Source organism: Dendrobates tinctorius, unplaced genomic scaffold (assembly GCF_039654945.1).
Source record: "Dendrobates tinctorius isolate UK_male_01 unplaced genomic scaffold, ASM3965494v1 ptg000232l, whole genome shotgun sequence".
Lineage (NCBI taxonomy): Eukaryota > Metazoa > Chordata > Amphibia > Anura > Dendrobatidae > Dendrobates > Dendrobates tinctorius.
In genome coordinates, this window is record NW_027361899.1 from 19,142,501 (window position 1) to 19,197,506 (window position 55,006).

The 55,006-nt window shown below is 49.1% G+C and overlaps 2 protein-coding genes across 2 annotated transcripts in view; both read left to right on the forward strand.

Moving 5' to 3' along the window:
- Positions 1-1,996: 1,996 nt before the first annotated feature.
- On the forward strand, positions 1,997-18,711 carry FBXO28 (F-box protein 28). Its single transcript, XM_073556394.1, has 5 exons — positions 1,997-2,324; positions 4,822-4,931; positions 14,810-14,948; positions 16,297-16,492; positions 16,853-18,711. The coding sequence occupies exons 1-5, from the start codon at positions 2,151-2,153 to the stop codon at positions 17,242-17,244; spliced, it is 1,011 nt and encodes a 336-aa protein (XP_073412495.1). The 5' UTR covers positions 1,997-2,150; the 3' UTR covers positions 17,245-18,711.
- A 30,991-nt stretch (positions 18,712-49,702) lies between these two features.
- The window catches only part of DEGS1 (delta 4-desaturase, sphingolipid 1), a 15,201-nt gene continuing 9,897 nt past the window's right edge, over positions 49,703-55,006 (forward strand). Inside the window, exon 1 of the mRNA XM_073556397.1 lies at positions 49,703-49,940. Coding sequence (XP_073412498.1) covers positions 49,859-49,940 — 82 coding nt within the window. The 5' untranslated portion in view covers positions 49,703-49,858. The remainder of the gene's footprint in view (positions 49,941-55,006) is intronic.

Genomic DNA, 55,006 nt, shown 5'->3' on the forward strand with positions numbered 1-55,006 from the left:
AGCATTATTCCCTATGAGGGGGTGCATTACACCCTATGAGGGGGTGCATTATTCCCTATGAGGGGGGCAGTATTATACCCTATGAGGGGGGCAGTATTATACCCTATGAGGGGGTGCATTATACCCTATGAGGGGGTGCATTATACCCTATGAGGGGGTGCATTATTCCCTATGAGGGGGGCAGTATTATACCCTATGAGGGGGGCAGTATTATATTCTATGAGATGGCTGCATTATATTCTATGAGATGGCTGCATTATACTATGTGAGGGGGCTGCTTTATATTCTATGAGGGGGCTACCCCAACTCCTGCTACATAATTAAGACATGTACAACCTTATATTATACCCGGATATTAGCGTGTTTTACCGCATAATTGGTGGTCTGGTATTTAACTCTATGCAGCTACATAGTGGGCCCCAAGAATGATTTTCTCTGGTGGGCCCAAGGTGTTCCAGTCCGACGCTGCTCGCACTGACTCCTTCCATACTCGCACTGACTCCTTCCATACTCGCACTGACTCCTTCCATACTCGCACCGACTCCTTCCATACTCGCACCGACTCCTTCCATACTCGCACCGACTCCTTCCATACTCGCACCGACTCCTTCCATACTCGCACCGACTCCTTCCATACTCGCACCGACTCCTTCCATACTCGCACCGACTCCTTCCATACTCGCACCGACTCCTTCCATACTCGCACCGACTCCTTCCATACTCGCACCGACTCCTTCCATACTCGCACCGACTCCTTCCATACTCGCACCGACTCCTTCCATACTCGCACCGACTCCTTCCATACTCGTACTGACTCCTTCCATACTCGCAATAACTCCTTCCATACTCGCACTAACTCCTTCCATACTCGCACTAACTCCTTCCACACTCGCACTAACTCCTTCCACACTCGCACTAACTCCTTCCACACTCGCACTAACTCCTTCCACACTCGCACTAACTCCTTCCACACTCGCACTAACTCCTTCCACACTCGCACTAACTCCTTCCACACTCGCACTGACTCCTTCCATACTCGCACTGACTCCTTCCATACTCGCACTGACTCCTTCCATACTCGCACTGACTCCTTCCATACTCGCACTGACTCCTTCCATACTCGCACTGACTCCTTCCATACTCGCACTGACTCCTTCCATACTCGCACTGACTCCTTCCATCGCTGCCACTAGCTCTACAACCTTTCAAAGATTTTGTATGACAACACCCTAGATATAGTTTTCCCAAGTTTCCAGGATCCAACCATATTTGGGAGCATCCCATTTTGGAGGTGTGGAAAAACGGATCCAACGGATGGGACGGATCCGTACAAAAATCCGTATAGCGGATCCATCAAAAACCGGATCCGTCCCATCCGCTGGATCCGTTTTTACACATTTTTAGCGGATCCGCCATTTTCACTTTTTGGCGGATTTTGACTGATCTGGAAAAACTGATGTGTGAAACAGGCCTTACCTGCTGGAAAGAAAATTGTTTGCCCACAATTTTGGGGTCTTTTGTGTGAAGTGATGCACAATTTGCCTTTGTTTCTCTGTAATAAATACGTGTATAACAAAACGTGTGTAATGGCAGTAAGTTTCTGGGAGGAATATTTCATTTTCTGGAACAATTTCAAGAGTGACAACACTCTGGACAATGACTGAATATGAAAGATCAGGAGATTTGCGATAACAAGGATGGGGGTCTTTTGCAGACCCCCCGGCTGTCATGACAACACATTGGCGATCATGTGACATGGGCAACGTTGGGCGGCATTTGTGGCACGCTTCCGCCCAGCGTCTGTCGTATCCCAGTCTTCAGTTAATGGCACAGAGGGATCAGATCAGTCGCTACCGGCCGCCTCAGCCGGGAAAGATGCGGGATTTCTTGTTTGGGTGAGATCTATGATATGGAATGAGATTCCGTGTAAGATGTGACCACAAAGTGTCATTTGTGCACATTTATTTCCAATAAAGCATCGAACCAAGGAAAACGCACGGCTGTGTGAACAGGCAGCAGCGGTTCCGCGGAGCCAACGCTTCACACCGGGCTGCGCCGGAGGCCCCGCCCACACGCAAGGAGTCCCCGCCCATACACCCACCGGAAGTGACGTCATATCAGGACGTAAGCGCTTCAGGAGGAAGAGAAAGATGTCGGCGGCTGAGGAGGAGCGGAGCGGCGAGGGCGGCCCGGGGGGCTCCTCTCCGGCCTCCTCCCCCGGACACCAGCTCCCCCAGAGTAACTCCCTGCTCGGGCTGCCTATCGTCGCCATCGAGAACATCCTGAACTTCCTCACATATGACGAGATCAGCCAGCTGCGCCTGGTGAGGAGGGGGGGCGCCATCCGGGGTATGCGGGCACAGCTGCTGCAGAACCTCTCACCGTGCCAGGGGGAGGGGACGGGCTAAAGCTGCACCGTGTCCCTCCTCTGCTTGCTGTCGGTGAATGGGACCTGTATTATTTACCTGTGAGGAGCAGAATAGTGAACCTGCAAAAAAAAACAATGAATGTGAAGGTTTCTGCTCACTGACAGCAAGCATTGGTGTGGACCGGAGGGGAATCCGGTGCAAAGCCAAAACCTGAGGAAGATGGCGTCAGTTTATGGACACTGGCGGAGGCTGGTGCGGCCGGCGGGGGGGATACTGGGCCCGCGGTGGCTGGTGCGGCCGGCGGGGGGGATACTGGGCCCGCGGTGGCTGGTGCGGCCGGCGGGGGGGATGGTGCGGCCGGCGGGGGGGATACTGGGCCCGCGGGGGGATGGTGCGGCCGGCGGGGGGGATACTGGGCCCGCGGGGGGATGGTGCGGCCGGCGGGGGGGATACTGGGCCCGCGGGGGCTGGTGCGGCCGGCGGGGGGGATACTGGGCCCGCGGTGGCTGGTGCGGCCGGCGGGAGATCACACGTGTCTGTACGTTGCAGATAATTGGATCTGTATGTGACAGGTGATCGATGGCGGCCGGAGCTGGGGCTTCTGCACTTTCCATTCACGGGGATAAGGGTAAAAACGTTGGTGACATATGACTCCATACCAGTTCCTATCTGTACAGGACGTGGTATCTTGCAGCGGAGCTCAGTCCTATCATACAGGCCCTCATACACGAGATACACAGGGGTCCGCTGTCTGATGTGCAGCAGACCTCACGACAGCCCCCTAACACAACACTGTCAGGGGGCATAAGGAGCAGGGAGGTAAGTTCCAGCGGCCAAACAATAGGAAGTGGAGGAAGGGGATCTCTAGAGAAGGGGAGGACGCTGGGGAGGAGGTGGTCGAGGGCCTGCGGGGAGGACGCTGGGGAGGAGGTGGTCGAGGGCCTGCGGGGAGGACGCTGGGGAGGAGGTGGTCGAGGGCCTGCGGGGAGGACGCTGGGGAGGAGGTGGTCGAGGGCCTGCGGGGAGGACGCTGGGGAGGAGGTGGTCGAGGGCCTGCGGGGAGGACGCTGGGGAGGAGGTGGATGGAGGAGGAGGGTCTGTATGGAGGACAGTAGAGAAGAAATGGACATAGGATAGGTTTTGTGGGGAGGGTTGATTAAGGGGGTCTGGATTGGGGATGGTGGTTAGGAAGTAGACGGAGGGGAGGCAGGTAGGTGGGGGTCGGTAAGGAGGAGGACAGAGGGGGTTGGCAGCACTCCTCCTGAATTGCACAGGAGCTGTGCATTCCTATATATGGTGGGGGGGAATAGTTGTCGGCCAAAAGATCAGTTATCCAACAACTATCTGATGTAAAATAAAGCCCCCTCCCCTCCTCCATACACATTGCTGCACAGCTGTCTATCATTGATCCGTGCCTCAAGTGGAGGCAGTACAGTGCGATCTGCACTTATCTGTAGGGCTAGAGACAGGGAACAGGGAGGCAGTACTACCTATAGAGGGCGCTCTCGCTGAGCTCCTGACATGCTTTTTTTTATTTAGCCCCATGTATGATCACAGGCCTGGTGGTCCTCAGGTGTGATGTGATTGGGGGGGGTCACCTTGCAGGATCTTTTAGTCTCACCAGTCGGCCCCGTGTCGGGTGTTATTCCTGGGATCGGCTCCTCATGTGCACTAGTCGTTGTTGCCCCTGCGGCTTGTCCTGTTTGGCAGTGGTAAGCATGTTGTGTTCCTGCGTAAGCTGAGCGCCACCTGGTGACGGTGACCTGCTGATGCCGTCTTCATCTTCTTCCTAATCTTTGCTGTGAGGATATTGATCGTTGACGTCACGGTGGCCGTACATCAGGGCTGTGGACCTTCACAATGGCCATCTGGTAACATCCATAACCTGTGACCAGCGGCTCAGACACATGGCTACACTTCAAGGAAATCTTCGCCTTGTAAGAAGTTTTGGGACTATGGAGAGTTTAGTAAAATGGTCTGTGCTGCCCTGATCCTGCGCCCAGTCCTTTGTGACAGCCAGACCCGAACAGTACTAAAAAATCGAGAAATGTCAACAACACCGCCCTCTTCAGGACATATGATAGTACATGAAGCCACGCAAAAAGAAAAATGGCTGACCATAGAATACACTGCTAGTGTGAGCCACCAACTGGACTCTCCATAGACCCTGCGGAGACCACTCTCCACACCCCTTCTTTACTCCTACGTGGATTGTGTAGTTTAGTGCTGGGTGCTCTTTTACTGTGCTGATCGTCTGCAGGTCGTGTGATCTCAACGTAGTTTTCATGAACACCTTCATCTCCATCCAGATCCACTGCAGCTCCGGCCTGCGACTCAGGACGGCACAACTGACCTGCAGATCAATAGTGCAGAGCGACGGGGGAGGGCTCCTGCAGCAGCCAGGTGTTGTACACACATGAAGGTCACCTTTCTCATATCCGCTCTCTTATAGGTCTGCAAGCGCATGGATCTGGAGTGTCAGCGCATCCTGAACCAAGGCTTCCTGCGAGTGGAGCGGTATCACAGCTTGTGTCAGAAGCAGGTCAAGACACAACTGCCAAGGTATGAGCTCCATCAGTCCCTGCTCACGGGATCCCTGCCACAGGCAGTATTCCACTCTTAACTCTGCCAAACTCAAGAAAATTCCTTATATGTTCACATACAAGTCATCTGCTTTCCAAAAATACAAATAAGGGATGGTGAATCCACAAGAATGTGGCTGATATACATCAATGTTTTATTACTATTCTGCTGGTGCAGTCACTGTGCACAAACATTACATTACTGATCCTGAGTTACATCCTGTATTATACTCCAGAGCTGCACTCACTATTCTGCTGGTGCAGTCACTGTGCACATACATTACATTACTGATCCTGAGTTACATCCTGTATTATACTCCAGAGCTGCACTCACTATTCTGCTGGTGCAGTCACTGTGCACATACATTACATTACTGATCCTGAGTTACATCCTGTATTATACCCAAGAGCTGCACTCACTATTCTGCTGGTGCAGTCGCTGTGTACATACATTACATAACTGATCCTGAGTTACATCCTGTATTATACTCCAGAGCTGCACTCACTATTCTGCTAGTGCAGTCACTGTGTACATACATTACATTACTGATCATGAGTTACATCCTGTATCTCTTTTATTATAAAAATATCAAAAACATAATACATAAGACAGACAAAAACAACATTCCAGAACTAAAAAACAAGACAAAACCATACAGAAACATACAACGCCTGTGCAAAACTTGCAATGTCCTTTGTGGTCCTCAAGCTTTCCAGCTTGGAAGGCCCCCAGCAGGAACTCTCCAACAACACTATACAATTTAAAAAATAACCCCAGATATAATCCATTCATCCTCATGCGTACCCGTTCACACCCCATTCACATTTCCCACCCATACCTATATACAAATAACTAAAGAAATACTTCCGGCCCATACTGCCTCAAAACTAGCTTTAGCCATTAACTTGGCAAAAAGAACCGCCACCGAGCTTACCACCCCTATCCTTTTTTTTTTTTTTTTTTATTATATATATATATTTTTTTTTTTTTTTTATAAATTTTTTTTTTTTTTTTTTTAATTTAATTTCCCCCCCCCCCCCACCTTTTTTCCTCACCACAGGTCCATATACGTCCATGGCCTATCACTCCACAAGGTCCATAAAAGTTCGTGGCCTTATCACATCTACTTGAGGAGCACGAAAGTTTTATGCCCCTCAAGAAAAAAAACCCTCCACCATTTGCCTCCGATGTGCTCCAGCATGCCTTTTTCCTCCATGGTCCATCTCCACTTGCCACTTCCCTTTGACTTGGGGTCCTTTGGTTTTTTTCACTCTCACCTCCCCCATTCACCCCCCTCCCAACCTCACTATACCCTCCCATGCCCTCTAACTAAAAGAAAATAATAACACATACACATAATAACATACAATACAATATAACACATAATACACCAATTAAATATAATGTCATAACATCCTATGCATCATTACTAAATACACCATACCCTTCAAAACTTTTCTTACAGGCCCAAGTTCAGTGCCTGCAAGCCCAATATCCATCAATGCTCTATGTTTCCAAAACAAAAGACTAGAGTGGCATGCTTTAGCCTTCCACCAGGAAAAGGAGTTCTCGAGGCCCCGTCCCTCACTAACTCATTCACCCTGTCCCTCAACAACTAAGACTCCCTGCTTCTGTCCCTAAAGAAACTGTCCCTATCTGTCCCTTCCTGTCCCTACTCTACCTAACTTATCATAACTAACTCTCTATCTGTCCCTCAGTGCCTGTCCCTCCCTGTCCCTATCTGCCTCTACTTCTGTCCCTAACACACCCAGTGAAACTTATGCTATCCCTACCCTCATTCACACGGAGCTAGCTCTCCCTTGAGTGCGTTTTTAAAAGGAGAGGCCTCTCCAAAGCCAAGAGGCCTTCCTCACACCCAACCTTTCAAACTCCAAAGAACGGACCTTCACCAGGTCACCCAAGATGTTTCCTACCACCTCATCCCTTGGGAGGGTTTTTTTCCGCGTTGAAACTAGGCACCGTGCATTCCAAGTGTAGAACCTAACCACTACACTGACTAGGAATAAAGTGCATGGTTCCCGGCCACCCAGGGATCTGAATGCTCCATAGGCCCACTCAGCGTAGGAGAGGGACGCCAGCCGCGGCCAACGTATGGAAGCACCCACCCTGTTGTACACCTCTGCATTAAAGGGACACTGAAGCAGGAAGTGCTCCATGCTTTCCAGCACGTCGCCACACTCCTCACGGGGACAACCCCGATCATCGGATTTCCTGCACTTCAAGTTATCCTTTACATACAGCCTCCCGTGGAAGCAACGCCAGGTCAAGTCCCAAAACTTCATGGGGATCCGCTTGGAATTTAAAAGCCCCAGCCCGACCTCCAGATCCCGGCCTGGGCAATCCTTAAGGGCCAGGGGCTTCTGGAAATGGGTCAACAGGACCCTCCTGTCAAGGCATTGCCTCGACATGGTCCTGATTTCCCACATTCCCAGACCCCACCGGCGGATCACCTTCAGAACCGGGGTAGCGTAAGCCGGGAGATGCCCATGAGGTGTGCGTAGGTCCTTCACCTGCCCTCCTGTCTCCCATTCCTGGAAGAAAGGCCAAAGCCAACCCTTGCAGGAGACTACCCACGGAGGAGCCCTCTCTAGCCAGAGGTTGGAGATGTTAGTCTTAAGAAAGGTGTTTACTAGAAACACCACCGGGTTGACCATACCCAACCCGCCTAGTCTCCTCGTACGGTATGTAACCTCCCTCTTGATTAGGTTAAGCCTATTCCCCCATAACAATTGGAAGAACAGGCTATAGACCCGTGTCCAGAGAGGTTCCGGCAAGATGCACACACTGCCCAGGTATATTAATAAAGGCAGCAGAAAGCCTTTAGCCAGGGCAACCCTTTCCCTCAGGGTTAAAGACCAACCCTTCCATTGGTCCACCTTTTGGGCGGAGATCTTAAGTCTGCCCTCCCAATTTTGCTGGGGGTAATCCCCGGGGCCAAAATCGATGCCTAGAGTTTTGACTGTGGCCTGGGGCCCTGGAAGGGTGCCCGGGAGACCAAACCTGGGATCTCCTCCTCCCAGCCAGAGACTTTCACACTTATCCCGGTTGATCATGGACCCGGATGCCTCCGAGTAGCGCACTACCTCCGACATGACCCAATCCGCCTCCCCTCTCGAGGACACGAAAAGGGAAACATCATCGGCATACGCCACCACCCTCAGAGAGGACCCAGAGCCCGCCTGGTCCATCCCGACTCCCGCCAACGGTCCACGATCTACCCTCCTTAGGAAGGGATCGATTGCGAACACATATAAAAGCGGGCTCAGCGGACAGCCCTGACGGACCCCAGAACCCACCTCAAAAGGGCAACCTGACCAACCGTTCACCAGCGGAAAAGTCTCAGCCCCTTGGTACAAGACCTCTAACCATTTTACAAACCTCCCAGGCAGACCATACCTCAAAAGGACGGACCAGAGGTACTCGTGGTTGACCCGGTCAAAAGCTTTCGCTTGATCTAATGACAGCAGGTACCCCTTCCAGTGACCTGCCCTACCCTGCTCCACTGCCTCTCGGACACCGAGCACAGCACTAAAAGTACTGCGGCCTGGAACAGAGCAATGCTGGGCCCCTGAAAGGAGCCGGGGTGCAAACTTCACCAGCCGATTAAACAGCACCTTGGCCAGAACCTTCCGGTCCGTATCGAGAAGCGCTATGGGACGCCAATTCTCGATACGGGACGGATCCTTACCCTTTGACAGAATAATGAGGGCTGACTTCCTCATTGAGTCGGGAAGAGTGCCCGAGGAGAGACACTCATTAAATACCCCTGTCAAGAGGGGGACCAAGGAGTCCCTAAAAGTCTTATAGAACTCGGATGTTAAGCCATCCGGACCTGGCGATTTCTTGGGCCGAAGCCCTTCAATGGCCAGTCTCACTTCCTCTTCCCTGATTTCTTCTGCCAAAACACCAAGAGAGGGATCACCCCCTGGCTCAGGGATGGTTTCAGCCAGGAAAGCCGACATCCTCTCCCGATCCAGATCCTTCTTTTCCAAGAGGTGTGAGTAGAAGGATCTGACCACCTCCAGGATCCCTGATTTGGATCTGTTCAGGGACCCCGTACTGTCGATCAGTCCTGTCACCATCTTACAATTCACTGACATCTTACAGTTTCTGTAAGGGTCGGGCGAGCGGTACTTCCCGAAGTCCCTCTCAAAAACTAAAGATGTGTGTCTATCATACTGGCACCTCTTGAGCAAAGATTTCACTCTGGAGATTTCCTCACGGTCACCTCCAGTCGAGACAAGCTGCTCGAGTTTCCTCCCCAGAGCCTGGTACAAGCGGTGCCTGTTCAGACTCCTGAGGCTCGAGAGCTGACGGAAGAACCCCGCCACCCGCTTTTTGAAGATCTCCCACCACTCTGACTTACTACTACAGAGATCCAACAGCGGTACCTGGCTCTGAAGAAAATCCTCGAAGGATTGTCTCACCTCCGCTTCTTCCAGCAGGGACGAATTGAGCTTCCACAGCCCTCTTCCCATCCGATGAGTCTCTGCAACATTCAGAGAAAAGAAAATTAGACAGTGATCGGAGAACTCCACCTCAACGGCGGACACAGCAGAAAAGATGGCGTCCTCCTTCAAAAAAAACCTGTCTATTCTAGACCTACTGCTACCCCTATGGTAGGTGAAACCCCCGTGACCTGGGGTGTGCCGGATGTGGACATCCACCAGGCGAGCTTCACTGGCTATGCTATTCAACGCGAGGCTATCATAAGCCAGGCGATCTCCGGGACCCCCCCGGTCACGGGACCTCGTAATGGTGTTAAAGTCCCCACCGAAGACCACCTGCCGGCTCGTAAAAAGAAAGGGCTTGATCCTCACGAAGAGACATTTGCGGTCCCACTTGGATTGTGGGCCGTAGATGTTGATGAGCCGGAGCTCTTGTCCCCTCATGAAGACATCTAGGATCAGGCACCTCCCCATTTCCAACTCAGTAACCCGTCGGCATTCAACAGCTGCAGTCTTAAAAAGGACTGCCACCCCGCTATACGGCTCGGCCGCAAGGGACCAGTATGAGGGCCCGCACCTCCACTCCCTCCGTGCTTTATAGATGGCCCCCATGTCTGTTAGTCTGGTCTCTTGCAAGAATAAAATTTCTGCCTCAATCCGGGAGAAAAAATCAAAGGCCGTGAAGCGAGCCGCATCTGACTTAATGCTGGCGACATTAATGGACGCCAGCGTCAACGGGGCGAGTTCAGCCATCATGGGTGATCGAGCTGGATGGCCAGTTTCTTCCCTGCCCCGCTATCACCTCCACCTGGGGAGGGGTCAGACACCTTCCTTTTCAGGGAAGCTCCCGACGTGTCCATCCCACCCCCCCCGGTGTCCTCGCCCCCGGGTTCCAGGTCTGTCCCCCCCTCAGGAGGAACAGTGCCCCCTGAGGGACGGACTCCGCCATCCCCTGAAGGACCCTCCGGTGTTGCCCCCGGCCCAGCACCCTCGTCTGGCGGCTCATCATCTAAACCTCCGAGGGCGCTGAACCGGTTGGAGAGTCTGATCAGAGGGGGGTCAGCGGGCCCTTCCGTGTGCACCCTGGTGATCGGGGGCGGGGGAGACTTTGAAGGCTTGTCAGCTTTCTTCCCCCCCCCCCCCCCCCGTTTTGCGCTTGGCACGCCTGGTTTTGCCACCTGATGCTGTAGGCTGCTCTCTGACATCCTCGTCGACACTTTCATAAGGAGAGGAGTCGTCTGAGTCAGCCGCTTTCTCCTCTCCATCCTCCTGATCTCCTCACTCACCGCTCTCTCCCCCAGGGCCTCAGAGGCTTTGGCCACGGGCCTGGAGGGAGGAGCAGGCATCACCCCGGTTGCCCGAGGCTCCACCTGTCCCCTGCCTCCGCTGGTACGCGGGGCCCCTTGCAGCATTGCCCTTCCTCACTGGCCCCTCAGCCCTTCCTCCTCCGCCACCACCTGTCACAGCAGAAGTGCCACCGGGGGTTGCCCCCCCACGGTCTCCCCCCACCGGGCCTGCGGCGGCATTAGAGAAAGAGCGAGGGCAGCGGCTGAGAGGGTGACCTAGGTCACCACACAGGTGGCACCGAATATCCTTACACAAGGCGGCCAGGTGACCTACCCCACCACACAATGCGCACTTCTGCACCTTGCAGTTGGCGCTGAAGTGGGTGGGGTCGCCGCACTTGTGGCAGACCTTCGGTTGCCCCTGGTAGAAGATCAGGATCCTGTCCCTTCCCAGGAACGCCGAGGAAGGGATGTGGGTGACCGTGCCGCCGGAAACCTTCAGTTTAACCATAAAGGTCCAGCCTCCCGATCAGATGCCGAATTCGTCCCTGTTCTTTTTTGGGACCTCGGTGACCTCCCCGTAACGGGAAAGCCACGTCATGATGTCCACGCCTGCGAGTGACTCGTTACATGTAACCACGGTCACTCGCTTGACGGAATTTTGGCGAGACACCGCTTGAGCCACGAAGTCTCGCCATCCGGGCTCTTCTCGCACCAGCTCGTAATTCGACCAGAAGAGCTCAAGCCCCTCTGGCCGCACGAAGCTGACGTCGAAGAAGCGGGATGCCGAAGGATGTATCAGGGCAAAGATGTCATTTGCCCCGAAGCCCATCCTAAGGAGGAGCTCCACCACCTTGCTCCTAGGTGGACAAGCTTCACTGCCCCCCCCACCTAAGACGGACCACATTCCTTCTTGGCGGCCCCTGCCCGGCTGTGGGGAGAGCCCAAACAGTCCCTCCCTCCCTTTGATTTTGGAAGGCGGCAAGGCCGTGTCTCTCTATCCAGAAAGACAAGTCCACTGTCCTCCCCTCTACCACTATCGACCTTTCTCCCCTTTTGAGAGCCTCCAGGAAACGGCGGTGCGAAACGCCGTCCCTGGAGCCCGGAGGCGAGGAGACCCCCCCAGGACCACCCCGACCCCCAGCCGCGGCCACCGCATAATTGCGTTGAGGTCTCGCGGCCGGAGGGGCAGACGGGCCAGCCGTCCCACCACTTGTGCCAGCACCCTCATTCGTCCTCCCAGTCACTCTTTTATTATTTGCATTCACTCCAGCACAGTCACCCACATTCACAGTAGCACTCACTCCCTCATCCATGTCACTCATATCACCATTCACTTCAGCAAACATCTCCTCAAATATGTCCACTCCGCTTTCGTTCTCACTCGCACAATTGGTGTTCATAGCAACAATATTTACATTATTTACATTATTTACATTTCCTGAACTAGTGCAGTTCCTCTCTTTGCCTGCTGGGGGCCCCGAGCTCTCTTGCTGGGAGCTACTCCAGCTCCTGTCCAGGAGCGCTGCTGCCCCTTTAAATGCCTCAGTGCTGATGACATCATGCACTCTGTCCTGGCTGGGCCTAGGAGCAACAGCAGCTCCTGGTTTCAGCTCCATTTTTTTTTTCTTTTGTTGAGTTTTCATTGCTCTGGGCAGGGATGGCCACTGGCACCGCTCCCTGCCCTGCACTTTTCTTCACCCCCACCGCCGGCTTGCCAGGGAGCGCCAGAGTCCCCGCACCCTCAGATGAAGGTAGGTGGGCCGGGGACCCCGACAACTCCCTGCCAGCTTTTGGGGGCAGCACATCATTACTTGGAAGGGTGGGCGGGACAGAGGGCAGTGGGCCCGCCGTGGCCACGCCTCCCCCGCCAGTCGCAGCCACCCCAGGCAGAGCCGCGGCCCCTTGCGAGGCCACGGCCCCCCCGGGTGACGCGAGCACAGCGGGCGGAGCCGTGACCGCCGAGGCCACGCCCCCCCGCCAGTCACAGCCACCCCTTGCGAGGCCACCCCCCCCGGGTGACGCAGACGCAGCGGGTGGGACGACGGCCGAGGAGGACATGCCCCCCCCCCCCCGCACGCCACAGCCTTTGCAGGCCGGGCAACACTCGGGGAGGCCACGCCCCCCTCACGGACCACCGCCGCCACCCTATGCCCACCACTTGAGACAGGCAAGGCCGGCCACTCCCCCTCGTCGCCCAGCGGCGGCGGAGCCCCCTGCACGGACCCCTTTTTGGGTCGACGTGCCGGAGACCCCACTCTCACCACAGGCGCCGACATGGGAGCGACCAGCACTTTGCACCGCCTCAGCTGCTGCTTGATGTTCTGTTCGCCCTTCCTAGGCTTCTGGACCCCCACTAGCGATCCAGACTTAGCGGATCCGTACGTGGGGGGCCCAGAAGCCCCAGCACTCGCCGCCGGAGGTGCGGCCCTGGCTGTACCAACTTTACCTGGTGCCAGGCCAGCCCCCCCTGCCACCGAGGGCTGAGCCTGGACACCACCACCACAACCAGCACCGACCTCCATGTCGCTGCCCTGGTCTGAACTGTCACCAGATGCGACAGTCAGGTCACAACAGTCATCTCTCTCCCCGCTCCCTCGCTGCGGACCCACCACAGGGCCCGAGCCGGGTTGGGTAGCGGGTTCCACACAGCGGGACAGAGGGGCCCCGGGAAGAGGAGCAAAAACCAGTTGTTCCTCCACGCCTTCAGAGGCCTTACGCCTGCGCCTCCTGTTTCTCCTCTTCCCGGTTGCCTCATCCTCTGGGCAGACTTCATACCCAAACAACAGCGTGCCAAACCGTGCTGGGGATTCCGTCTGCCGTACTTGTTTAAGGATGAGGCAGCCCCCCTCAGAACAACTCCCGCTCCCTCCATCCTCCCCCTCGCTCCCGCTTTCCTCCGCGTTACTGGAGTCCAGCGGGAGGGCCACCTGCTCGGGGGCTATCCCACTGTATGTTACCTGGCTCACGCTGGTGTCCGCCAGGTCTTCAGGTGGAGGTGGCCCGGGTGTGGTGTGCTCTTCCTCCTCCTCGCTTTCCTCCACCTGGGTGGGGACTCCTGACCCCCCAGGAGACCCACCGGCCATGGCCCTGAAACGGTCCTCGTTCTGCAGCTTCTCCTGGAAGGGGCCGCTGCCGGCCATGATGGTACTTCGCCGGTCCTCCAGGGCCCCAATCTCCCCTTTCAGCCGCTTGACCGTGGCGGTGACCTCCGCTCTCTTTGAGGCAGGGAGCCTGTTTTTACTGATGACCCGGGCTCCCTCCAACTCCCCCCGGAGTCTCCTGAGCTGCTTGCCGGCCTCCTCGTACTCGGAGAGGTGGGCATGAATGCGGGAGGCGTAGGTGGTAGCTGGCTCTCCCGCAACCTTGGAGCCCCAGATGTTAAGGGGGGGCCCCGCCTCACCTCTGCCGGCTGCTGCACCTCCGGGGGAAGGGCCCGCCACAGCCTTCACTTCGGGGGTCCCAGACCCTGGAGCCTTGCGGCCCCCTGGGGTCCGCTTTTTCCCCATCCCTGGGACTGGCTGGCTGTGCCTTGGGCCTCCTGGTGGTGGATGAGGCCCCCCACCCCCAGCTGGCTTGCCGGAGGGTGGGAGCCAGGGGCACAGCCCCGGCGCTCAGTCCCAAGGAGAGTCCTCTTTCCTGGGAAGGGGGCAGATGGAAAGTCCTTGCAGGAAAAAAAACCTCCCTTCCCAGGAGCTTAGCAAAACCCCAGCCTGCAGAGGCTCAGCTGCGACGCTCCTCCTCTTCCAGGGTGTGTCCAGAGCTGCACTCAGTATGCTGCTGGTGCAGTCACTGTGGACATACATTACTGATCATGAGTTACATCCTGTATTATACTCCAGAGCTGCACTCACTATTCTGCTGAAGTTCACAGTTTGTCCCCATGCGCATTCTCAGCGGATGTACAGAACGTGCTGTAAATATATGTTTGCTGGATGCTGTGAAGCTTCTATATTGCCGGTAGCCGGCTATTCTCAGTGTATGACGGGTGTTCTTTTGGTAACTTTTGCAGTACGTAACGGGTTGATGGTGTGCGTGCTGTAGTCGGGGGGCTGCCGTGACTGGTAAATCTGATTTAGTGACCCCCTTCTCTTTCACACAGGCGAGAATCAGAGAGGAGGAATCACTCGCTGGCTCGGCACGCGGACATCCTGGCGGCTGTGGAGACCCGGCTGTCACTGCTGAACATGACGTTCATGAAATACGTGGACTCTAATCTGTGTTGTTTCATCCCAGGCAAGGTGAGAAGTGAACATGGACACCGGCAAAGGAATCCGTGGTCTGACGTCGCATGTGCTGGGGCTCCAATTACTCATGGTAGCAAAGTGCAGAGTCTTTTCCTGTCTTTTTTTTTTTTTGTAGTCAAGAAATCCTGTTAATCTGACACAACCCATCTGGGGTTAACTAGTAGCAGCCAGAGCAATGCAAGGAACGAGGGCGGCCGTCGTCTCCTTCCTGCCGTTGGCGTTTCTTTGTTGCAGGCGTCCAAGAGAGGAATGAAGCATAAAATCAGCATCCTCCCGCACTGCTCCGTAGATCCACTAGGTGTCATTGTCCGCCTTGCCTGATGTTATTTGTGTCCTTTATGCTGTGAAGATGAAACTTTCTTTCACCGCTTTAATATGTAAATCGCCTCTTCAGAGAGGAAGAGGACTTGAACTCTAGCGCCACCTATTGGAAGTAGCAATCATACAAGACAATATCAACCCTTTAACAAGCCTTGCAATATGACTTGGGATAAAAGCCAAACCAGAATCCCAGTTTGCAGACACGGTGTTTCGCGGTGCTTCATCTCGTCAGTGCAAAGTATGAGATCTAATTTATTGCAAGGCTCGTTAAAAGGTTGATATTGACTTGGAGGATTGCTCCTTCTATTAGGGGGCGCTAGAGTTCAAGTCCTCTCTGGAGATAATTTGCATATTTAATTTCCCAGTGGAGCATGCAAAGCATTTGTCTCCTCATACTGGCATGCCAGACGTGGCAAGTCACTCTCCACAAGGAGAAACCTTATCCCTTTTCACAATTTAAGAATACATTTTGTGCATTTGTAAAGATCTTATAGTTGGACTTGTGGCTCTTCTGTAGTAAACCCCTCATAGGGGCACGGTTTGAGGTTAGGCACTAGTGATATTCCGATTTATACACGGCCATTGAGCATTTCTCATCTGGTCTTTGGATTGCAAGCAAGTCACAAGGGATGTAAAATTAGGGCACGTGGCCGTCTCTAGGATCACAAGGCAGAGCGTCAGACCAGGGACAGCAATGAACTTCCACACATGGGACATATGACTGAGCTGCAGAATTGGTGCGAATCGATGGCCACAACAGTAATCTGTAACCACTAGATATGAGCTGAAGACAACCGCGGCTCTTCTTTTGATCAGTCTTCCTGTCGTGACGTCACATCTTAACGGCCAATCAGAAGATCAGGATGCCATCAGGTAGGAGACGATTCTTAAGTCTCCCGACCATCAGCCACACAGTACTATTGTGGACGGGGTCATGAGCATCGATTTGCACCTACTCTACAGCGCTGACGCTACTTGGGCCTGGTGTATAGTTACTAATCCGCTGCGCTCTCGTATGCAGGTTATTGATGAAATCTACAATGTACTACGATACGTGAATTCTACAAGATCCCCTCAGCGAGCTCACGAGGTCCTACAAGAGTTACGGGACATCTCCTCGATGGCAATGGAATATTTTGATGAAAAGATTGTTCCGATTCTTAAAAAGAAGTTACCCGGCTCTGAAGTGTCGGGGCGTCTCATGGGCTCTCCTCCAGGTAATTTCAGTAATTCCTCATCCCTTTTAATGGTGAACCCTTTAGACGTGGCGTGTAAGTGACTGAGCAATGCATCGAGGCCACATTACCATGATGCAAAAAATTAAAGGGACGATCTCTGGTTAGAATGGGCTTGCTCCAGCGGGACAATTTGCTTTCTTTAAATCCCCTTTTTTTGCAACGTCACCGCCAACCCCAGCATTGCAATATCTGGGGCTGACAATCTTATTTTGGTTTGGTCTTGAGAGGTTGACTTGTACCATTCCATGTGTTGCAGGATCATAACTCCCAGCATACCCCAACAGCCTTGCAATGTGCAATTTATCACTATGTGTAATTAATAATTATTGCTCTCCGTAGTTCCAGGTCCCTCCACCACCTTAAGTACAATGCAGCTGTTCTCCAAGCAAAACCCGTCAAGACAGGAGGTAACGAAACTGGTACAGCAAGTGAAAGCCAACGGAGCGGGCCTGACCGTGCTGAGGCGGGAGATGTCCGAGCTCCGCACCAAGGTACAGGAGCAGCAGAAACAGCTTCAAGACCAGGACCAGAAACTGCTAGAACAGACCCAAATCATAGGCGAGCAGAACGTGCGCCTCGCCGAGCTAGAGCACAAACTGCGGGATGTGATGGAAAGTGCGGTAGGCCCCTCCGGAGCTGGACCTAGCGATGACTCCCCCAGGAAACGGAAGAAAGTAGTGGGGGACGTGGACTGTCCTAGGAAATCAAAGCGTCTCCGAACCCGGAAGTAACTATTAAAAAAACAAACTTTTAGCTAGCGGCATGGTTATTGGACTGGTTACTGGTGGGTAACCAGGGCGGAACTGCACCGCTGTTTTGTTGTAGGGTTCACTTTACCCTTCCATGCAGTTCAATGCCACCACAAGATGATGAGCACCTTGCAGGTTACTCAACTTTTTTTTTTTTTCTTATTTTGCAGCCATTAGTAGGTAGGTTACATTGGAAATTTTAATGCTTTTGATGGATCCAGTGAAACAATTTCACAGCACAATTCACTACATTATATTCTGGCAGAATGGATGGTCTCCTTATTGATAAACCTATTTATTTCATAGACGGGGGTCTTTTCTGCTGCACTATAACATACTGACCACACATCTCTAATCTTGTCCAAAAGAAAATTCCAATGCATCAAGTATAGAATAACTTTGCAGATATGAAGCTGCGGTTTTGTACACACCTCCTGTGCAGATCAATATGTCTCTATGGTGACAGACTACAAACAAACCCTGTCGTCTGTTACAAGGTAGAAAGTAGAGAACAGCAAAATCTGACTGCACAGGGTTTGTTTGTAGTCTGTCACCGTGGAGACCGAGTTCTACACTTTCATGGTTCCGTTTTGAAGACGCTTTGGAGAATTTAGAATTTTTTCTTTCCTTTTTTTTTTTTTTTTTTTGCAGACGTGCTGATACTCTATACCTTAGCTGCTGCTATCCAGGGATAATGCTAGTGGCAGTGTGGCTGATTTTTGCTATTTTATTGATGGGGGGTCCAATAGGTGAGATCCCACTGGTCTCAAGAATAAAGCCAGGCCCCTTCTGCTCCAGTCTGCTTCCATTGGAAGCTACAAGACTGGCTTTTTTTTTTTTTTTCTTTCTTTTTGTTGAGGGTCTCAGTTGTCGGACCCTCGCTGATCACAAACTCGTTATTGGTGCCTACACATAGACCACGCAGCCATTCTATCTCCTGGATCATGGCTATAGGGTGACGAGGCAAAGCAGTACCTAACGGGACCGCTCAGCCGGCAGAATCGCTGCGTCTGTTGTGTAATTTCTAAACTTCCCCTTTAAGACATGACATCATAGCAATGAACTAGCTCCATTGCGGCTGTCATAGGAGCTGATCGTAGGAGCAGAATAATTTAGGATTCTCCTCTATACCTAGCACCTTACCCCACCCTGTCCCCCCATGAGTGTTATTTATGTTCCGTTGGTTTTAGGTAAGCGAACTCCTCAGTGCCTATTTTTTCCTGTTAACAGACGTGTAACATCCAGACGTTGGACTGTTTTTTTTTGAGAGGAAACTGCAGAATGGTAATTGTGACGCTGTCCCTTTAAATTTGAGTTCAGTGCTGGATACTGGTTTATGATTCACTAATGTCTGAAGAAAAAACAAAATCCAGTCTTTGTAAAACATCACTTAGACTTGAATTGTGTATACACCGTATATATATCCGTATAAATATATATTATACCTTTGTTCCTTGTGACCTAAATTCTTACGTCCCCCGGGAGAGGTTTCACTTGCAGAGGGGAGCGGGTGTACGTCATCTATGGGCATTCAAGCACTTGCAAGCATTTAATATTGCAGCGGCGCTTTTAGAAATGGTGTAGAGTTTACCGCTTAGTGTTTGCAGCACCTCCGCGGATCTGTGTGTTCCCAAACATCAGGCATCGTTACTCCCTTCCCTCTGCCTCCATTATAACCTACAGATTTCAGGCTTGGCGATGTATAGATCTGCGTAGGAGGTGTGTACAGAAAATGGTGGGGCCTTTTTTATTTATTTTTTTTTTCATTTTAGAATGAATATTGGGATAGGCAAGGGTTAAAGATATTCCCATCTCCAAGATCCTATCCCAACATGTAGTAGGTATAATAATATTAGCAAATACCTCCAGTAAGAAATCTAGTCTAGTTCTTCTGATTCGCTATGTTGCTTACCCTATGTGCAGAGCGTTGCAGTAGCTTGGCTATCCATGGTTATGACCACTCAGGTAATAACTGTTAGTGACAATAACTGTGGATCCCTAAGCTACTGCAGTGCCTTGCACATGAGTAAGAGACACAGCTAATCAGAAGAACTATACTACATAGGTAATTGGAGGTGTTTCCTAATGTAATTCTTATTACAACTATTACATATTTGGATAGGATCTTGGAGATGGGAATACCCCTTTAAAAATTTATTTTTGGTAAACCATATGCCCCCTTTGGCTGCACAATTGCACATACCGAGCACTTAAGGGATATTCATAAATTGCTACAATAAGAGAATTGTTAACGTGCATGTTTGTGGGGGCTGAATCCTGAGAGCGGGGGCTTTGACATGGTCCATCCTATTCGATTGGTGAGCTCACAGGAGCACCACAGCCCTGTTCTCTGTGGCCCTTCCAGGGATGGATGTGGCCAGCACTTGGCTTTCTCAGGCAGTCCTATAGACAATGAGTGGGCCCTTTGATTCTGGCATGGGCGTCTCCTCTGCGTTGGCGGGGGTCCAGGTTGCCTGACCGCCACCAATCCACTAACATCTATCCTGCAGACCTTTTAGGATGCCCATAGAATTAACAGTTTAGTCACCAGAATTTGCCCCTTTTTCGTGGAGCCATCTGAGAAAAAAGTTAAAATAAGAGGCGCGCGGAGAGGAAGACACTAAAGATGTTTTGTAAGGTAATGGGTGATACAGTGGGGGGTTCCACGGCAAATAAACTGGGTTGACTTTAATATGCCATACATCTTCAAGAATTGAGGGTATGCTGGGAGTTGTAGTTCCAATACAGCCGGAATGCCGCAGGTTGCTGACGCTCTGTATCAGGTGGCCAACTTGGCTCTAGAGTGCCCATAGGCACTGGACTAGGTGCCTATATGACGATCGCTGGTCTGGGCGAGTTTACCGTGTATGAGGATCTCTCTCTTCTTGTATTGAGAAAACGCTGGAAGATTCGAGTATAGTTTAGCATTTTTTGAACAATGACAAGAACGAACACGAGAGATCTGATAAGCAGTACAAGCGAGAAAACCCAACCGGCCAGCGATGTTACCCGGGGGAATGCATTGTGCTGGCGGATAACGATAAAAATGAGCAGAATCCATAAAATGTATTAAATAGTGATCCCGGTTGGGTCAGCTCTGCCTCACGGCCGTGTCCGCGCTTCCCGTTGTGTCTTTTGGTTCTTTTGCAGATTTCATTCGTCGCTTGAACATCGTGGGAGAATTTGCTGTTTTTCTTGGGACATACAGCATCCGATATCTATCCTTTGTGACGGCACACGGTATGATACAGGGGTGGGGAAAATGCTGCAAAATCAGCTCTAAAAAAAACAAAGTGAGTGAACAAAAGAGAAATGTAAATCATATCATTCTTGCAAAAATGTGGTTTCTCGTTCGCCTTATTGGGGGACACAGAGACCTTGGGTGTATGCTGCTGCCACTAGGAGGCTGACACTATGCACAAAAAAAGTTAGCTCCTCCTCCGCAGTGTACACCCCACCGACCGGCAGAGAATTCCTCAGTTTAGCTTAGTGTCAGTAGGAGGTGGACACGGGTCTTCCATTAGACCCATATCTACCTCGTCGTGCGTCGTTCCTTTACAGGTTCTACGGAGGGATACAGAGTGAAAAGTCACATCTGTACTCCCACATGGAGTCTGCAAGTACGGCGTGTACTGCCACCCCGTATCCTTGCAGTTCTCCGCGGCAGGACCAGCCAGACGGACGCCGACACCAAGACGTGCCAGCGACTCCAGGGGTCCTTGTCGCCAGTCTCCCTCCCACTCGCCTACCAGAGCCTGTCGGTTGGATGAGACGCAAGACTTCTTCAGACAGGTAACGGATCGTGGATGGGTGAGTATTTTTTTTTTTTTTTTTTTTTATTTACCTGGCTGCCCATTCCCGACGGTCGCCTCTTCAATGGTCACAGGGGAACCCCGGTTGTAGGCGCTGCGGTCGCTCGCAGTCGCCACAAGGCTATAGGCAGCTCAATGTTGCTTGGCATCCCCCCCTTCCCTCCCCCCTTTCTGGGGACAGGGAGCACAGGGTTTTTTCCATTGGGAGCGGCTTGCGACTGCGGCGTCCCACTTTTTCGGACCTCCGCGCCGACCCCCTGCTGACAGGCGGCCGCCGCAACTAATTTAGGCCCTGGTTTCAGTTCGGGCCTACCGCTGCGTCGCGGCCACGCCCAGCCTCCCTCTCGGGCCTCCTCTCCCGAGTCGGGAAGCGCTTTCGGACAGGTCATCTGAGGGGATTTTAGAGCTGGATTCAGACCAGGATGCAAGCATGAAGGTCACAGTGCAGGACCTCATTGCTGCGATCCATCATACCTTCGATATTGCTGACTCCCCTGCGAAATCCTCAGATCAGGAGGTTTCGTTCAGACGGGCAGAAACTCCTTCCAGGGTTTTTCCTTTCCATTCCGAGTTTGGGAAAACTTTTACCAAGGAAAGAGAGGATCCGACCAGACGCTTTCAAAGAGGAAAACGTCTCGGCATACTCTACCCATTTGCTAAGGAGCTCACGGACAACTGGTCGGCCTCTCCCTCGGTCGATCCCCCCCGTGTCCAGGCTATCCAATAACACGGTTCTCCCGCTTTCAGGCGTGGCGTCCCTAAAGGATTCTAATGACAGGATTATAGAATCCCTGGCGAAGTCTGCCTTTGAAGCGGCTTCAGCGGTGGTGTGTCCAATCTTTGCTTCATCCTGGGCAGCAAAGGCCATAGCCACGTGGGCAGACGACCTTCGTCAGGGCATCTTAGATAAGGCGCAACCGGAGCATTTGGCCGATCTCGCCAATCAGATCTCCCATGCTGGGGACTATCTTCTCTCCGCTTCCTTGGATGCTGCATCCTGTGCAGTTCAGGTGTCAAGCAACGTTGTTGCAATTCGACGTACAATTTGGCTAAAGGCATGGCAAGCGGACTTGTCTTCTAAAAAGTCCCTCACTAACCTGCCTTTTCAGGGGGTGTGCCTCTTTGGGTCCCAATTGGACCAGATTATTAAGGACGCCACCGGAGGCACGAGTTCACTCCTCCCTCAGTCCAAGCCTCGCAGACCCCCACTAAGGCGTCAGTTTCGACCCTTTCGGACTTTCCGCCGTTTCAATACGGCGGACAACTCCTCCAGCCAACAGAGACCGCAGGCTCGCCAGGAGAGAAAGAAAGTTTCCTTCAGACCCACTCCTTCCTGGCGACCCCACTCCTCCCAGGGCAGACCGTCCAGATCTAGATCTGGACGGTCTACTTCAGCATGACTATCATCGGGCACGCGAGGGGCCTTTCCAATTGGGAGGTCGACTTCTTTCCTTCAGGGACGTTTGGCTGGCCGCCGTGGAGGACGCCTGGGTCAGGGAGGTCGTATCCTCAGGATACAAGATAGAGTTCGTCTCTCTCCCACGAGATCGTTTCTTCGAATCCCGGCCTCCAAAGGATCCAGCCTTGATCCCGGGGTTCTCTACGGCTATCGCCGCTCTCCTCAATTCCGGGGTGATTGTGCCCGTTCCCGAATCGGAGCGCTTCACGGGGTTCTACTCGAACCTGTTTGTAGTGCCGAAAAAAGACGGAGCAGTTCGACCCATCTTGGATCTCAAGCTGCTCAACAAGGGGGTCCGCCTTCGCCACTTCCGCATGGAGTCGCTTCGCTCGGTCATCGCCTCCATGGAGGAGCAGGAATTCATGTGCTCAATAGACATCCAAGATGCCTATTTACATGTTCCAATTTTCTCCGGACATCAGAAGTTCCTGCGCTTTGCGATTCGACAGCACCACTACCAGTTTGTCGCACTGCCCTTCGGTCTTGCCACCGCTCCCAGAGTCTTCACGAAGATCATGGCTGCGTTGATGGCTTTGTTGAGAGTCAGAGGCCTCGTTCTTTTCCCGTACCTAGACGATATTCTGATCAAGGCTCCCTCATTCCAACAGGCTCACCAAAGTTTGTCAATCGTCCTGGACACTCTTTCCAATTTCGGGTGGATCGTCAACAGGAAAAAGTCCTGTCTGGTTCCTACCCAACGCCTGGTCTTTCTAGGTCTTCTGTTCGACACTCGTCGGTCAAGGGTCTTTCTCCCACAAGAAAAGATTCTCTCTCTGCAGCAGGAAGTACGATCGCTGCAGACCTCGCGATTCCCATCCCTCCGTACAGCCATGAGGGTCCTAGGAAAGATGGTCGCAGCAATAGAGGCAGTTCCCTTTGCCCAATTTCACGCCAGGCCTCTCCAGCAGGCCATTCTGTCGAAGTGGAACAGGTCGCCTCGGTCCCTGGATTGCCCTGTCCATCTTTCTTACCGGATCAAGCGGTCTCTCAACTGGTGGTTGTCGTCACCTCTCATTGTATCGGGTCGATCCTTCCTTCCCATTCACTGGCAGATAGTAACCACAGATGCCAGTCTCCTCGGTTGGGGTGCTGTGTTCCGCAACCACACTGTTCAGGGTCGATGGTCGGATCGGGAATCAGCGCTGCCGATCAACGTTCTGGAGATTCGAGCGATCCATCTTGCTCTGGTCCACTGGGAAAGGCTCCTCAAGGGACTGCCGGTACGGATTCAGACAGAACGCCACAGCAGTGGCATATGTCAACCGCCAAGGGGGAACACGGAGTGTCTCAGCCCTGGCGGAGGTGTCCAAGATTCTTCGTTGGGCGGAGATTTCCGTTCCGACAATTTCCGCGGTTCACATTCCCGGCGTAGACAACTGGGCCGCCGATTTTCTCAGCCGCGAGGGTCTCGTGGCGGGAGAATGGTCCCTACATCCAGAAGTGTTTCATCTGCTCTGCCTTCGGTGGGGAACCCCGGATGTAGACCTCATGGCGTCTCGCCTCAACAGGAAAGTCCCACAATTCGTGTCCAGGTCTCGGGACCCTCTGGCAGTGGGCGCCGACGCCCTGGCCGTTCCTTGGTCCCAGTTCGAACTTCCCTACCTGTTCCCTCCTCTGCCTCTTCTTCCCAAGCTGTTGAAGATCAAGGCAGAAGGACTTCCGGTCATTCTCATCGCCCCGAATTGGCCCAGAAGGTCTTGGTTCGCGGACATTGTCAACCTTCTCGCGGACACCCCCTGGAAGCTTCCAGACAGAACAGATCTGCTGTCTCAGGGTCCGATTTGCCACCCCAATTCTCGGCCGCTCAATTTTAACGGCGTGGCTGTTGAGACCGAGGTTCTGAAACGAGCAGGATTTTCCGACCACGTAATTCAGACCATGATCCGAGCCAGAAAGCCATCATCTTCCAAGATTTACTACCGTACTTGGAAGGCCTATTTCACTTGGTGTGAGACCAATGACGTCGCGCCCATGTCCTTTTCGCTCCCTTCAGTCCTAGCGTTTCTTCAGGCAGGATTGGATGCGGGGCTTGCCCTCAGTTCCCTGAAGGGTCAAGTTTCGGCGCTGTCCATTCTGTTTCAGAAAACGTTGGCTTCCCGTCCTCAGGTTAAGACCTTTCTTCAGGGCGTGGCTCACACGGTCCCGCCGTACCAGGCGCCCGTGGATCCATGGGATCTTAATCTGGTTCTTGAGGTTCTGCAAGGTCCGCCCTTTGAACCCCTCAGGGATATTTCCCTTTCTCTCCTTTCTTGGAAGGTAGCCTTTCTGGTGGCCATCACCTCCGTCCGGCGCGTGTCGGAATTGGCAGCTCTTTCGTGCCGCCCTCCCTTTCTGGTTCTCCACCAGGATAAGGTAGTTCTGCGGCCTCCGCCCTCGTTCCTTCCGAAGGTGGTGTCCTCGTTTCACCTCAACGAGGATATCGTGCTACCGTCCTTTTGTCCGAATCCAACTCATCCCCGAGAGCGGTCCTTGAACAAGCTGGACCTGGTTAGGGCGGTAAGAGTCTACCTGTCTAGGACGACTTCCTTGCGAAAGACAGAGTCTCTTTTCATTATCCCTGATGGAGCGCGGAAAGGTCACCCGGCGTCAAAGGCCACCATTGCTTGCTGGATCAGATCGGCTATCCTGGAAGCCTACCGTGTTAAGCGTCGCGGAGCCCCTCCGGGTATCAGGGCCCACTCTACTCGGGCAGTGGGTGCCTCCTGGGCGGTGCGCCACAGAGCTTCCGCACTGCAGCTTTGCAAAGCTGCAACATGGTCATCGGTTCACACGTTTGTCCACACCTACGCTTCGACGGACGCCAGCCTAGGTAGACGGATTCTGCAGGCCGCTGGCCTGATGGAAGGTTGTTTCCCACCCCAGGGACTGCTTTGGGACGTCCCAAGGTCTCTGTGTCCCCCAATAAGGCGAACGAGAAAACAGGATTTTTGGGTTGCTTACCGTAAAATCTGTTTCTCGGAGCCTTCATTGGGGGACACAGCACCCTCCCATGTTTTACAGCTCCTGTTCTTACTTTGGTTGAATGGTTACAGTTGAGTTGTTTATGTTGTCAACCTATTCTGTTACTTCTCCTACTGCTTTCTCACTAACTGAGGAATTCTCTGCCGGTCGGTGGGGTGTACACTGCGGAGGAGGAGCTAACCTTTTTTTGTGCATAGTGTCAGCCTCCTAGTGGCAGCAGCATACACCCAAGGTCTCTGTGTCCCCCAATGAAGGCTCTGAGAAACAGATTTTACGGTAAGCAACCCAAAAATCCTGTTTTTTTTTTTTTTTGTTTTGTTTTTTTTTTTTTGTTTTTTTTGTTTGCTCTTATGATGTGGGCTCAGCAAAAATGACGTCTGGAGGCCGCTATATTTTTTTTTTTTTTTTTTTTTTTACCATAATGGGCTATCAAAAGATGAAAATAATAATAAAAGTCCCTGATAGTCGTTGTTTACCTCTCCAGCACCTCCGCTACGCTCCGCCACCCATCCAGTCCTCGCCGCCAGATCTTCTGACACCCTGCCACTTGTGATGGAATCCACAGGGGTCTCGCGCTGTGCTGGACTTACACATGTGAGCATGAAGGTCATTGCACACGTCGTGACGCCATTGACCTATGCTCACTATGACAGCGGGTAAAATCCAAACAATTCATTGCACGCAGCAGAGAATCGGATGAGCCGGCGGCGCGGACTGGACTGGTGGCGGAGAGCAGCAGAGGGGCTGGAGAGGTGAGTGGAGAGAGTGTGTATAAGGATTGTTTTTCTATGTATTTATTCTGCTCTGGGGCCTTGAGAGATGCTCCGCGCATAATAGGGGACGTTAAATTGGCGGAGAATAATGTCTCCGTGACTCAAGTTTCCCGGGAAAATCCGTGCGAACGGGTGAACTTGATCCTGATCCGAACATCTCTAGTTGTCAGTGTAAACATAGTAGAGCAGCTCGTTGCCTCGTGTGATGAACACCCCACAAGCACAAGACCTATTGGTTTTTAGATGCTGTGACCCAATTGTCTAACTCGACTATAACACAAAGGCCAAATTGTGATGAGTAAAGAGCATCAACCACTTGATAAAAAAAAGTGTTAAAATGTTTTACTAAATGTAAAAATCCCCTAACTCACCTGATTCTGGTGCTTTTTTCCATTCTGTGCTGCGCCGCTCCATTACAGAGAAATTCACATATGTTGCTTTTGGAGTTCAGAATGTGAATTCTCTGTTTGCCAACCGACTGGGCGTTTCTTCAGCGTCTTCTCGGGGGGTGGGGGGTGTTGTGCTTTCACACCTCTCTCCTATAAAACAATCACAGCTGATCATCTGATCTATCAAGCTCTAATGCTGCTGAGCTGTGATTCGGCACAACTGGGAGAGAGGTGTGAAAGAACACCCCCCCCCCCCCTCCACAGAGAAGAGATTTCACATACTGCTCTCAAAACCAACTACTGTGAATATCTCCGCAATGGAGCGACGCTGCACAAAATGGAAAAAAGCGGCAGAATCAGGGGAGCGCAGGGATTTTTACAAGGGATTTAACTTAATTTTTTTGCTTAACTCCAATTTAAGACCCATTCGTTATAGCTGCCATAAAGTACAATCTACACAGATAGAGGATGGATGTGTTTGTTTCCAGTATGGCTGCCCACGAGAGGTTAATATACACAACTGAATAACGAAAGTAAAATATTTGTACACCCTGCCTAGCACTGGAGCAGACGCCAATACCTTCCACTGACTCTCATCTCAATCTTGACTTCTGTGATTAATCATATGCGTAATTCCATAATTAATATTCCTGACGTGTTACATATGCAGATCTCTTTATTTCCGTTTTGCTTTTAGGAGCAGGATTGTCCGTCACACCCTGTGATGTATAATAAATCTTAAGAGACCCGCATGCTGATCTGCATTTTCCATGTATCCTTATCAACAAGAATAAACGCCCAAGTAGGAATTTTCCAAAATGGAGAGTCCCTTTAATGGTATGTTCACACTGGGCATTTTTGCTGCATTTTTTTCTGCCCCAAAACACGATTTCTTGACAAAGAAGAAGCTGCAGCAAAAACGCATGTTTTGGTGGGTTTTTTTTATGCGTTTTTGGGGCTAACTTGTCTCTTTGTGGATGCTAATAAAGTTGAGTGCCCCAGAGAAAAAAAAAACTACTTCCTGTAGAACCATACCTCTAGATCCTTTGAAAAGCTGACAATGCATGTGCCATGTACAGTAAAATCACACTGACAGGTTAGAATAGATATAGACACAAAGAATAGATAGATATACATGTCAGTGACACACGACGTGTATATATATTACATAGACTTTCTCACGGTTCAGAGGCGACTTCACTGGGAGAATTTCACTGCGGTGAATTTGCCTCTGCACTGTGCGACTTTCTCACGGTGCTAGCTGGGATTTCACCGAGGTCACCGCTGTTAAACCCAACTGGGAATGGAGCCTCAGTGACCGGAGGTAACCTCTATGATGTCACTGCCGGTCACTGATGCTGTGCTCGCAGCAGCTCATTCCTCAGTGGTGCTCAGCCTGGACGGTCGCATCTTGGCGCCGTCCAGGTTGAAAACAATTTATCCCCCAGACATGGATTACAGCGTGGGACAGAATGATGGACAGGTATGGTATATTGTTGTTTTTTATTTTTGGTGTATTACAGGAGAACGAGGGCTTCGGAATTAGGCGAGGTCATAAGTATGGTTTAATTAAGATTATTAAAGGAGTCTGTGTCCTTTTTTAAAGACTTTATTCTTGGTGTCTGTTTTCTTACAATGTGACTGGTGGGGTTAGTAATGGATAGATGTCTTATAGATGCCTCTCCATTACTAACCTTGGGGATTGATGTCACCTGACAATACAAAGGTGACATCAACCCCACAAATATGAACCCCACTGGCCACCTCTACAGGGCAAGTGGGAAGAGCCGGGCAAAGCGCCAGAACTGGCGCATCTTATAGATGTGCCTTTTTCTGGGCGGCTGTGGGCTATTTATAGGCTGGGAGGGGGCAGTATCAATGGCCCCTTACCAGCCTGAGAATACCAGCCCCCAGCTGTCTGCTTTATCAAGGTGAGTTGTCAAAAATAAAGGGGGACCCCACGCTGTGTTTTTTTTAAAAATAAATTTAAAGGGAAAAAAAAATACAGCACGGGTTCCCTTCTATTCTTGATAACCAACCTTGCTAACACTAACAGCAGAGGGTTGCAGCCCCAAGCTGAGAGTTTTGCCTGACTGGTTATCAAAAATTGGGGGGAGCCCACGCATGGTTTTTTTTTTTCAATTATTTAGAGCGCAGGAGTGGCTGATGAATGCTCCTATCATCCGCAGCTCCTGCTCTCACTGTTATTAGCGGCAGCAGGTGTTAGCTGATGGGACTACAGCTCCCATCATCCCGACACCAGTGCCCGGAGGTAAACTTTATACCGCCGATCACAGGTGAGCGCTCATGCTGTCTTTTGACAGCGTGGGAACTGCGTGTCTCTCACCGGCGGGGATGATTTCACTGCCGATCAGAAGCGGTGTTTGCTGCACTGTCACACTGTATTGTTGGGCCCCCTCCATTCAAGAGAATGGGGTCCGGGTCCGCTCTGCTGGTTGACAGGTTGTATGGACGCATCATGCAGCCTGCCATCTAGAGGTAGCGGAGCTGACTGTGAGGTCACATCCTGCTGTCCTTGACTTTTCTGCAGCACATACGCTACAGGAAAAGTCAACCTGCGTACTTGCAGCGTTTATTTCACCATTGATTTAAGTCAATGGGTGAAAAACGCTGAAAGAAGTGACACGCTCTATGTAAAAAAATAAATCGCTGCAAAGCACAAAACCCTGATGACAAAAAAAGTGTGTGCATGAGATTTCTGAAATCTCATAGGCTTTACTGGTACTGTAAAAAGCAGCTGAAAATTAGCATAAAAAACCACAGAGTGGGCGTGCCCTATGACCCTGAAGGAATAGGAAGCAGCAGATCTGAACTCCTGAATTAACACTGGCAAAATAGCTAAAAAAAACAATTGGAGACCCGCCCAGGAGGATTCATCTGGTCCAAGGATCCCACCTGATCGCCCTGGACCACTCGGACTCATATACTGAGCCCCTTGGCCCGGAATTATATATTTCTCGGCCTAGTGGAGGCAGACGCCGGGTAGCTGGAGCAGCGTGGAGACAGCGGAGGGATACAGCCTCTCACCACACTTTCCCTGGGGACATCTTTAGAGGGCGAACGCAGCTGGCTCAGGACAAAAAGACTGTGAAGGATACCCTCCTATACCCTAAGGTATCCGTTACAACCCTCCAACCTGTGGCACATCAGCGACTTCATCATATTACCTGTCTGGCCCGAGGCGGCGGGACTGAGCGACGCTGAGGAGCGGAGTGATACCATCGGCTCTGGTAAGCGCCCATAGGGAAGAAGCTTTGCCTTAACATTACGCTCACTACTAGGAGCAGGAAGGTTCGTGCGACTCCCTATACCGAGGGGCACCCCCGACCATCGATAAATCCTGGGCACACACGGAGCCAATAATTAAGGTGGCCACCGGACGGAACTGCTTACACAGTGCGCAAAAAAAGTCCCTGTGGCTTCACTAACATCCACAGCAGTGAGACTGGCATACAGGACTTTAACCCTCGGGGTGCTTTAATCCCGCTGTCTACCTGTGATAGTAATTTGGGGCACATTAAAACGAAGTGGGGTTCGATCTTTGCTCCTATAATTTAACCAATGGCTAAGTATACCGGACACCCTACATTATAGCAGGGGCGACAAGGAGTTAATCCTCTCCTCTCAGCGGATCCTGTGTAGGTGGCCCTGTGCGGATCTTATACACAAACCAGCTAACTTCTATTGTGTTTCATAGAGATTCTCCTTAAGTAAAGGAGTAGTCTTGTGAGCTCATTTTTGGGTTTGCCTCTGGCTTCTGGTGAGGGTTATGGAGCTGGCTGTGCAGACAGGAGTAGTGAGTTCTCTATCTGGACTCCCTCTGTTGGCGAAGGGAGGTAATGAAGCTGATCTAAATGGCAGAGACCGGCCACCTGAGGAAGAGGACTGCGATTGGACATCAGGAGTTTCTGATTGGATTTAAGGCAGCCGACTCCCTAGTTTCTTGCTGGTGATTTCTCCTGACTGTGGCTTCTGGTTTCCAGCTTGGTTCCTGCCTTCCTAAAGCTAAGTTTTCTCTGCTATTGTTCATATGAGTTTTGTCTGGTTTACTTAGTTTTTGTGTTCAGCCAGCCCTGGCTGGGACTGGACTGAATCCCCATTTTGTCTCTGATCAGTTGATCTCTTTTGCTGTCTTCAGAATATACCTGAGTGCTGATATAGTGAATTGAAGTCTAGCGACTTCAGGGCCTTTTTCTATCAGACGTGTTGGACATTTTTTTTGGCAGGGTTTTTTGCGTGATTGCAGACAGCAGCTTTTCTTTCCTGTCCTTTCTTGCTAGTGAGGGCCCCATCGTTTGCTCAGCCTATCTTTCTATCTGTGTCTGTGTTTTCATCTTGTTTCACCGACAATACATGTTGGGGGCTGTCTATTGCTTTGGGGTCTACTCTGGGGCAGTGTAGATTTTCCCTTTCTTTAGGCTTACTTAGTTCTCCGGTCGCGATGAGGCGTCTAGGACCACCGTAGGCACGCTCCACGGCTACTGCTAGTTGTTGTGGATAGGATCAGGGGTCTGCAATCCGCTAGTTACCAACCTCTCCGGTTTTCTGGGCTTAGCTTGCTTTTTGTTTTTTCCTCCTCGGTGACTCATTCATAACAGAGTAGCATCTACCTCAGATCTAAGTATTCAGTTCTGAATGAACACTTAAAACTACATCACAGAAGAACTGTAATCCTGTGAACTGACTGGTCTTTAGACAATCTACTTTCCTCCTATCATAAAGGAATAAGCTGGAAGGGATCGAGGAAAAGGGTCAACCGCCATCTGCTGTCTTTTCCTCGCATAAGGCCTGTTTCACACATCCGTTTTTCAGCTCAGTCAAAATCCGCTAAAATGGTGTAAAACGGATCCGTAGGCAGATTGAAAGAAACGGGTGGCACCGGACCGTTGTATTGACAGATCCATGTAAGGTTGAATTTTAAAGGAACCCGTGCCTGGAAAAAGGAGAGAGAGAGAATTTGTCAGCCGCCAGAACGGGATTTAGGGTTAAATTTCCGGCAAAGGCAATTCTTCTGGGCAAATGCAGATCCGGCCAGCAAAAAAAAACGTTTCAGTGTCCGTCCAGTCATGTCAGCGGACGCCAAAATTTTGGCGGATCCGTGAAAAATCGTATCCTACGAATAACCATCTGTCAAGATCCGCCGATAATGCAAGTCAATGGGAAGAAAAACGGATCCACCAAGAAAAATGCCGGATCCGTTTTTTTTTTTTTTTTTTGCAAAACGGCGGATTTTGACTGACTGGTGACAGACGGATGTGTGAAAGAGGCCTAACGTGAAAATTTAGGATCTGTTCCAAGTTAATATCTCTACTTTTAAAGAGAAACGATACACCTTCCCATGAAAATCTATAATAGACAGATATTGACCTAATTGGGAACCTAGGCCTACTTGCTCACAAAATATGAATAATTTTTAAATGACCTGAATTTGCCACCCTTCCCGATTGACTTATGTTTAGACCAGACGTAAGAATGGGTAAAGCTAATAAAATGCAAACTGAGGAGATAATTAAAACCACAAAATCTCCCAAAAAGGGTCAGGAGAGGAAAAAGACTAGAAAACAACTCTCCCTGGATACCCACTCCAGTAAATCAAATATCGCATCACAGTCACATAGACAGAGTTCTTCCTCCCTTACGCACTGGTCTGACAGTGATGAAGAGGAGGATTCTGTTTATGAAGAACCAAACCTTAAAGATTATATTAGAACCTTTCCTACTACAGAATGCATAAGAAATCTCTTTAAAGACTTTACCCAAACTATTAAAGAAGAAATAGCAGATCTTAAAAAAGATGTCAAGCAAGTACATACAAGATTACAAACCCTAGAAGATACCTGTGAACAACTGTCCACCTACTCCGAGCATGTTACAGAAGTTTTAATCGACAACCAAAAAGAAAACTTTCTCCAAAAAGTTCACATAGACGACCTGGAAAACAGGTCAAGAAGGAACAACCTAAGAATTAGAGGGCTTCCCGAAAAAATTCCGGATAAGGATATACCCAAAATCCTTACCAACATATTCAACGACCTATTGGGCAAAGACGAGTCTAACCGCATAAATATTGAAAGGGCTCATAGAGTCTACAGGCCCAAAAATGTAAGCCCGGACAAACCCAGAGACATACTTTGCTGTATTCAAAGCTTTAGCATTAAGGAGGAAATCTACCACAAATCAAGGCAAGCCACTAAAATTGAATATGAAGATAATGAGGTCCAGATCTTCCAGGATCTCTCAAAGTTCACCCTTGACCTCAGAAGGCAATTTCAGCCTTTGACTAGGACTCTTAGAAACAGAAACATAGCCTACAGGTGGATGTTTCCATTTGGACTTTGATCGTAAAAACACCTGAAGATCTACCCTTTGTCCTGAATAAACCAGATCTTCCGCAGCTTCAGCTTCCAGATTGGACAACAGCCGAGGAACGTCTCAGACTCCCATCATTACCAAAGCATGAAAAATGGTCTACTGTCACACCAAACAAACCTAACAAAATTAGAAAGATGAACGCAGACTTCAGCAAAACGCCTACTGGAAAGAATAAAGAAGGTGAAGGCTGAATTCCCCCAAAACAAGAGGGAATATTAACAATCTGGCTTCCTGCACTACAGACTTTTAAATATGACAGAATAATATGTTCTTATGTTCTCCTCCCTCCCCCCCCCCCCCCCAATTTAAAATAATTTTTTTTCTTTTTTTTTTTCTCTCTCTTTACAGATTATTACTTCTGATAACATAAGTAAATCATTAGATCGGATCAATAATTGCTGTGTTTTGGTTTTATTCTTTTATCAAATGAGACTCCTTCGGGATTGGCACTAATGTCTCTCCTCCCTTTCTTATTCTGGACTCCTCTTTTGCTCCCTCTCCCGTCTTTTCTCTCCTCTTTCTCTTTTGTCAGTCTTTATCTCATTAAACCTTCGGTTGACAGGTCCACGCCCCCACGGATCTGGTGATCCCTTTTGCTAATACATCTGGTTGGATACCATAAAAAAAATGTTCTATCCAACCAGTAGCAAAGTGTGAATTTGAATCGTGACGGAAACCCGCCCCATTATTTTGGTTTATATGTTTTACTGAGATATGTTAATCACTGTTACCCCCAGTTGTAGGTTTTTATCCTTTGTCCCTACTGGAAGCCTCTTAAACATACTTAACGAATACAAATTGTCCTTATGTCCAACTTAAACATTGCAACCTTTAATGTCAAGGGCATAAACATCCCACAAAAAAAGATCACAAATACGAAGACATTTAGAGAAAAATAAAACTGATGTCATTTTTTTTTCCAAGAAACTCATTTCAGGAAAGCATATACTCCCATAACCAAAAATAAAAAAATTCACTAAATGGTACAATTCTACCTCCCCGGACAAAAAAAAATAAAGGGGTCTCTATTGCTATAAGCAAAAATCTCTCCTTCATCTTTAAAGATGTTTTGTCGGATGGAGATGGGAGGTATATCTTTCTGAAATGCATTAATAAATGTATGCGCTCCAAATATCAACCATCTTCCTTTCTTTAAAAAAAAAAAAAAAAAAGTATTTGGACTCCTAAATCAATTCATCGAGGGAGTACCAATATTGGGTGGTGCCTTCAATATTCCCTTGCATCCTCCTCTAGACCCTTCCAATGGGCAATCATCCCTACCATATAAAGCAATTAGATATATTAAGAAATCGCTGACGGACCTCCTTTTGATAGATGCGTGGAGAACAATGCACCCTTCAAAGAAAGACTACTCGTTTTTTTTTTTTTTGATCAGTACATAAAAAGTACTCAAGAATCGACTATTTATTCATACCACACTGTCTGATGAGTTCGGTTAAAAAGACCACCTATGACAATATAATATATTCCGATCATGCCCCCCTGTTTACTAATATCGTCCTAAACAACACAAAAAAAAGCACCTTTAACTGGAACCTAAACCACAAGCTAATCTATGAAGCTGATTCTCAGAAAAGCGTAAGGGAGAGTATAAATTGTAGCGATGATATTTCAGACTGTAATGTTTGGGAGGCACACAAAGCGGTGCTCAGAGGTCTTCTTATAGAATTGGGATCTAGGAAAAAGAAGAGAGAAATTCGCAGCTTCCTTACTGTCCCAAATCAAGGACTTAGAAGAGAAACCTAAAACAACCCAAGATGTTTTGGTAGAAAAGGATCTTTTTAGATTAAGAGCGGAACTTAGAGAACTGCCGAGACAAGAATCTGAGAGGTATTTGCAATAATCTAGATTCAAAATATATTCCCAAGCGAATAAATGCGGTAAAAACTTGGGCGAATCTGATTAAAAAAAAAAAATTAGTTCAGCGTATATACAAAAGATTAAAGACCCACGGGACAAAGCCCACCATAAAACAGAGGATATAGCAAAAATTTTCAGCTCATTCTATTCAAATCTCAACAATTTAAATTCTAAAGAGGATTTTCCATCCCCCCCAAAAGAATCGAAACTCATCAATAAATACTTACAAACTATAGATTTACCGAAACTAACTTCCCAACAAATACAAACCCTAGATACTCCAATTACACTAGAAGAACTTGAATCGGCAATTAAGTCAAGCCCTAAAGGGAAAAGCCCAAGCCCAGATGGACACTCTATAGAGTATTATAACATTTTTAAAGATGAACTCTCCCCCATACCTACTGAAATATTTTAACAAAATATCTAAAGCAAATCCATTCAAGGCAGAAGTACTCTCTGCCCACATTGCTTTAATTCCAAAAGAAGGAAAGGACCTAACCCTCTGTGGCAGTTATAGGCCAATCTAGTTGATCAATAATAATATAATAAATTTTATTTCTATAGCGCCGACATATTCCGCAGCACTTTACATTTCAGAGGGGACATCAAGCTGTACGCTAAGATTTTGGCTGGAAGGATACAAAACCTCTTGTCGAATTTGGTTAATCTTGATCAAGTGGGTTTTGTGAGGGGCAGGGAGGCTAAAGACAATGTTATTAAAACCCTGAATATAATCCATTTTACAAAACATAAAAATTTCCAAACTGCTCTTCTGTCAACTGATGCCGAAAAGGCCTTTGACCGAATTGACTGGGATTTTATGGAAAAAACTTTGATGAAATTTGGCTTCCCTAAATCATTCATTGAGAAAATTCTGGCCTTATTCCTACCCAACGGCCCGATTGAAAATTAACAATGACTTGTCTCCTAGTTTTGGGTTAAGAAATGGGACGAGACAGGGGTGCCCTCTCTCCCCACTTCTGTTTATCCTGGTCGTGGAAACTTCTACAAAAAATTAGACAAAACCCCAAAATTCGAGGTGTACGATGTGGTGAGAGAGAGCACAAAATAGCCGCCTATGCAGACGATGTGCTTTTCTACCTCACTGATCCTTGGCGATCCATGGACCCGCTACTTGAGGAAATGCGCAAATTTGGATCAGTATCAAACTTTAAGATAAATTTTTCTAAATCTGAAATGTTAAACATCAATGCTGATCAAGAAAACTGGAATCTTTTATCTAAAAAAAAATCACCATTCAAGAATAACTGCTCTTATATTGCATATCTGGGAACTAAGATTAGCGACTCCATTTCCTCTCTGGACAACCTTAACTTCTTACCCTTAATCTGGAACGCGATCTCTCCTCATGGAAGGAATTGCCTATATCTATGGTTCGGTAGAATAAACATCATAAAGATGATTACTTTACCCAAAATACTCTATTTCCTGCAGGTTCTTCCTATTGACCTCCCACAATCCTTTTTTCGAAAAAGTAAAACCCTGATATCTAAGTTTATCTGGCAGAACAAAAGTAGCAGGATCAAACATTCAACACTAATAAAAAAGAAATGTAAAGGAGGGCTGGGTCTACCGGACCTTGAAAAATAGACTTGCCTCACATATGGCCAGAATAAAGGAGGCAAGAATCTCTCCTCCTAGGAAACTATGGGTTGACATTGCACTTAATCTCTTAGATAAAAATATCAATCATTATCTTTGGTCAACATCATACAATAAATTTAAGTATTACAAAATTGTAAACCCATTATCCAAACGATCAATAACCCTCTGGAATAGAACTAATAAAAAACACAATTTTGTTCCAAATGTTTGCACCCACACCCCATTGATATATCTGATTCCAAATAGATATAGAACCATTAAGAATAAACTTAATACATTGGGTAACTTCCCTTACATGCATATTGGCCAATTTATTCAAAAGGACAATACCATTTCCACTAACGAACTTAAGATTTTGCTTAAAGGTGCCGATGTTACAGAAACAGGACTTGAAACTGTAAAAGAAACAGTCAGAATCCACATACCGAATACCTCTAACAACTCTATTGACAAGCGAACGCAGGATATTCTTTTGAGTTCAGAAACAAACAGAAAAAATATCAAAAATCTATAGATTACTCTGCGATTCAGGGGAACCTCCTAATTTTATAAATAAATGGGAAAAAGAATTGAATATTTCCCTGACATCAGACGAAACCTCTAGGCTCTGGAAAGAAATCCATTCCATCTCTCCTTCAACAAGATACCAAGAATTAAACTATAAGATTATTTCCTGATGGTATAAAACCCCAGACACTCTTCACAAGATTGATAAATCTTACTCCTCCAGTAATCTAGCACCTGGCACACCTTCCCATATTTGGTATGAATGTACTAAAATCACTCCTTTCTGGAACTTGATATATGGCCACATTAGAAATATCTTTCGATCTTTGTCCCCGCTGACACCCAAACAAATCTTACTTCATGTCCGTCCCCAAAACAAACATATCAATGATTGTACTGTAAGCTTCCATTTGCTCAATGCAGCCAAAATGCTTATTGCCAGGCAATGGAAAGACACTGACCCACCTCCTCTCTCAGAATGGATGAACGAGACTAATAGCATTTACTCTTTCAAAACAATTCGGTTGACTTATTGTAAGAATGTTGAGCTACAAAGAAGTTGGCACCAATGGTTCATGTACCAAAGACTATAAAACTATAATGTGAGAAACTTTTCTAACAAATATTGTTTGTGCTATATATGAATTGTAAATAAAGAAACAGAGGCTACCATCTGGCAGGATTAACACACCCAAGTTTCCTTTACCATCCCAATCTTACCTGTCCCCCCCCCCCCCCCCTTCTTCCCAACCCCATCCTGAATCTCCCTCCCCATATGGAAAACTTTGTAATAACTGTTAAATAAAGAATTTATATAAAAAAAAAAACAAAAAAAAACGCCCAGTGTGAACTCACCCTAACTGTTCAATAACACAGACAAATTTCATGTTGCAATGTTTTTTTTTTTCTTCCAAGAGCCATAATGTTTCTGCCAACACAGCTGGATTAATTTTTTTTTTATTTTTGGACGAGCCGTAGTTTTGAATCACATCCATCATTTTGCCATGTAATTTACTGAAAAACTGGGAAAAATTAGAGTGCGGTGGAAGGGTGAAAGAACAAAAAAAAACCCTTTATTTCTCTAGTCACCTTCCACGACAGCCACCTTGGAGGTTGTCTCCCCACCCTAATAGGGGACAGGAACACAAAGAGGTTAAATAACCCTCCCCTTCCTGCTACCTCAGTGTTTTTCCTGTCCCCTATCGGGACATGAAGAGGTCACAAGGGGCTGCCGTGGCCAGCAAGCGGCGCCCCTAGGTACTCACAGAAGCTGGGCAGCTGAGGTCAGGGGGTTCGCCTCTATGTGCTGCTCCCGTCTCCACCCTGGTGTGACTCGGGACGTGGCCGCCCCTCCCGCGCCCTCCGGGGTAAAGCGGGGCGGTATGGTGCCTGCCGGGGTCCTGCACAAGCTCCCCGGCTTCCTCCTTCCTCCCAGCGCTGCATTTGGCCGCGTGCGCGTCAGAGGGGGCGGGCAGTCGACCGGAAGTAGCGGTGACGCGCACTTCCGGTTTGCGGCCTCCGGCGTCCTGTATAGGGGAAACACGCGCCGGCACCCGGGGAGACCCGGGAAACGAATACAATGGCGGCGGGGGTTGAGCAACATCCTCCCCAGGGACGAGGGAGGAGCACCCAGTGAATGAATGCCGCACCACCCTTAAATGGGTGCAGCAGCTCCAGGTAAGCGCAGAGTGTCTGTGTGTGCAGATATGGATGGTGAGAAGCCCTCAGCTGCAGCATCTGTGGAGCCCAGCGTTCCCCCTCCTACAGTGAGTAGCAGGGCCGGTCCCTGGCTTGTCAAACAAATTGGTGGCACAGGTATGAGTAAAGCCTTTTCTTCTTGCAGGAAGACAAGGCCTGTGCCCCTAAAACCCCCCGCAAGTGTGGTATATGTGGTGCCAGGTTTCCTTCTGACAACAGAAAGAAGTTATGCCAGCCTTGTACGCAAAATATCCTGCGTACCGAGCAACCCTCTCTGTTTGACAGCATAAAGACTCTCATTAGACAGGAGGTTCAGACCTCCATAGCGGCCCAAACTCCGGCCCAGGGCCCTGCCCCAAAAAAGAGGAAAAGGGCACCTATAGAAGCCGACTCAGACTCAGGAGAGGCCCGTTCCTCGGGGTCGGAGGATATTTGGGAAAATGAGGGCTCCACGTCCTCCTCCAGTCATGATGCAAAAAAATACTATTTCTCCTCTGAGGATATGGAGGAGTTGGTCTCCATGGTACGAAATATCATGGGATTGGAGGAGGAGGAGGTCAGGCTCTCAGTCCAGGATGAGATGTTTGGAGGGTTGAAACCCAGAGGTAGAAAGGGTTTCCCGGTTCATGAGGTTATACAGGATTTAATAGCTCTGGAGTGGTCCTTCCCCGAGAAAGCACTTACGGTGCCCTCTGAGCTAAGAAATCAGTTTCCCCTAGAAGGTGATAGCTCCATTTGGGAGATCCCTAAGATAGACGTCCAAGTGTCTAAAGTCACTAAGAAGACGTCCTTGCCCTTTGAGGATGCCTCCCAATTGAAGGATCCGATGGATCGCAAAATAGCCACCTTAAAAAGTCCCTGGAAAGCTTCTACGAACCTGCTCAAAGCAAATATTGCATCCACCTGCGTAGCCAGATCTTTTTTCTCTGGCTACGTACGTTGTAAGACCACCTGTCGGGGGGGTACCCCAAGAGAGGAAATCTTAGACTCTCTGTCAATCCTCCAGAAGGCAACAGGCTATTTAGCTGACGCTTCAGGAGAAACGGTACGGGTGGCAGCAAGGTTCCTAGTCCTTTCAAACTCGGCCAGGAGAGCCTTATGGCTGAAGTCATGGGGAGGCGACATCACCTCCAAGCCGAAACTATGTGCCATCCCCTTCCAGGGACACCACGTATTCGGGCCGGTCCTGGATGATATCCTTGAGAAGGCTTCCGACAAGAATAAGTCACTACCGGAACAGAAACCCACCAAAAGGCAGTTTTTTCATCCCACAAGGGAACAGACCTCTCAAAGGACATTCAGAGGAAAGGGCAAAACGGGTCGCTGGAGCTACCTGAAAGGGGGTAAAGGAAGAAACATCCTTGTGCCCCAACAGCAGCAGCCCCCGGAGAAGCAGTGACTCCCGGGTAGGGGGTCGACTCACCCAGTTTTTCGCCCAATGGCAGGCCACGACCTCAAACCAGTGGGTCCTGCACACTATACAATTTGGGCTCAAACTGGAGTTCGAGCACCCCCCCCCCCCCCCGCATGCCCTAAGGATTACCCCAACGCAATCCCCAAGTCTAAAAAAACTCTGTGGCTTCAGATAGAAGAACTGCTATGGGATGAAGTGGTCTCGTATGTACCTCCACAAGAGGAGGGCAGGGGACATTATTCTCGCCTGTTCCCGATAAAGAAACCCTCAGGAAAACACAGGCTCATAATAAATCTAAAGCCCCTGAACCACTTCATCAAGTATCGAAGGTTCAAGATGGAGTCAGTGAGATCAGCAATTCCTCTTATTGGACGAGGCTGGCAGATGGCGACTATAGATCTAAAGGACGCCTATTATCACGTTCCCATTCATCCGGACCACCGGAAGTTTCTGAGGTTTGCGGTCGCCCACGACTGAGGGATCAGCCACCTTCAGTTCAATGCCCTGCCGTTTGGGGTATCCCCAGCACCAAGGGTGTTCACGAAGATCATGAAGGAAGCAGTCATCTCCATTCGGCTTCAGGGGATATGCATTGTACTGTATCTAGACGATCTGCTGATCGTCGCCCCTTCAGTAAACCGGCTGAACCAGGACGTATCAAGAACCCTACAGATACTCGAAACCCTAGGGTGGATACCAAATCTCCAGAAGTCGTCCCTCTATCCTTCCCCGAGGAAAAAATTCTTGGGGATTCTCTTGGATTGAGAAAAGAGGACGTCCTTTCTTCCCGAAGATCGTCAAAAAGACCTTCGGCAGAAAATAATCCGATTCAGAGACCAAAGGGCACCGACGCTGAGGGACGCCATGTTCATCCTGGGTTCCCTGACAGCGTGCATTCAGGCGGTGTCCTGGGCACAAGCTCATATGTGAGTCCTCCAGTCGTATGTCCTCATAAACATGAAAAAATATCCAAGCAACCTGTCAAAAAGGGTTCTATTTTTGGGGCACGTAAAATCGACCCTCTGGTGGTGGCTGAACTACCGAAACCTGAAGCGAGGAGTAAGCTGGGATCAGCTTCCCCTAAGAATATTATGTACCAACGCCAGTCTGAGAGGCTGGGGAGCCGTGATCGAGGATTCATACTTCCAGGGGCAGTGGCCCCAGAACATAAGATCCGGATCTTCGAACCTAAGGGAATTGACGGCGGTGGAAGAGTCACTGAAGGCCGCATCAACCCTTGTCAGGAACCATCATGTTCGGGTATACTCCGACAACGTGACCACGGTGGCATACCTCAGACACCAGGGGGGCACAAGGTACGCCAGTCTAAAGAAGGTGGCAGCAAGGATCTTCCTCTGGGCGGAGAAGCACCTGTTATCCATTTCTGCGGTACACCTGAAGGGGTTGGAAAACATCCAGGCAGACTTCCTGAGCAGGAAGGACGTCCATCTAGGAGAATGGTGTCTAAACCAAGAGGTCTTCCAGGCTCTAGCCTCGAGATGGAGAGACCCAGAGGTCGACCTATTTGCGAATGCGCAAAATACAAAAGCAGCGACCTATTTCTCAGTCCCACGTGCAGAGCCCAGGGGACAGATGCTTTTGCCCATCCATGGGGCTTCAGACTGGCCTATGCCTTTCCACCTATCCCGATGCTGGCAAAAACATTACAAAAGATCAGAGCGGATGGGGTCACGACTATCCTGGTGGCTCCCATGTGGCCAGGACGAAGCTGGTACAGCGCTCTGTTGGACATGGCCCAGGAAGGTCCCTGGCTTCTACCCCAGAAGACCGACCTCCTTTTTCAGGGTCCATTACTACACCCGAACCCAACCAAGCTATATCTAGCAGCTTGGTTATTGAGGCCAACATTCTGAGAGCCAAAGGGTTGTCGGATGAGGTAATCCGGACCCTTCAAAAAAAGCAGAAAGCCGGTAACAAATGCAATTTACGGCAAAATATGGAAAAAATTTTCCTCCTGGTGCCTTCCGGGTTCCCCTGACCCCACCCATCCAAATATTGCCCAAATACTAGATTTCCTGCAGAAAGGGTTAGATCAAGGGCTTACTCCAAGTACGTTGAAAGTTCAGGTGTCTGCCCTTAGTTCCTTTTTTGACCAAGACCTAGCCAAACACCGCTGGGTCAAGCGGTTTATGACAGCGGCAGGCAGAATTCGCCCTTCACTCCCTAATCGGGTTCCTCCCTGGGATCTTAATTTAGTACTCAATAGCCTAACACAGGCCCCGTTTCAGCCCGTCAGTGATCCCCATTAAAAATGCTTACACTCAAAACAGTGTTTCTTGTGGCATTCACATCAGCTAGACGGGTGGGTGGCTACTGGCCCTTTCCGTGCAGGAACCTTACCTCCTACTCAATTCAGACAGTATAGTACTACGCCTAGACCCCTCCTTTATGCCCAAGGTGGTGTCAGACTTTCATAGAAGCCAGGATATCGTGTTGCCCTCATGTTGCCCAAATCCTTCTAACCCGAAGGAAGGAAAGTTTCATACCCTGGATGTCCGCAGAGTGGTTCTCCACTACCTCGGAGCAACCAAGGATTGGAGAATCGACCAGAACCTGTTCCTTCAATATTCAGGAAGAAATAAGGGGAAAAAAGCAGCAAAGAACACGATAGCAGGCTGGATCAAGCAGTCCATCTCTCTGGCATATTCTTCTAGACATCTTTCTCCTCCCGAGTCGTTAAAAGCCCACTCCACTCGATCAGTCGCTACGTCCTGGGCAGCAAGAGGAAATACGTCTTCGGAGCAGATCTGCAGAGCGGCCACCTGGTCCTCTGTGCACACCTTTACTAGACACTATAGACTGGATTTCAATAGGGATCTGACATTCGGCAGACGCGTCTTGCAAGCCGTAGTCCCTCCCTAGTAAATTAACGTTGGCATGACTCAAAGGTGGCTGTGGTGGAAGGTGACTAGAGAAAATAGAATTAGACTTACCGGTATTTCGGTTTCTAGGAACCTTCCACGACAGCACTAATTTCCCTCCCGATATGATGTATTTACCTGATGATTCCTGCTCTACTGGCGGTAACTATTCATGCTAGTATGTTCAGAAAAAACACTGAGGTAGCAGGAAGGGGAGGGTTATTTAACCTCTTTGTGTTCCTGTCCCCTATTAGGGCGGGGAGACCTCCTCCAAGGTGGCTGTCATGGAAGGTTCCTAGAAACCGAATTACCAGGTCCAGTAAGTCTAAAGGTGCTGTCACACATAGCGATGCACCAGCGATCCCGACCAGCGATATGACGCGGTCAGGATCGCTGGTGCATCGCTAAGTGGTCGCTAGTGAGCTGCCACACAGGCAGATCTCACCAGCGACATCGCAGGGGTCGGGGGTCGCTACTTACCTGTCACACTAGGCGATCCTGACGTCCTCCCGCCTGGCTCCACGCTCGTCTCTCCACAGGAAGCGCCGCAGGAAGCTGACGACGAGAAACAGTCCTGGAAGTTCTCGCGCGATCAGCGATAACCAGCGGGGGAGCGGGTCGGAGGTAAGTATCAGACACAGCGATATCGCTAGCAATATCGCTATAACGTCACAAGTTATAGTGATATTGCTAGCGATATCGCTTAGTGTGACAGGCCCTTTATTCTATTTTCCACCCTGTATTTTTGGTCGTTTAGTTTTACTGTGCTCAGGGTGAGGTCAGTCCGATTATGGTGATACCAAACTTGTATAGTATTCGTTAATGTTTTTAATAATTATTATTTTAGTGAGTTAAAAAAAAATCTAAACTTTTGTAGAAAAATAAAATTGTCACTTTTTTGTAAATTTTTTATTTTTGATGCCGTTTTTCATGTCTCCATTGATGGAGCGAGGGGCTTGTTGTTTTTGCACACAGAGCTGTAGTATTTATCAGTACGATTTTGGGGGACGTGTCGTATGACAATTGACCTTATAAGTAACCTGTCTGCGATCTCCAATTGCATCACCGGATAAAGTAGATGCCTTAGTAAGATTGCGTCACTTAAGTGCTGCCGTTAGGGCAGATGGCATTTAAGTAGTTAAACTGCAGCAATTGGAGTGCTGGCTCTGGTCGCTGCTGTTACAGGAAGGTGCTGGCTGTATCAGGGTGAGTGCACACGTTGTGGATTCTGCTGCGGATTTTTCCGCACGGATTTTGACCTGCGGATTAGCCTGCGGTTTTCCCCTGCGTTTTGACACCTGGTGATGGAGCAGGTGTCAAACCGCTGAGGATTCCGCACAAAGAAGTGACATGCTGCGGATTTAAAAGTGCAGCAAATCCGCGTGGAAAAATCCGCAGCATGTGCACTGCGTTTCTCAATTTCCATTGATTATAAAGGTACTGTACTACGCAGCAGAATCTGCAACGTGTGCACCTAACACAGCCGCCATATTCCCTGAATAGGGCAGACGCCGATCCTGAGCAGCCTAGCAAACTTGCACCTGGTCTGTGATGAATATAACGCTTTAATACTGTCATATTTACATATTACCACCATATGCTAATAGTCCCCTAACCCCTTCTTCAGGACCCTGGGCAGGTTATGTCCCCCCCATTTTCACGTGTTTAATTTTTTGTCTTTTTCCAAAAACCATAACTTTTTTATTTTTTCTGTCTAGATGGTCATATGTTTTTTTTTCCCCTCCCCATCAGTCTTTGGATTTTGGGAGGAAACCGGAGAACCTGGAGGAAACCCACTCAAATACGAGGAGAACATACTTGGTGGAATTTGAACTCAGGACCCCCGGTGCTACAGCGCTGACCGCCGGGCCCTCCGTGCAGCGCTGACCGCCGGGCCCTCCGTGCAGCGCCGACCGCCGGGCCCTCCGTGCAGCGCCGACCGCCGGGCCACCTTGCTGCCCTGCTCAGCATACAGATGAGTTTCCGAGAGGGACCAAGATGGCTGTGATGGAGGTCTTCATCAGACTCCGAGCTGCCATAGTAGCCCATCGGTGCCCACTGTGAAACGCGCCAGTCCTTAAGTTTTTTTTTCCTCCAGTTTTAAATGTGTTGGTAGAGAGAGAAGATCTCCTGTATTCTGCACATGGCGCTGGCATCTCTGGGTCCACAATGGAACAATTTTCCTTTCGCGTCAGCGCAGATCGAAGATTTTTCGTGTCCAAAGTCACCGCTGTGACCACTCCTGAGGACTCGCGTCTGGCAGAGCCGGCAGGAAGGTGTCGTCCTTCTGTTTACTAAATCTCAAAACTTTTAAGTGGGAGAAATGAAACCAGTTCTGTCTCGCACGTCTCCATTTACACTACAAATAGTAGACAACTCCTTGTTTCAGCAAGTCACGCTCCAGGAACGAGAACAATCACACCCGTTTAAAAGACACTTAGAGAACAATAATCTGTCCTGTCTGCGTACATGAAGGATAACCTGACATCCGGCCTCTATCGATTGTATCGCTGGTTTCTTTTCCCCTCTGTAGCTTCTGTCTCTAATTTTCAATTGTCTCTGAGCTGGTGAGTGCAGACGAGCTGCTGTGATGTCTCCAACGCAGCACACACAGACGAAATGATGAATTTAGGAGGGAGAAGTGGCTCTTAAGTGGAGAAAGAAAAGCATTTTTGCCTATAAGATATATTGCAAAGTTTCTTATATTTGCTGGTACTATTATTTGATGCACGGATCGTTGAAATGACATGGATTATTTAACCCATTCTTGACATGTGACATCTTTTATTAACCACTTTAATCTCTGGACCCAGTTGGCTCCCGTTACTCCCAAGTCCTCTTTTCATGTGTTACTTTGGATTGCTCTATAGCCAGTGCCATATCTGACCTCTTGGAGGCCATCTTGGTACACCTATAAATCTCGGCCACTGTTTGGGATTCATGGGATGTGATTGTTTTTTTTTTTTTGTTTTTTTTTAATGAAGGTATTGCAGTATATAGTAGAAGCAATCGAAAGAAGGCAGAGGCCATATTCCTAGGAGGACTAAGATGTTAAGTAAAAAGTTTCTAAAATTATAACAAAAAAAACAACTTTAAATTACTCCAATATTATAAAATTACTTACTGAACCCATCTGGTATTTGCGTTTGACTTAAAAAAATAAAAAAATAAAATCTGGAAAAATATAAAATAAAAGCACGAAAACGATTAAAAAAATTTAAAGCACAAAAAAGGATAAAATCTACATTAATCCTGTACCTCTTTCACCTATACGCTGCGTAAGAAAGCATTAGATATGAGCTGAATGCTTGTTCTGCCAACAACTACTCCTGAGGCCCCGAACACACATGCACGCTCAAGGCAGTTTCACACGTCAGTGTCTCCGATAAGTGTAGTGACAGTTTTCTCACGTACCGGAGACGTGACACACGTGGACCCAGTCTAATGAATGGGTCTATGCAGATGTCAGCGTATTTTCACGGACCGTGTGTCCATGTTCAAAACACGCTGACATGCCTGTTTTTGTGCGACAGCACGGATCACACGGACCCATACAAGTCAATGGGTCCGTGTAAACACGTACTGCACACGGATGCTGTCCGTGTGCGTTTTTAAAAGTCAAAGGGTTAACATGGAAACTAATTTTTCAAATACATGGATAGCACACGGATGTCTCACAGATGGCCTACGTATGCACACGGACACGGATAGCTCCGGAACCGGTTCTTCCGGTACCGGAATTATCTGGACGTGTGAAACTGCCCTCAGACTGGGTGACGAAATTCAACATGCCCGTGCCAATCAGCCGATCTCCCGCTCTCAATTCACCGGTAAAATGCGGATTCAAAGAAGGGAGATTTTCCCATTACTGAGATAACAGACAACAGTTGGTGCTCTTAAGATTCTATGGAGGGGAGGAGCTACTGGCAGACAGAAATTCTGCTGCAATGTCTCCATACAACTTTATGAGCACCAACTGTCATCTATCTCAGTAATGGGAAAGTCTGTATTCACCGAATACACATTTTAGTAGTGAATTTTTATTTTTTAAGAAGAAATGATCAGTTGGGGAGGAGAAAGAAGCAGATTTCTATGATAAGATTTATTACAACGTTGCTTATTTTCAAGTGTACTATTGATATACGAAAAAGTAACAGTTTAACCCCTTTATGACCTATGACATATAGCGACGTCATAAGTCGCCTCCCCGTTTTTGATGCGCTCTCCAGCGCTGAGAGTTCAACTTTTCAGGTTTCAGGCACATGACATCTGATGTGATTAGCTGACGTGCCCCTAACAGCCACGGGTGGAATCACAATCCACCCGCCGCTGTTAACATGTTAAATGCCGCTGCCAATCTCGGACAGTGGCGTTTAACATACGTGCGCCAGAAGCTTGTCAATAACCCACCCATCGACGCACCTGTCATGGGATCACGGGGCGCTTAAGGGATGGTATTACAACCAGGGGTCGGCAGGAGACCCGCGTGTTTGTCATTGCCGATCTGCTTTGAGCGCCGCCCCTTGGCCAGCATGAGCATGTCTGGTACACAGAGCAGGGTGGAAGCCCCATGTGTAACACAAGCCACAGATCATCGGAACATTGCAGCGTCAAGTCTCCTAAGGGGGACTATTCAAGCCAGTAAAAAGTGTATAAAAAAAAAAGTTTTAAAAAATCTGAAAAAAATTGAAAAACGCAAATCACCTCCCTGTTGCCCCATTCAAAATAAACAAAAATTTTAAAAAAAAATCCATGTATTTGGTATCGCTGCGTTCAGAAACATCTATCAAAATATAAAAAATGAATCTGATCGGTAAACGGCGTAACAAGGAAAAAAAATCAAAACGGCAGAATTAGTTTTCTTTGGTCAATGCAACATTGCATTAAAATGTAATAACGGGCGATCAAAACATCGTATCTGCACCAAAATGGTGAAGATAAAAACATCAGCTCGGGACGCAAAAAATAAGCCCAGATCACGAAAAATGTTGGCGCTACGAGTCCCGGAAAATGGCGCATTTAAAAAAAAAAAGAACCTAAACATGTTTGGCGTCTACGAGCTCGTAATGACCTGGGGAATCATAATGGCAGGGCAGGTTTAGCGTTTAGTGAACATACTAAATGAAAAACCCAAAAACAATTGTGGAATTGCACTTATTTTTGCAATTTTGCCGTACTTGGAAATTTTTTTCCCCGTTTTCCAGTACATAATATAGTAAAATCAATGATGTTGTTCAAAAGTACAACTCGACCCGCAGAAAACGAGCCCTCACATGGCCATATTGACAGGAAAAACAAAAGAGTTATGGCTCTGCGAAGAAGGGGAGCGAAAAATGGAAAATCCCAAGGTGGGGAAGGACTGTCCCCGCATTAACCCTTTCCCTTATACACACAGCCGCCCAGCTGCATGTATTTATGTAAACTGCAGAGAACAATCCTTCCAATGACTTTCCGCCGCTCGGCGTCGTATCAGATTGGACGCGGCGGCCTCTTTCCTCTCGCTGTTTGTTGACTTGTGTCAGCAGGTGGCGGGAGACGCGCGTGGAGACGACGTACAGAGGTTACCATACAAAATACATCGACCCTTCCTGAGGAAACGGCCGGCGGTGATCTGAGGCTGCCGGCGCAGTTTACAGAAAAATCATTTCCATCCGTTAAAAAAGATGACTTAAAGGGATATTCTCCAGTATGAACGCTATCGCCCCCTATCCATGAGATGGGGAATAACTCCCCGATCGCTTCAACTCCCCCCCCCCCCCACTGATCCCGAAAACCGTGGCTCTGTGTGAACGCGGCCTTAGGCTACTTTCACACTTGCGTTTTTTTTGCGCTGACGTGCGCATGACCATGCTCACGTCAGCGCTCCCATAGCCTATAATGTGTTTTTGGGTGAATTTTGTGCACATAGCGTGCGCATGCGTTTTTTTGAGACACGTTGGGCGCACTAAAAATGCAACAGGATGGATTTTTTTGCGCCCGGGCGCACACTATGAAAAAACGCATGCGCATACAAACGTGTACAAACGGATGACTATGCGCACCCATGTTAACTATAGGGAAAAAAACGCATGCGCAAGTGTGAAAGTAGCCTAGCGGGAGGGTTGTGGGCAGGACGGATGATGAAAAAAAAGAGCACCATCAACAATACGAGGTTCCCAATCACCGGCAGCGAGCAGAGCGCTTCACAATGGTTAATCATGGCGGCCCAGAAAGGTTACTAAAGAGTTTTCTTTTTTTGTTGCCCGGTAGTAACCAATCACAGCGCAGCTTTCATTTTCCAAACTGCTCTGGAAAAAATGAAAGCTGCGCAGTGATTGGTTGCTACGGGTAACCAATGTAGTTTTCCATTGTAGACAGCATGTCACGTGATCCCCTCCCCCTATACGGGCTATTACACGCACGGCCACACCCTGGACCGTTAGATGCAGCCAGTGTGGTAGTAATTGGCGCTGTAGTGTAGAGTGCCCGTATATGGATAATGGGCGTGGCTTCGGTCCTACTTTCCTCTCCCTGATTGGATAATCATTGCGCTTCTTCCTCGGGTTCACCCTTGTCTTCCAGAGGGGAGCACCCCCCCCCGTACTGCATGTTATGTATTTGGTACGATCCTTCTAGCTAGCCTTATATAAGTGGGCGTGGTTTGATATAACTCCGCCCCGTTTCCGTGCTGCGTCACAGCCTGGGCGTGGCGTCGATTTGCCGGCCTATGTGTCAGTGTGGGCGTGTCAGTCCGGGCTGTAGCGGAGGTGGGCAGGGAGCGCGGTGTTCTCGGCTCAGGACAGCACTCACACCGCAGCCATGGGGAATAAGGTGGCCCGGGAGGACTTCGAGTGGGTGTACACCGACCAGCCGCACGCTGACCGCCGGAAGGAGATCCTGGGTGAGTGGAGTCCCCCCTGCTGCCTCACATGTGCCGGTGTCTGGCTTTCCGCTATGGCGCCTCCTTCCACTTCTAGCCGTTACTTCCAGGCTTTACTATTAGCGGCTGTTTTCCCGTTACAACCAATCAGAATTCTGGTTCCATTTTTTGGAGTGACTGTAAACTGCAATCTGATTGGATGCTGTGAAATGTTCTAGTTCTGTCAGCCTGTTAAGCCACCAATCAGATGTCTGCTTTTATCTTAGTGGTTATAAGCTGCGATTTGATTGGTTGCCATCACCTCTGGTCTTCTCCATGCTGTGGCTCAGCAGCTGTTGGTAGAACCACTACTCCCAGCGTGTCCTGTCCGGCAGGAGCGGTGGTTTTTGGAAAATTTTAAAGGCCATAAGGTTGTTATTTACACTATTAATGCACGGTGTGATGAGTGGTCTAAGCATATCATGGCGGAGGTCCCTCCGACCCCCGAGAATGGGATTCCTATGTGTGACTGGAGCCGTCGTGTTTGACCAAAGGCCCAATCACTTCTATGGGTCTGAAGGATGTTGGAGACATCAGTCCTGTAGAAGTGAATTGAGCAGGGGAGGGTTTGGGAACTAGTAGCATAACATAGTAACATAGTTTTGAAGGCTGAAGACCTTATGTCCATCTAGTTCAGCCTATTTTTAGTGCAGCTGTTCTGCATTGTTGATCCTGGGGAAGGCAAAAAACCCACAGAGTAGAAGCCAATTTTCTCCATAGGGAAAAAAGTTCCTTTCCCTAAGCTGGGTCACCCATCTACCTATAATATTCTGTTATTCGTAACCTTCTATACTGTTACTCACAAGAAAAGCATCCATTCCTTTCTTACATTCATTCAGTGAGTTGGCCATCACCACTTCCTCAGGAAGAGAATTCCAGAGCCTCACTGCTCTTACCGTGAAGAACCCTCTTCTATGCTGGTGCAGAAATTGTCTTTCCTCCAAACGAAGAGAATGCCCCCTTGTTCTTGTCACCATCCTTGGTGCAAACAGTTAATTGGAGAGATCTCTGTATTGCCCTCTGATATACCGTACTTGTACATATATATTAAGTCTCCCTTAAGTCTTCTCTGTTTCTAGAGTAAATAGACCTAATTTTGATAACCTTTCTGGGTATTGTAGTGAACCAACTCCATTTATCATTTTAGTAGCCGCCTTTGAACCCTTTCAAGTTCAGTAAAATCTTTCTTGAGCACCGGCGTCCAAAATTGCACACAATCCTCCAAGTGTGGTCTGACGAGTGATTTGTACAGAGGGAGAATGTTTTCATCTCGTGTCCCCAGACCTCTTCTAAAGGCCCGTCTCACTAAGCGACTTACCAGCGATCCCGACACCGATATCAAGGTGTCAGGATCGCTAGTAAGTCGCTATGTGATCGCTGGTGAGCTGTCACACAGACAGCTTCACCAGCGATCAGCACAGCAATGCCGAGCGCCCGGCATCGCTGGCCATCCTGTAAAAAATAGAATCAAAATAAAAAATATAGTTATTCTCACCATCCGATGTCCCGCGCAGTCTTCCGTCCTCTCTCCACGCTCCGGTCCCAGTGATCCTTTACATGAATGACCGCGAGATGTCACGGTCTCGCGGGATAACAAAGTCTCGCGGTCATTCGTGCAAAGGATCACTGGGACCGGAGCGTGGAGAGAGGCCGGAAGACTGCGCGGGACATCGGAAGGTGAGAATAACTATATTTTTTATTTTTTTTATTATTTTTTACACCTGATCGCTGGTCTCCCGCTGTCACACAGCGATGTGTGCTGGCCAGCGGGAGACCAGCGACCAAAGAAATGTCCAGAGATTTCTTGCAGCGATCAGCGATACCGGCAGGGGGGCCGCTCGCTGATCGCTGTCACACACAGCAATCTCGCTGGTGAGATCGCTGTTACGTCACAAAAGTTGTGACTCAGCAGCGATCTCGCTACCGAGATTGCTTAGTGAGACGGGGCCTTAATGCATCCCATGACCCTATTTGCTTTGGTGGCAGCTGCTTGACACTGGGCACTCCAATTTAGCTTCTTATTGACTAAGATGCCCATGTCTTTTTCCATGTCTGATTTCCCCAGCAGTTTCCCATTTAGTAAGTAATTGTAGCATCTGTTTCTCCTTCCCATGTGCATAACCTTACACTTATCTGTGTTAAACCTCACTTGCCATTTTTCAGCCCAATTCTCCAATTTACTCAAATCTGTCTGTAGTTGCAAACTGTCCTCCTTTGTGGTAACTACCTCACATAGTTTGGTATCATCTGCAAATACTGATATTTTACTGTGTAAGCCATCCACTAGATCATTAATAAATATATTAAATAGGGGGCCCAATACAGACCCCTGTGGTACCCCACTAGTAACCCTGGCCCAATCTGAGGATGCCCCATTAATAACCACTCTGTTTTCGATCACTAAGCCAGCTACCTACCCATCTACACACATTTTCTCCGCGGTCGGACCCCCCTTACTTCTGTGGATGGGTGATCAATTTGGGTTACCTCTTTTAAATTTGTTCGAGCAAAAGACATGAAGATGTGAAAGAATCAGCCGCTGCCTGGTGTGAAGCCAGGAGAAGGTATAACCCATATTTTTTTTTTTTTTATAAGTGGTACTGTCAGGTACAGCGCTCCTGATAGCAAGTGATCATCAGGGGGACTGGACTGCTCCCTCCTTCTCCTTGGCACCGATTGGCCTTCGGGCCCTGGGAGAAAATAATTGGAAAGAAATCAAGGTCTTTGTTGCAGGCGGTGCTCCAGATGTCAGGATATTTCTTGCTATCCATGGACCTGGAGCGGCGCCAGCAGCACCGATACTTTAGTGCTAGGACATTTATACAATGTATCAGTCACACAATGTATCTGTACTGCTCAGTGTAACCTGTCCCCATGTGATTGTTCCTGCCGCTGTTTGCCTCCTGAAAAGAACACTCTCTAAGGCCGGTTTCACATTTGCACTTTATAGCGCAGCGACGGCCTGCGCACGGGCGCCGCTAAGCCCTGCCCGCCCCTTCCTGTCATCGCTGCCTCCTAGCGCACATGGACGCTTGCGATCTGCGCACCCTATCTTTAGCATAGGGTGCGCAGATCGTGCGCTGGCCGTGCACTAGCAGGATTTTGCCGTGCACGATCTGCGCACCCTATGCTAAAGATAGGGTGCGCAGATCGCAAGCGTCCATGTGCGCTAGCAGGCAGCGATGACAGGAAGGGGCGGGCAGGGCTTAGCGGCGGCCGTGCGCAGGCCGTCGCTGCGCTATAAAGCGCAAATGTGAAACCGGCCTAAAGTTGCCTCCATCATTTACAGAAAACCGTACAAAAAGCCCTTTAAGAGAAATGTCCTTGTCCTACACAAATAACGGCTCGAGTGTCCGCAGTGCTGACTGATCTCCAGACCGGCCGCAGGTCTCCTGTCCCAAACGTAAGAGCCTCTTAGACGTCCGCGTCCGGTGTGGCGGAGGCGGTCCGTACTCGGGTCATTCGTGGTCTGATCGTTTTTGCTGAGCTCGGCCCTTTTCAGTTGATTGACACGAATGACATCTGCAATGTCACTCTCAGGTCGCGTGGCAGAGTGATGACCCCGTGTGAAATGCCCCAGTTTCACGTTCACTTTTGTGTTCAAGTCGGATCTGACCAAAATTAATTGCTTTGCCCCAAGGAAGGGCACGGACTCCGCGCATGCGCCGTCAGCTGACGACGAGGATTGACCAATGATCCAAATACACCAAGTGGACACGTGAGTCTCTTACACTGAGTGCAGGGGATTCTTCATGTGCTACTTATAATGTACGCAGCTCTGGTGGAAGCGGTTTATTCGGGAGATCCCTCTAAGGACTGATTCTTTGGTTGTGAGATCTGAATATAAGGTGTCTCTGGATGTCTGCTGATGATGATCCGCAGCCGCTGTGTGCGATAATTACAGCAGGAAAGCTCTGGAGGATGGTGGCACGTCACGTAGATTTAGTATTAAGCCCCACGCCCAGGTTCTGTCCACGTGTTGAGTTTACCCTCGATGGCTTCATTTTTTTTTTTTTGCCCTGAAGTCACCATATGGCATCTGTGCTGCTGCATCGCCTCTTGCATCCATCGCTTGGCTCAGAATATCTCTCGCCCCAGGGAACTGTATCTGCAGTTGGAGGAGAATGACTTCCTAGCAGTGACACACTGTGGACGGCTGACACAACAAGTCTCCACTGGCGTGCGCTCACATTCTTCCCCCAGGTGAGCAGATAGTCGCTGAGTAAAGCTTTTCCCCTGGCACATTACTGTGTAACTAGGCAGCTTTGCCATTTGACTCGTCTACCCTTGGTTTTAACCCTTTGTAGGGTTGAGTACAGCAGTGCAGGTTCACCTATCCTTTTTGATTCTTGAGGGTCTGATTGCTGGACCCCCAACTGTACTGTTATTTCCAACAGTCCCATTTGGTAATGCATGGAGGCACGTCCCTGACATTACTCTTGTGGACTAAATATAAAGGGTCGTCCAGCAGTAAAGAAAACATTACTGTTCTCTTTAGGAGCAGCCATGTGTTTTATTTGTTACAGCCCCTCTTATAAACAGAGCAGGTCACATGAGGTTTTCAGTCCTGTCACTCTTCCCACTGAAATCTTTTAGTCATAGCCTTCCCTTCCCAAAGCCTGACATTGCTGATAACGGAGAACAATAGATTGGATTGATGTGATGGTTCCTGTTAGTGTGGATGTGGCAGCTTTCTCTCCATTCGATCTCTGCCCTTTGCTTCACTTCCTTCCTGCCCGGTAATGAGTCAGGGTCATCACGCTGTGCACATCTCACTTCTCTTCCACCATGTGGTCGCACTTTGCTCGTCTTCCACCATGTCTTATGATGGTTTCTGTGCTTCTTGAACGATAAGTGTTTACTGCTGACTAACTACTGGCCGATATGTGGTTTCTTGTCGGTAGCGCGAGTTGGGTTATACGAGGATCACAGCTACGCAGTATTAGCACTAGAAGGGTATATATGCGGTAATGGCACATGTCTCCCACCATTACTGCCCTCAGAGAATGTTCCCGTGTCTCCTTCTGTCCTCACCTACCTCATAAGTC

What these genes read in the sequence shown, in the direction of transcription:
- FBXO28 (XM_073556394.1), top strand. Translation starts at nt 2,151, where the DNA reads ATGTCGGCGGCTGAGGAGGAGCGGAGCGGCGAGGGCGGCCCGGGGGGC. An exon ending in AGATCAGCCAGCTGCGCCTG is followed by an intron (nt 2,325 to 4,821) that starts GTGAGGAGGGGG and finishes GCTCTCTTATAG; the next exon opens with GTCTGCAAGCGCATGGATCT. An exon ending in GTCAAGACACAACTGCCAAG is followed by an intron (nt 4,932 to 14,809) that starts GTATGAGCTCCA and finishes TCTTTCACACAG; the next exon opens with GCGAGAATCAGAGAGGAGGA.